Source organism: Pleurodeles waltl, chromosome 11 (assembly GCF_031143425.1).
Source record: "Pleurodeles waltl isolate 20211129_DDA chromosome 11, aPleWal1.hap1.20221129, whole genome shotgun sequence".
NCBI classification, from domain to species: domain Eukaryota; kingdom Metazoa; phylum Chordata; class Amphibia; order Caudata; family Salamandridae; genus Pleurodeles; species Pleurodeles waltl.
Genome location: NC_090450.1, coordinates 524,977,100 through 525,049,188, shown reverse-complemented (window position 1 = coordinate 525,049,188; position 72,089 = coordinate 524,977,100).

Sequence of the window (72,089 nt, the reverse complement as noted above, 5' to 3'; positions counted from 1 at the left end):
GGGGCCCCTCTGTGGCCTCCTCCACCGGCTTCCACCCGCCTATCCATGGCAATCCCCGTCATGGAAAGGCTGGCAGAAAGTACATTTGTAAGACTGCTGAGTTCAGTGCCGTCATGGCTGGTTACAACTTAGTTCCCGGCGGACACGGTGGTCCCCTGGCAGATCTGCCAGCCATGGTCGCAATGTGGCAGTCGGACTGCCACAGTTGTGGCAGTCCAACAGCCACAGTGAGGCTCGTAATCAGGCCCTTAGTCAGGATATGTTATTTTTAAATGTTGGAGGATTTGTATTTTATCATATATTCTGTGTGCTCTTGGTGTTTCCCTAGTAATCCTTTTTTGACATTAGAATTTTTAAATTTTATATAGGTGGAGTTGCCGAACCACTTCTTCAGGAACTTTGGTAATTATGTTTTTCAGTATAGTTCCTGTGGCCTCTTGTAAGCTTGTGCTTGCTTCTCTTAAGTACTGTTGGATGATTCTAACTTGAATTTAAATGATGTTCAGAGGATGATTGTGAACCCTAGCACTTTCAAACAGTATCTGCTGTGCTGGTGGCTCTGCCATAGCACGCACAGGAATAATATTTAGTGCAAATGTGTCCTTTAACTTGATGTGCACTCTTTCCTATAGGTGTATCAACTATAACGTAATGGTAGCTTCACCTTTTGTGATTTGAGGTATGCAGTTTCTGACATTGTTTCTGTGAAATACAACATTATTTAAATATGTTACTTTTATGTATCTTGTATGCAATTAAAATGTGTTCAAATTTTGAAACTTTTTTGCATTATATTCTTCATTGATTGGTTTTGTTTTATTTGAGTGGCTGTTCTTTTTCTTCTTCTTGTTAGTCTCCTTTATTAATTGTACTGATGGGAAAGGGAAATGTTTTAGTTATTGGTGTTCGATCGACTATTTTTCTGGTTCTACTTTTTCGCTACTTCTGTATTAAAAACAAGGTTTGTTATTAATTCATTTTTGGTGTCATAAGTCTCTTGGTTTTTTATACACTTATATTTAGTTTTGTCTTTGTTATAATTCACTTTTGCAATAGTTCTGAGGTTCAGCTTTGTTTTGGTGTTGTGTGGTGTTGTTTTATGGCAAACTTGGTGTCTGTGTTCTGGGGATATCATTTATAAATATATTTATTTATTTATTGGTGTGTGTATTGAAATATTTAAATTCTTTTTTTTAGTTAAGTTTTATCATTTGGTACTTACATGGTAAATGTAAGGGTGTCATTTCTGGAGAGTGTTGTATCCCTTCAGGTTGTAGTTCCAGTTGGGCTCAATGGCTCTTTCCAGCAGTGGCAGCTTCTTCTGCAGCAGTTAGCTGCACACTTTCATTTCCTTTTACTGCTATTTTATAATTGGTAAAGGGTGTCTGTTTGTTAACTGTTTTCAAGTTTAATTTCGCTGATTGTGGGCTTTGCGGTTTCCTTTGTTTTCTACCTGTTATGGTGAATGCTAATTGTGCTTTTTTAATTCGTTTATGTGTAAATGTTATATTTTTTCATAATATAAGTCCACACCATTACATTTATTTATAAAAAACTTTTGTGATGTTTTAATTCAATGTATGTATGTTTTCGTAGTTTTGATCATATTTCTTATGTTTGATTGTATTGGCGATATTAGTATTTATTTATGTTCTCAATATTTAGGTATTTTACATATTTTTACAGCAATATTTATGTAGTCGATATTTGTAATTTATGCATAAGATGGCAATATTTCTGTTCTTTATACTTTTTAATAATACATTTGTATTTCAAAATTATTTATCTTGATAGTATGTCATAGAATAGTCCCTATAAGCTTTGCTAAACTTTTTCAACAACCAGGTTCCTGTTTACATTTTCCAACTGCTGATTGAATTTCTTTTCATTAAAAGCCAGGGGAGGTGCTCAGACAGCAATCCATGCTGTTATATACTCCTTTTTGCTTTTGGCGAAGGGAAGCCCAGTCAGCCAGATTACAGTAGAAAAACATTAAAGAAGGGGAGGAGCCCAGACTCCAATTGTTGTAGGACACCGTGATTGGGAGAGGCACAGGGAGCACTGCATGAAGATAGAGTCGTTTCTATCACTTAAACATTCAGGTGACAGGCTGCTTATTCTCTTGAAGGGCTCCCTATTTGCACACATTGCAGACTTCGGGAGTGGGCCCGTAATGTTTAATATAGCCAGCAAAGGGAGCACTTTGATTAGCTGACCAGCTCCCAATGTTCAATTCTAAGTGCTAGTTTATTCTCCTTTACCTATTTATAGTGTTCCAATACGAGTTTCCTTTGAAAGTTGTTCAATGCTCCCCATGGATGTACCCATTGCTTTTCAATAAATAATTAATCAAACCTGAAGTAAATATGAGGAACTTACATATAGTCATGTTCTGAACCCATTTCCTCCACAGCTTATAAAGTTTTAAACTGCAATACAGGGCTGTAAAAATTATTTACCTCACATATGAATTGACTTCAATAATGCTTTCATTCCTCTATGAGGATGAAATGACATGACCGATCTTCCTCATTATTAACCATCTAAATATTTACAATAAGTTACTTGAGAACAATTGCACACTAATGACTTTTAGAATTGAATCCTCAAATAATGCTCATGTCATGATTTCTGGTTTCTCATTCAATTCCAAATCTGAAATACTTAGATATGATTTTCTCGTAAACTCGAATATCTGATTCTTTGTTTCAAACGTTGCATTTGAAACAAAAGATAAAACATTTTGTAAAACATTCAGGTCAGATATTTTTGTGAGACGAATTGAAAATATGTTTTGTCCTGGGGCATATGTCAGGGACTGTATAACTTGACTGTTTTTTTCTCTTCGTTTTTCTGTGCTCTCAATGTCCCATTGTATATATTGTCATACTTTTTGCTTCTCCGGGAAAGTCTCCTCTGTCTGCAGGTTGAATGAGACTAATATTTGAATGTTATGATGGCATTCCTGTTTTATTCTTTTTCAAGCCATCGTGACGCTTATATTTTAATTTGTCAGTTTTCTTTAGCTGTGTGAACACAAACAGAGAAGAACTGTAATTCAACTTATATAATCAGAAGGTTGCAGATATCGGGAATACAGCATATGAAAATGAACATATATTAACAAAAGTAACATCAAAATGTAAACAAACGATAAGTGACAAGATTTTAAACATCTGTCGAAGTACAGCCCCAAACTAAGCAACAGATACAGACATTGTAAAAGCAAGTTTAGGCATGCTTGAAAAGAGGGGCGAGTAAGGTCAGGAGCTAATAGGACAGACAAATCTAGGTTCAAGGAGAATAATGTTTCGTGGTGCAGGAGAGGTGACATCAATTAAAGAGAATGTGTTTTAATTAGAGGGGAAGCATGCAGGGATGGAATGTCCACGTTTAGGTGTGCACCCAATAATTGATTTAAGATTTTGTTTTGTTGAGGGAGGGGTATCCAGAGCGAGTGTTTCAGATCTCCAAACTGAGATCCCTCTACAATCTTCACTTCCATGGCCAGGTAGCGAGAAGACAAGTGAACAAGACAAAGAGGGCAAGGTATATTTGTGGAATTCCGATTAATATAAAGTTACTATTATAGGATCTGGAAAGGACCAAGGACTGTACCCCTATTTAAGGTCCTGTTCAGGTATAATGTATTTCCCCACAAATGAGCTTGAGTGTATGTAGTGCATTTTTGGACATGTTGTTAACATGTTTGTCAAGATTGCGATGATTGTCTAGAATACTTCTAAGTGCATTTGGCTTATTTATTATAGGTTATTTGGAGTTTAGGGTGTTTGTAGCATTGATCTAGCTTTGAACAGGGGTGAGCAATGAGATGAGAAGAAACTTAACTTTGCAAGTGTTTTTTCAAATGATGATGGCCATGTGTGGTTGTTGTCAGAGTCTTAACTAAGCATTAGATATTGTTCGAGGAGAAAAGCTTTAGGTATGGATGTCCGTAGAATGGAAATATACATTGATTAGCTCTAAAGAAAAGGAGGCTAAATTAACACTTTGTATAATTCCAAAACCCCTATGAACACAAAGCAGGCATTTGAAGGTTTCTCTGCCATTCGTTGTAAGGTTCCATTAACCGGCTGATGAGCAAAATATTTTTGATGAGTAGTCACTTATTTGATATGCATAGAGGCACTTATTTCAAATTACATCTGAGAGTACAGCATGGTAGTGTTAATGTCACCTTTACTTATTTCATTGGAAGATTTAGGTTGGTGCTAGTTAAAAATACTTTTTTCCAAGCTAAAAGAGATCAGGACCACCGTTAAAAGGAGGATTGTGGCCAAGTGCTCTGCGAGTTTACAGATGAGTGCCTTTTGCCTTTATATAGGCTCCAAAAATTAAAATGATCAGCAAAATGTCTACAGGGTAGAAAAACGATGAGAGGGGAGATAAGAGGGAGAGCAACAATGCTGAGAGAGACCAGTGGAAAGAGTGAAGGGAGAGAAAGCAAGGAATGCCTTGCGCTCCTATTGAGTGCTAAAATCAAATGTTATGGAAACCTGCTAAAGCAAAAAATAGTTCCTGCCATTGGCAGTGGAAGACTACAACTCATACAGTCAAAAAGCATGGTAAAACCAAAATGCTGCAGAGACAGGACAAATACAAATATAGAGATGAAAGCCACGGAACAGTTTATTGAAATAGACAAGAAAGCATTTTAGTCGTGACCAAGGAGCAGACTCAAAGCTCAATTTTAGTTTTTTAGGGCTGCAGTAAAACACTAAATGTACAAATATATTTCAAACTTGCTACTAGTTTTTCACCAATATCATATATTTCTTGGATTTTTAGAGAAACCGTGGAATGACATAACATCCACATGAGTGATATCTTAATGCGAATAGTTTTTGAGGAACTTATCTCATTAGGGATAAAGAAGGAAAACTACCTTTGAGGAAGGGCCAATTCGAAATTCTGTCTAACTGAAATGGGTTTTTTGCATTTTCCTTCATGGCACAATAGACATATTGAGGCGCTTAAAGACTACCGAAGCCACTACAGCCAGCAGACTGCCAGTGGTGGCAGTCTGCTGACTGCCATATTTGGTGTCATTGGAGGACTTCCACCCATTTATGGGCGGAAATCTGACTCCGAAGATACGGTTACTTTTGCCGTAATACGGCTTGGCAGAGTCTTGCTGGCGTGGTGGTGCTGGTAGTGCAAAACCGTCAGCTGAAAAAGGTAAGGTGATCATCCTAAAGGGTACGGGGTGGGGAGTGTTGGGTGCATGTGTGTGGTGTGTGCGTGTATGTGCGCAAATGGGGGTGCATGAGTGCGTGTTTGTGAGCGAGTGAGTGCGGTTGTCTGTGTGCAAGTTTGCGGATGAGGGGAGTGCCTATGTGTGAGTGTGGGTGTGTGGATGGATGTGTACGGTTTGTGGGTTTGTGGGTGTGTGTATGTGGTGAGGGGGTATCTGTGTGTTCGTGTCTGCGTGTGTGAGTGTGTGAACGTGAGTATGCAGAGGGGCAGGGAATGTAGTATGAGTGCAAGTATGTAAAGGGGAGGGGGTGTAGTATGAGTGCGAATGTGCGGAGGGGAGGGGATGTAGTATGAGTGCGAGTATGTGGAGGGGGTTGTGAATGTGTGCATGTATGCGATTGAATGTGAATGTTGCATGTGTGCGCGTGAATGGGGGTGTTCATGTATACGTTTGCATGGGTGTGCTGGGTGCATGTCAGTGCATGAATGCGTGTTTCAGTGTGCATGTTTAAGTGTGTGTCTCCCAGTGAATGCTGGTGTATGTAGCAAGTGCGTGGGTGAATGGGGTGCATGTTTGTAAGTGTGTGGGCATGTGTATGCATGTGTGTGGACTTGTGGGGGTGCGTGTTCCAGCGACAGGAATAGGGATTCGTAGCAGGTGACAGCCACAGAAAGCATGGCGGTCTGCAGTGTTGTAATCTGCCCGGTAGGCTGAGGCCTGCCGCCAGGTTGGAGTTGCTCACCACCGGCTACATGGCGCGACCGGTGGGCCAGGCTGCATTGTAGAGGTTTGGCTTCTGCCAAATCCCACAACTTGTAATGTGGGGGGTCTTTAACGCCGGGCCTGGGTCGGTAACACTGCGACGGCGAGGCTCGTAATGAGGGCCTGATTGTGCAAGTATGTATATATAAGACATCATAGAACTTTTTTGGGGGTTGTATTTTAACCAACAATATTTTTAAATTTCCTTCTATCTTTCAGTTTTTCCTAGTGTGCTTCTTTTTTTCATTTTTCCATTTTTACTCTATATTATTTGTATCGGTCTCATTCTATATTATTCTGTGGACTTTTATGTTACAGACTGATGATTAAAGAGTGGGGCCCTGATTCACAAAGGTAAACTAACGCTTTTGTGTAGGTTTATGATTGTTTGCTATTCACAATTATTTTTTCCAGTAGTATCTTTGTGGCTGCAAAGTCTCTGTACATAAAAAAGATGGAACATTCTTTTCTTTTTCTGGGGGAGACTCTTCAGTCGTAAATATACTACTATACTAATATTTAAGTTTACCTTTGTGAATCAGGACCCATTATTCATAACATGTATTAAAAAATATTTCTGCTTTGTGGTAGGTATTTCATATCCAGTTTTATTGTTGGTGAGGTGTAAAGTTTGGTTATATTATTGTTTTAGCTACCATTTCAGAGGAATTTTAATGTGCTTTGTGGTAGGTGTTTCGTGTTCAGTTTTATTGTTGGTGAGGTGTAAAGTTTGGTTATAGTATTGCTTAAGCTATCATTTCAAAGTAGTGTCAATTTGGCTTCAAAGCTGCTTTATTCTTAGGTATTGGTAGCTTTGTCCTTTTTGCAGGATTTATAGTAATTTGTATTGGGTATGGTGGCTGAGGCCTAATGTGCCTTGGAAGGCATTCTGCCATCCTTCCACTAATCTATTGGTTTTGGATTGTTGAGCTATGGTACTGTGTATACATTACAACTTGGTATTTGAAACTTGGGTTGTCATCCCTGGCCAGAACGATGCAGTCTGCCAAATTAAGTTTCTTCAAAGTAGTCCATGAGGGAACTTAGTCTTTGTTCATTTCTTTGGTTGCATGGGGATTTTATAAGTATGATGTAGACTTTAGCTACTTCTCTGACTGGTACGTAGGGTAGGACTATTCAGTTTGTAATTTTAAAGGCAAACACTCTGTTTATCGGATGTTTCACACTAAGTGCATATTTTTCTAGGTGTCTCCAAGTGCTTTGATTAAAATGATGATAACCTTGTAGGAGTGTGTGTGAATATATTTTGAGAATTATTTGTATAAATGCCTGCTCAAAATCTATAATTTTCTAGCAATTGTAGTTGTTTGTTTGAATTGTATTTTGTTTTGTAATTCTTAATATGTTGCACTGTGCTTGTTAGGCAGCAGTACGTAAATTAGAGGTATTTTACTATTGGGATATTCTCCATGTATGGTGTATATTTGCATTCATTGTGGAGGGCACAATCTGAAGGTATGATCCATCATCCACTTTGCACATTGAGTTAATTGCTTACATGATCATTCTCCTGTTGTTATTTCTATTGTTAAGGAGAAATGGTTCTTATTATGTGTATTATTTAGGTGTCATGGAATGTTTACAGGCCTGATTACAAGGCTGGCAGTCTTGAGAGCGCCAGCCTCGTGGTGGCGATCAGGACCGGTGCTGCTGTGGCCATATTATGACCGCCAGGGTACCATTGTGTCCGCCGTAAACAGTGATCCTGACGGGCTGATGGTGGCGGAGGTCGGAATCAGCCAGGGTGGAGCTGCATGCAGTGCCACCCTTCTGATTACAACCTGGCTCTCCACCAGCTTTTTCATGGCGGTATCACCGCCATGAATAGGCTGGCAGAGAACAGGTGCAGGGGGCAACAGAGGGGCCTATTTGCATTTGGTATGGACAGTCCATAGGTCCCCCTGCCCAGCACCCTTGCAATGCTCACTTTCTTCTCTGCACTTTCCCGCTGGGCTGACGGGGGGGGGCACCTTGTTTTCAGCCCGTCAGCCCTGCGGGAAAATCGTAATGGGCCCGGCTGGGGGGTAGTAAGCATGGTGGCAACCTCCCTGTCAGAAGTTCGGTGGATGGGTAATACCGTCCGCCGAACTCGTAATGAGGCACTTTACCTTGCTATCTTCTAGGAGTAGCAGGATTTGGATTGTGGAATTTTATGTGTGTTTTATTAATCTTTTTGTATTGTGGATTGATGGTAGTTGGCCTGTAATGTGCTAATGAACTTTAGGCATTATGGCCCTCATTACAACCCTGGTGGTCGGTGTTAAAGCAGCGGTAATACCGCCAACAGGCCGGTGGGAAAAAAAAATGGAATCACCACAATGGCGGAAACTGCCAACATAGACAGACACGTTAACACTCCGACCGCCACGGCGGTAGAAACAAACACTGCGGCAGTAACCGCCAACAGACAGGCGGAACACAAGGTTCCGCCCACTGTATTACAACACACCTATCCGCCACCTTTTCCGGGGCGGTGCCAACGCCGTCAAAAGCACGACAGAAGCAGGACTTGGAATGGAAAACACTCACCTTTTGACACTTTACAAACAACCAGGACGCCATGGAGCCCGAGTTACAGGTCCTGCCCATGCTGGTCTACCTCCTCTTGTATCAGGAGCAGCAAAGACGCCGGCGACGACCCCGTGAGTAATGCACCTGGCACACAGGGGAGGGGGGAGGGAAAAGAGAGTGACACACACACGCAACATGCAACACCCCCACCCCTACTCCCCAGCCGCCACCCACAACACCATACACACAAATACATGCAGCAACATTACATATACACCCTATCACCCCTGGAAGAAAGCAAGGACAAAAGGAAATGATTGTAATGAGTGTAATCAATTAAATATCAGATAGGCCAAATTCAAATATCAGTATATACAAATATGTACACCAACTACACAAGTCCAGATATTAATGAAATGATTTTTCGTGGATCAGTGTCCCAAAATGCATGTGCGAAGCCCACACAAGATACCTGACTCGAAACGTAGACAACACTGCAGGGGCATCAGATGGAAAATAAACAGGCACCTCAGCGGGAGGGGGAGGGGGGCACCTCAGCCAGATGAACGGACGACGCCACTGCTCCACGAGGGGGCTCCATGCCCACTGCTTTATCCTGGGGAGTGCAAAGCCACAGTCTCACAAGTCTCTCAAGTGGGTGGTTTGCCCACTGCCTTATCCTGGGGAGTGCAAAGCCACAGTCTCACAAGTCTCTCAATTGGGTGGTTTGCCCACTGCTTTATCCTGGGGAATGCAAACCCACAGTCTCTCAAGTCTCTCAAGTAGGTGGTTTGTCCACTGCATTATCATGGGGAGTGCAAAGCCACAATCTCACAAGTCTCTCAAGGGGGTGGTTTGGCCACTGCTTTATCCTGGGGAGTGCTAAGCCACAGTCTCACAAGTGGATAACAGTCTCCACTGATTCTGAGGGGGGCTTTGTGCCCAGAGTGCTTCATCCTACCAAGGACAGAGGTATTGGATGTGAATCTCCACTGGTTCTAGAGGGGGCTTTGTGCCCAGAGTGCTTGATCCTGCCGAGGACTGAGGTAGTGGATGTGAATCTCCACTGGTTCTGGAGGAGGCTTATGCCCAGAGTGCTTCATCCTGCCAAGGACTGGGGTAGTGGATGCTGTTCTCCACTGGTTCTGGTGGGGGCTTCGTGCCCAGAGTGCTTCACATGCAGTGTGGCAGGTCCCATTCCCTCACCTGGGTGTGTGTGCCACGAGATTGTCTGGGAACAGGTAGCATGATACTCCATGGAGGCAGAGACACACTCCACCCTGCTGCGACTTCGCCTGCCACCTGCTGGTACAAACAGTGCTGGGAGTCATGCCTCATGTACGCTGGGCAGGGTCCAGGATGTCTCCTGCAGCCTCGGGCGGCTGGCCACTGGGGATGATTGTCATGTCAGCTGTGGTGACACTGTCTGAGCATGTCGCTGGGCTGGTGGCGGTGGTTGCGGCGGTGTCTGTGGCGGAGGTGCTGGCAGTGGTGCATGTGTCTGCACCTGTTGAGGGACACAGCAGGACGTCTCCTGCAGCCTCGGATGGCTGCCCACTGGGGATGATGCTGGGGACTGTTGCTGAGGCAGCAGACGTGCAGGTGGCGGTGTCCACTGCCGTACTGGTTGATGTTGTGGTTGACAGAAGGGGTGACTCTGGTTGATGTCAAATTTTGCGAGGAAGAGTTCCTTAGACACACTGGGACGGGAAGATGGAGTGGGTTTGGGAGTGGAGGAAAAGGTAGTGGTTGTAGGAGGTGCACGTCTGCTGAATTTGGGTGAAGGTGCATGGGCCGGAGGCTGTTGTGAGGTGGATGGCTGTTGTGTGGGTGTGTGCCTGCGTTTGTGTACTTTGGGAGGAGGGCTCACAGACACACTGGGAGAGGACACAGGGGATGTGTGAATGGTAGTTGGGGTGGTGAGTGCACGTGAGCGGTGATGGGCGTGCTGGTGATCGAGGTAGTGGATGAAGATGTAGTGCATGATGGTGTGAGTGGAGATGAGACAGGGAGAGAGGAGGAGGACATGGAGGAGGGGGACACAGTGGAGGCAGTGGATGTTGGTGTGTCTGCATGGGGATGGTGCTTGTGTGAGTGCCTGTGGGATGTGTGGTGCTTATGTTTGCCATGTCCACTCTTGTGTGTTGATGAGTGTGCATGCTGGTCTGATGGCGTGCTTTGGATAGGTTGAGGTTGAGGGGATTGGGTCTGGGTAGAGGAAGTTGGAGGGGGAAGGCTGGTCACAGGGACAATGGCTGCCATTAGTGCTGAGGGCAAAGCCTGAAATGCTCTCTGTTGGGCCGCCACGTCAGAATGAATGCCCTCCAGGTATGCATTTGTTTGCTGCAAATGCCTCTCAACACCCTGAATGGCATTCACAATGGTTGATTGCCCAACAGTGAGGGATCTCAGGAGGTCAATAGCCTCCTCACTGAGGGCTGACTGGGGCAGGGGCTGAGGGGCCTGGGGCAAAGGAGATGCCCACCCTCCTGGGTGAGCGGACACGGGAAACTCGATGAGGGGCTGCTGGGAGGGCGGTGCTGGTAGGGGGGGTGGCGGCTGTACCTGTTGATGCGGTGGGCACAGAGGTGCCCGCCAGCACAAGGGAGCTCCCATCAGAAGAGGAGTCGCTGACGCTGGTGTCTGCTCCTGTCCCCGCCGTGGAGCTCCCCTTGCCCTCCGTCCCACTGGTGACTTCGGACTCCGTTGCTTCATCCTCCAGGGCCATGTGGGATGCAGCTCCCTGCTCCTCCAGTGCCACTGCCCCTCTGCCAGATGATGCTAATGCATGCAAGGAGAGGGTGACAAAACAAAAAGGGGGGGAAACAGAAGAGACACATGGTCAATGCCTGCAACACCACTACCGTTGGCGGACACAACACACAGGGAGCAGGCCTATGCACAAAGCCATGCACTGACAGGGCAGGGGAAAAGCACATGCCCATAGGGAACTCTGTCGAGAACCATATTATGCACAGCTGGAAGCCATAGGAGCCTGCCTAGGTGTAGAGACATATACCACCTTTGGGGTTGGACAGGGAATGAGGCTACAAATCAATAGATCTACCTTTGTGCGTCTGCCCTGGTCTCGGGGAACCCACAGCCCACCTCCCCCACCCAGACACCTCGTAATGCGTGCAGAGTCAGCTGAATAAGAGTGTACTCACCCCCTTGGGGCTGCTGTGATGCCCTCAAACGCCCATCCAACTCCGGATATGCCACCGCCAGGATCCGGTGCATCAGTGGGTCATGGTGCGATGGGCACCCCTTCCGCGTTGGGAGGCCATCCCCAGGTGGGCCTTTGCCGTCTTCTTGGTCCAGCGGTGCAGTACCTCCCATCTTTTCCGGCAGTGGGTGCTCCGTCTATGGTAGACCCCCAGGGTCCGCACTTCCTTGGCGATGGCACGCCAAATCCCCTTCTTCTGGTGGGCGCTGGCCTAGAGGAAAAGTGAAGTTAAAATGGATGTTACTCTCCCGTACAGTTCTTCTCACACATTGGCCACAAACATCCCACCCTGGCCCAGAAATACATACACACACCATCCTCACATGCTGGCCTGTCTCCCCCCGTCTCTTCCATCCACGACACTCCATACTATCATGTGCCATTCACCATGCACACAGTTTACTCACCTGTTTGTCTAGAGGACCATACAGTTGCGTGTACTGGGGGAGGACCCCATCCACCAGTTTCTCCAACTCCTCCGCAGTGAAGGCAGGAGCTCTTTCCCCAGACACTGTAGCCATTGTTGCTTCCAGACAGAGGTCACAGCAGCACTTGCAGTGTAGGTCCTCTCCTGTTGAAGGTCAGGTATCAAGTGAGGGAACTGATAGAAAATGGCGGTCACATCCGCGGGGGTGCGTACCGTCACCGCCGGCGTACATCGTCATTGGCTCCTGGAACCCATAGGACCCAATGATAACCAATGCTGAATTGCGCAGCGGTCTTCGACCGCCTACCGCGACGGTGTACAATGCCAGCGCAGTTACCTCATTTCCCACTGTCCCACCTTACAGGTCAGGAGCGGACATTTCAGGGGGCCACATGGCAGGCCAAATAACTGCGTTACACCTATTTAGGCCAGGAATACAGACAGACAAAGGCACATAGAGAAAATGTAACGTTTGTGCTAAACAGCCTTGTGAAACCTATGTGTTATATGACCCTCTGCTCACCGTTCTCCTCCATAGGGTACGTACGCTGGGGCAGGTGATGAGATGGTGGCATCTTCCGGTCTATAGACCCCTGGTGGACATGTCGACAATGGAAGACAGACACATAATTATCACTTACAGACTTGATCATGCAACAATTCAGGAACTGTGTGCCCAGTTGGATCCTGATCTGATGTCAGCTAACCGCCATCCCACAGGAATACCCCTTCTAGTGCTGGTCCTGTCAGTACTCCATTTCCTCGCCAGTGGGTCTTTTCAAACAACAGTAGCCATGGTATCAGGGATGTCCCAGCCAATGTTCTCTAATGTGTTGTCCAGGGTGTTATCTGCCCTGCTGAAACACATGCGCAGCTACATCGGTTTCCCTTAGGTGGAGGATTTGCCCACAGTGAAAAGTGACTTTTATGCCCTGGGACATATACCCAACATCATTGGTGCCATTGATGGTACACATGTGGCATTTGTTCCCCCCCCGCAGGAATGAACAGGTGTACAGAAACCTCAAAAGCTACCATTCTATGAATGTGCAGATGGTGTGTTTGGCAGACCAGTACATCTCCCATGTGAATGCCAAGTATCCTGGCTCAGTGAATGACGGTTACATTTTGAGGAATAGCAGCATCCCTTATGTGATGGGCCAGCTCCAGAGGCACAGTGTGTGGCTAATATGTGAGCCTAAAGTCCCCACACAGTTTCATATGGTGTCTGGGTATGGGAGATTCCTTAATGTTTGGAGTATGTTTAACAGTTGTCCCTCGATATTTGCAGGTGACTCTGGATACCCCAACCTGTCATATCTACTGACCCCGTTTTTTTCCTCTCACTTCTAATCACAGTGGGCATGATTATGAGTTTTGGCAGTCCGTGGACGGCCATGGTGGCGGCAGTGGTCCAACCACCATCGGCTTGGCGGTAGGACCACCACATTACGATGCATGCAATTCCATAGAGGGAAGACCGCCATGGTCCTGGCGGAACCGACAGGCAGCACAGACTGCCACAGAGGTGAGACAGGCCAATCAGGCGGAATGAAGCCAGTGTTTCCGCCAGACGCATTATGATGTTGCCTTCCACCAATGTGACCGTGGTGGTCCAACCATCATGCTCCAGTAGGCAGAAACAGAAAATATAAAGGAAGGAACTCACCTCGAGGCAGCGTCACACATCGTGTGCTGCCATAGAGCCCATTACACATGCTGGAGATCAAAGTCCATGCTGCCATGGATGGAACCATTGGTAGGAACACACACCAACCTGTGTCATTAAGCTCAGCAACAGATCATCACACCGTCATCCACATGATATGGGGGTCACACTACGTGGACCAAGTACACTTGTCATTGTGTCCCAGGTTGGAGTCATTCACATCGAATGCCACATTCACAACCAATAAATGCCTACTTTGGGTAGGTCACTGCCACTTCACCAGCACACTTCACATAAACACATATCTGCTCATCTTAGGCACAGGGACAGTGAAGTGTACAGAACATTGTGACACACACAGCAACACCACATCTACCAATTCAGCTAACACCTTCACGTTGCTCACATGCCATGGGCTGTCATCAGATTGAAGACACAAATGTATGGATGTGTCATGGAACATAAATACCCCTTCCATGAAACATCCCTATAATGGACCCACACATAACACCCACATTGCAACACAATGGAAGGTCAATGGGATGCACAATATTTTGAGAGACAAATATCCACAGCTCACAATGCAAACAATACCTGCACAGAAGCGATGGAGGCATCCGGAGCACTCCTGGAAGGAGGCTGCCCAGGGACACATTTCACTTTGCACATTCCCTAAACCACCATTTGCACAGGAACTAGCGCTGCATGTATCTCAGGGACAAACAATAGTAGAGAAAGGTGATATGGCAATCTGCTAAATGTGTAATCACAAATCAAGGCAGCAAATACACTAGCAACAGCATGGGACATACATGTAGATGAAGTTGCTGCAAAGTACACACATCAAAATCGACACATGGCCAGTCAAATGTAAAGGAAGGTAGTACATTTGAATACCCTCCATGTGTGGACAAACAAAACTCTACCTCCGACACATGAGACAAATGTCCAATCCATATCAGGGGGACAAGACTAACACCATACAGGATGACATCGGTCTACCGAGCATATCTCAGTTACCTGTTGTCATACAATAGGAGGCCAATGCTAAGTTCATTCCCGCAGATCCCGCACAAGATCATGCATACATCTATTTATCACAAACACAATACCACAACAATAAGAAATGATGGTCAAAAATCCAGGCATGTTGCTGACAGAAGTACAGTAGCCTGAAGAAGATGGCATGGAAATTCCCATATCACACTGAAAACAAATCAACAATGCTCACTTTACTATGCGTCCTTATAGAGTCACGGAGGTTGTACTAATGTTGCTTAGTTATACTACACATCTGTCATGGAAATGTACATTGTAGACAAAATGTGCAAATTGGCAGGAAGATATGTCTCCAGAATCCACAAACAATGACCCGACTTGTCCCAGGGAAATCACATCCACTGTATGCACCCCTTACAATGACATGCTCTGATTTCATCAGTAGAAGTCAATAGTTCTTTGAATGTTGACGAGGCCCAGGGATTCTCAAGTAGTTGTAGAAGGCCCTTGTCATTTTGCCCAGTGGGAAGCTCCGTCACTGTCTCCATTTTGGTTCTGCAAACCAAGAAGTCCTTGAATGAGTGGTTGTACCCACCACATATGACTCCCATATAACTGCAGGTCACTCCATGATGCATGCCAACAGTCAGGTAATGAACCCGTTTAACATGTGCAGAGCACTTTGGTACGTGATGCCACATCAATGTCATGGAAATGCACATTGTGGGTAAAAACTGTAGTCCTACCTATCATGTCCTTCATTGCTACTGCAGTTGGGCATGCCAAATGACATGCAGTGACCAATCAATGGTAACACACTCCTGTCTTTGGCACCACATGAAATGTAGCCATGTGACATATGTACAAGTCCAAACACATGTTGGCATGCACACATATATGAGGGAATACAGAAATCATTCCATGAACACAGGTAGACCATGCATGAAACAGCAGTGAAAATAATTTGTCAAAAGTGAAAGGAACACATGCTAACATGTAGGCACAAGGAATGCTGGCAGCAGTGATGTCACACAAATCATGTCAAAGGACATTCCTCACTTGCCAAGGGAAAGTATTGATCTGTAGCTACACCCAAAGAACAATGTATGCTGTGTCACATGTATGATGGCCACCTTCACATGACAGACAGTAGTGAAGTACCAGCACTCGTGACACACTGAAAACAAGTAGCCTCTGGGGGACAGATGCCAATCTACTCACTTGAGCAGACACATGGCAGAGGATAGTGATCCATCACTTCATTTTGTTTGGGTTGTAATACTGAGGAGTAGTGGACTATTTCATACAATTTACAACAAGAACAACAAGAAACAATACTTGATTGATCACTGTACATAGCCATGTGTTGGCCCTGGAGAGCAAATTGTTTGTGAACTGTACTCAGTTGTGTCCTAGGTCCCTGGGCTAATAGGCAAGGCACATCAGTATGCATCTAATTCCATACCTACACAAACAGTTTCTCATCTTGTATGTCACACATGCCTCATCTCCAATCATGAGAGGGAGATGTCAGAACCTAGCACATCAACTTGGCTGTGTGATAGGTAGGAATATGCCCTGTACTCACCCCTTGTAGCTGCTGTGTGCCCCTCAAACTCCCATCAAACTCCGGGTATACCACTGCAAGAATGTGGGCTGTTAGGGGGGTGAGGCTCTATGTGCCCCACCCACATTGAGAGGACAGCTCCAGCTGGACCTCAGTGATCTTCCGGGCCCAGCATCTCAGGTCCTCCCACCCATTCCGGCAGTGGGTGCTCTGCCGGTTATGGACCTACAGGGTCCGCACCTTCTGGGCAATGGCTCTCCAAATCCTCTTCTTCTGATGGGGGCTGGCCTTTACGGATGCAAGAGACAATTCAAAAGATTACAAACACAAGTTTTGGCACAAATGGTTGTGTCACTCACATGTCAGAAACACTAAGCACAAAATGTGCAATTTGTCAGCACACCACAACTGTAAAGCACACATGCTGATAAATACAGGGACATGACTACACACTTTTGAAGTCATCTGCAGACTAACCCACTATCCTGATCATGGCCTACAATAATTAAGCAAGCCTACCGACATCAGGTATCCCATGTTCCATCAACATGTACTGTGATGAAAGCCACAATTAAACCCTAAAGAACCAATGTGGCTTCTGAAGGGTAAACTCCTTAGGCCTGACTGGACAAACACATTTACACTCTGGAACATTGACTCAAGACATCCCTACAGGCAACTACCATAATACAGATTTTACCCTAAGATTTGAGTGACAATGAAAGGGCTGGCATGGTGGGTACAGAAAGTCTCTACCCTGTACATGTGTGGACATGTGGACTACCAAATACAGACTCATGCCACTTCAGGGTGGGTTTCTGCAGTATGTGCCTGTACCACAGAACACACATTTGAACATATGTGGCAAACCTAAAGAGATGACATCCAACATAAAAAAGGTATGTTTGGTTCAATTTCTGCTATGTAACCAAGTTACTGAGTCACATGTCATGGCCTCCCTGGAATCTATGCACTATCTGCACTGTGAGTTTGTCAATCGTGCAATACACCTATACTGGACAACTCTGACTTATGCTTCGGTGACAACAGAGCTATGGGAGTAAGGTACCTGTCACGAGCCAAAGACACACATTGACAATAATGCAAAATGTGCATATGGAATATTTCATGGATTTACCTTAGTACCCATTCCAAATCTAGTCAATGGACTGAGGCATTCAGGGCAGGTTTTGCCACCACAGCCTCATATTGGCCACATGACAGGATCTGCAGGTCTACAGGGAGTGGGCAGAGTGCCACAGTGACTCTCGCACAGCCTGGGGTATGTCCCATACTGGAAGATACACTTGACAGGCCCTGGTCTCTGCAGACTGAGCATACAGAACCTACATAACACACATTTCCCTCACTTCCATGCATGACAGTACATCATGTGGCCATCAGCAATGTGTCTTGTGTGGCAACCTGAAGGGCACAGCGAGTCATAATATGCCTCTCAGATAAGTGTCAAGGCCAGTATTGGGGTGAAAGAACTGTGGTACAATACTCATTGGTTACAAGATCCTCAAATGACTCAGACAAGGTGCATACACAGCTCATGCTGTCATACATACACTTGCTGTCTAACATTTACAACCATCATAAGCAAAGAAATGTCATTGTATGGCAGTAAATTCTCCTTGCCTAGTTATGTGCATCCAAGACAAGGAGGATCTAGGGCCTCAAAAAACATCACACAACACATCGTGAATGTTCACAACATATATTACTGATCTCCAATACCTGCACCATGGGTATCCCATTGATGCCATACAAACGCAACAACAGGAACACAAGAAGTCTAACTGCCACACAGAGGCACATTATAGCCTGTGAGGAGGGAAAGGATGGTGTTGAACAGAGTCAACTGGGCCTATGAGGTACTTACTTGCTCCTCTGGTGAGCCATAGAGCTGACCATACAGGAGAAGGACCTTGTTCACAAGCCTCTCTAGCTCCTCTAAAAGAAGACAGGGGCTCTTTCACCTGCTGACCATGGCATGGTTGCTCCAGAAGTGGCACACAGCAGCTGAAGTGGTGAAGGTGTTTCTGGCAGCAGTGTCAGGAGTCAAGTGACTAATTTTGCAAAACATGGTGTAAACACACGCCACGTACAGAGTCATCACCACAGCCATTGGCTAGCAACCGTCACAGGCAACAACGTTAGCCTATGGCTGTGTCTGTTACGGTTGGTACCACCCATAGGGCCGACGACTTCCTACGCTGGCGGCAGGTGGTTCTTGATGTCCAGTGGAGTAGGTCAGGCATTCGCCATTTTACCAGTTTGAAATAATGTATGTGGCCCTGTTAAATGCGTCACAACAACAATATATGTGTAGGATCATCAAAAACATCCTAAATCTGTTGTGTTGTGTAGGTCCTACTACACAACCACCAGTGTAGTGTGTTGCAGGGCACAGTTGGTATACCTTGGCGGTGCACTGTGCACCACCACTAAAGGTATTTTTGGTGGTCAGAAATGACCGTCACATTTCAAGGGGGCAATTGAGTAGCAGATAGTTGGGTGTTGCGAGAATCTATGTTGTGGACATGTGTTCATAAACATGGGGGTCACGTTTGACCCTTGTGTAGTTGACATCTGTGATGAGTACTGAGTGTAATGTATTTCCAGTCAAAAATGCTTCATCACATGATTTTGTTGGTATGTATCATGTATGTTGGTGTGGACACAGTGACTAATGTTCCAAATCATGTTGTTTCACACATAGGTACCCTTGGTGAATGTGACAACCTCCTGTTTACCATCCATTGCCAGACCTTTAGACCTTTAGACCATGGAGGAATGCCATAGTATCCTGCTCTACCCTCTGATTAGGCAAACAATAGTGGATTTATGCCGTCGGTTGGAGCCAGATCTGATGCCAGCAAACAGTAATCCATACTACATAACACCCATTGTTCAAGTCATGGCAGTATTGCACTTCCTGGTCACAGGGTCCTTCCAACATAGAGTGGTCCTATTTGGTGGTATGTCCTAACCTGTGTTCAGTCTGGTGTTCAGAGATTTCCTCTCAAATGTGAAAGACACTGTGGTGAGCAGTAGCAGAAGAGAGCTCATTCATAATGACCAAAAACCCACTCTCTGAATTGATGACATGGGATTAGGCAGACAGCTAAAGCTACCTCTAGGCATACCTAAAATGGCACTCAACTTGATCCCATTCTTAAAAAGTTGATTATGTCCATGTCAAGCACTCTGCAAAGCGAAATATTGAAGAACACACCACAGTGGGATATTCTCAAGTGTTCCGTGTTCTGCTAAGTTCTACAACTTAAAATGCAGCGAGTTACACACCTAATGAGTGTCAATTGAGGCCAGGCAGTGCTCTCAATTGCTATTTCTAGGTTGCAACCCATGTGAATTAATCCATCTGGCTACTGAATTAAAATGAACATGCTTTAGCTTCTACTATAAATAAAGCGTTTTTGAACATGATTCATCCTTTAATTTTCAATAACAATTGTTGCAAAAAACCATAAAGCGCCCCATCACCTTGGTCCAAGTTTGCTATATGTCACTTCTTACAATGTCAACTGGGATTCAAACTCATATGTGATGCCACTTCCACTACCCCTATGATTTTGCTGAAATGATTTTAGTGCCTTTGTTGAGAACCTACCTTGTAATCATGAACCTCTGAATCCAGCCTGAAACAACAACAGAATAAAGTGAAACACCTTTTTTACCTAACATGTGGCGCTGTCAGTTCTATGTAACAGCTGCCCTTTCCAATCTGTCAATGCATGAACTAATGTGCTATGAAAATGCATAACTTAGGCAAAACTAAAGCCTTAAGTTTTGATGACGTAAGGGTCTATATTTCAAGAATGTATATATAAAAGTAGTGGAAATATAAATACTTGGGCCTTGATTTTGACAAATGTTTGCCGTGGGGCTATCCCTTTACACATTACTCCTTTATGAAGTAAGTAAACGTGTGTCTCAAGGGTTTAAGCAGCTTCAACAGGCAATTCGAGGGGCTTACTGTTTGCCGATTTGAATCATGAAGAGCTCTCGATGACATGGAGACAGATGATACATTTAAATTTGACTAGCTTGAAGGAGATCAATGGAAGGAAGCCTTAGGCATAAGGACACCTATACTGATGAAGGCCTTCGAGCCCAAGTTGGAAAACAGGGTTGTAAATGCAAGAGCAGTGCAAGGCACCTTGCTAAGATGGTACAGTTTAGAGACCACTGACCCAAGCACGCTGCATATTTAAAGTTGTTATTCACTTATTAAGAGTATGTGCATTATTTTCACAGGTTTCAAGAGTGACACATATAAAATACAAATCATTGACGGTAAATAAATGACTATACTCACAGACAATATTTGTCAACACTGCTGGCGAGGTTTTGGCTTATGCATGGATAGAATGGGTCCTCACAAAACGTTACTTCATGTTGGTTTTGCAAAGTGTGACAGAGAATATTAACATGTTTTGATTTTCAGTATCTAATTTCTTGTGCAACATAAATGATATTCCAATCTTTAATTATTAAAAACTATCAGGATTACATGGATAAGAAATTGTATAGTTTAATTAAGTTAGAACACCCTAAACAAAGAGCACAGATTATTTTGAAAATTAAGTCCTTTTAGAAAAAATAAGCCTCAAGGCATGATTGGAAAAATATTTATTTATGTGTTTCTAAAGGGCTTGCATGAATGTTGTTTTAGTAGCTACATCAGTATTGTAACTTAGGACCAGATTTAGAGTTTGGCGGATGAGGTTACTTCATCACAAACATAAGGATAGCCCATCTGCCGGATTATGACTCCATTTTATCCTATGGGTATCGTAATAAGGCAGAGGGGATATTCGGGATATATGTGACGGAGTAACCCATCTGCCAAACTCTAAATCAGGCCCTTAATGTCTAATTTTCTATAATGAATCAATCTGAGTGTATTATTATAAAATGTATTTTATAGAACGTTGACCTCATTTAGAGTTTGGTGGAGAGGGTACTCTGTCACAACAAACTTTTAGTCCACTTGCCCGATTTGTGGCTCAGCAGATCAACAGTGGTAGATCTGACAGCCTTAGGGTGGTCACCCCTAACTTTTTGCCTTCTTCCTCCTCTTTTTCTGACCTCAATTGTGCTGGTTTTAGGACTCTGCACACTTTACCACTGCTAACCAGTGATAAAGTGCATATGCTCTCTCCCTTAAATCCTGGTAACATTGATTTGTACCCAATTGGCATATTTGATCTACTGGTAAGTCCCTAGTAAAGTGCATTACATGTTTCCAGGGCCTGGAGATTGAATGCTACTGGTGGGCCTGCAGCACTGGTTGTGCCACCCATATAAGTAGCCCCTTAACCATTTCTCAGGCCTGCCATTGCAAGCCCTGTGTGTGCAGTTTCACTGCCACGTCGACTTGGCATTTAAAAGTACTTGCCAAGCCTTAAACTCCCCTTTTACTACATATAAGTCACCCCTAAGGTAGGCACTAGGTAACCCAGAGGGCAGGGTGCTGTGTGGGTAAAAGGGAGGACATATATCTGTGTGTTTTATATGTCCTGGTAGTGGAAAACTCCTAAATTCATTTTCCACATTAAGGCTACCCTCATAAACTGTTGGAGTGGTAGGTTCTGATTAGAAAGGGGTAAACAGGTCATATTTAGTATGGCCAGAATAGTAATATAAAATCCTGCTGACTGGTGAAGTTAAACGTTATATTACTGTTTTAGATATGCCACTTTTAGAAAGTGAGCATTTCTCTGCACTTAAATCCTTCTGTGCCTTACAATCTACATATGGGCTGGGCTGATTGACAGCTCCCTTGTGCATTTCACCCAGACAACCACAAACACAGGATGCTCAGTCACACCTGCACACATCTGCATGCTGAATAGGTCTTCAGGGGCTGTAAGGGTGGAGGGCCTGACATTTACATTTCTATGGACAGTGGCCTGCCTCCACACAATGGACTGCCAACCCCCCTACTGGGACCCTGGCAGACAGGATTGTACTGAAAGGGGACCTTGTGCACTTCTAAGCCACTCTTTGAAGTCTCCCCCACTTCAAAGGCACATTTGGGTACATAAAGTGGGTCTCTAACCCTACCAACGCAGACACTTCCTGGGAAAGAAACTCTGAACCAGAACCTGCAACCTGCCAAGAGAAGCTGCCTGGCTGCCCAAAGGACTCACCTGGACTGCTTTGCTGTAAAGGACTGCTGCCTTGCTGTTGCCCTGCTGCCTTGCTGGCCTCTGGCTCTGTGGAGAAGTGCTCTCCAAGGGCTTGGATTGAGCTTGCCTCCTGTTTCTGAAGTCTGAGGGCCAAAAATACTTCATCTCTGCAAATAACTCCTTGTGCGGTGAAAATTTAACGCACAGCCTGCAGGAAACGACACACAACCTGCTTAGTGGGGAAAGAATTCCCGCATCGCTGCACCGGAACGATGCAGCCCGGCTCCCCGAGTGGAGATCGACACAGCACCAGTGTTACGACCGGAACTTCAACAGACAGCCCACCGCATCGACACAGATCTGAACTGGAATGGCGCAGCCCGACTTCCTCCGTGAGGAATTGATGCTGCGCCTGCCATGTGACAGAAACTCCGATGCATCGCTCACCGGATCGATGCAGCCCCTGTGAGTTTGTCCTGCGCACCCAGGATCTCTGTGCATCATCCCTGGGCGTCAAAAGACCCCACATCGCAAAGAGGATTCAAGCCTGCGCACCGGAATTTGAAGCAAAGCCCTTGCCGTGTGGAAAAGAATCGATGCATCGCCTGTGTGCACCTGGAAATCTGATGCACACCTACCTTTTTCAGTCCTCCTCTTCGTGCGTGTAATTTTGACGCAAACCAGGTACTTTGTGCTTGCAAGAGACAATTGTTGCTTTCAACTTGTATTTATCAAATCTTGATCGTTTTGACCTTAATCTACTGAGATAAATATTCTATATTTTTCTAAACCTGTGTGGTGTATTTCTGTGGTGTTTATACTGTGTCATTGCATGATTTATTGCACACATACTTTACACCTTGCCTTCTAAGTTAAGCCTGACTGCTCAGTGCTAAGCTACCAGAGGGTGGGCACAGGATAATTTGGATTATGTGTTACTTACCCTGACTAGAGTGAGGGTCCTTGCTTGGATGGGTGTAACCTGACTGCCAACCAAAGACCCCATTTCTAACAAACAGTATGTTGACAACGGAGCCTATGCCAGTTCCATCGCTGTCATACTCCTCCAACGGCCTGACTGAGTGTGGGCCTTTGAAGGTAAGCCATCTGATCATCTGCCCAATTTAGATAGAGAGGTTGGATGGCTTTATTTTGCTGTTGGTTACTGCTAGATAAAACCTGCAGTGAAAGAAATTATCAGCACACATAGGAGAAAACGCCCATGGTGGGATGGTGAGTGGGGCATCAGATTTACATTTTAATAAAGTAAACTCCCGCTTTGGGAGTCTGTTTTAAAAAAATGTAAACTTTCAAAAGTTTGGTCTAAGCGTCTATCACCACTGACAGACATTCACCAAACTTTATGATGGCTTTATATTCTGCTGTGATGACAGAGTTCACCACAGACCCATGGGTAGAGTAAAAGCAGGGTGGTAGACGCAAAGGCCTCCTCTAACCTGATTGCTTTACTCCACCCACCAAATTCTAAATAAGGCCCTTTATCAGCTTTTATGGCTGTATGTTACTCAACTCAGACGTAAATAATGAATTCGTTCATTCAACGTCATAATGTGGCCCTCAAGTTATTACAGGGTAAACATGCTGACCAAGGGAGCGCAATGGCACCTATTGATCACGCAGGGTCTGTGTAGTATACCATTACATATACAACGCTGCAGAACAAGAAATCCCCTGCATTCAAGGGGCCGAGCTCTAAAATACTGTCGAACGCTGAAGAAGATTAACTGGCTAAGTCTGAGGAAGTTCTGTCAACAGCAAGGCCGCTGTGACCTTCAAGGCCTCGCGATTAGGAAAAACTGAAAGAGGATTCGAGGAAGCATGACTAAGTATTTAATGCCAGCAGACGTTCAACGCAGGACAAAACTGTTGCTCATTCTTTTTTTCCATTCACGTCAGTATAGGATAAAACCTTTTTTGTTCTATTTAATTAACTGACAAAGTAAGATTAAAAATCTTAGGCTTATTTTCGAAAACTAGATGCTCACTACAGAATTACAGTGCCTTGTCGACAGAAGGCTCGTGTTTCCTCTAAAACGTTCTTAGAGATGTAGGAAAGGAGATATTGATTTATTCATATAAAGCTCCTTAACCGGCGTCTTCCGGAGTCACTTGTGAGGTTTATTTTAGTTTAGGAACATTGGCGACACAAGTTCCCTTGCTATGGTAGCACGTGCTTTATTTTCATGCGACACCTTCTATAGCTCGGTTGGTAGTATAAGTTTTGCAGCAAGTTACCTGCAAACCTGCACATCTCTTGTTCAAATGGTGCAGCGCTGTAATGAAATGTAGTCACAGTAGGTGCCCTTTGGAACAAGGAAGAGTAGGTACTGGGGTTAAATAGACAGTGTGTTGTCTAAGCTCTGGCTTGCATGATTAATTTGGCCTTTAATTCTTCCTGTTGTTCCATTCCACTTAGCTGACCACCAGGTGTCAGGGCCGACTTTAGGCTGGTGGCACCTGGTGCAGCAATCTTTTTTGTGCCCTCATCTTGACGACTTTCTCAGATTCCCTCACTACCACCTGGCAAAAGGGCTGGCTATGTTTCCATAACCTCTCTCTCACATACCTTTCATTTGTTTTAAAGCACTGGTGAAGGATGGCTTTACTAATCCATTCAGATAACCACAAAAAAATACAGATCTGTTCTTTGCAGCAGGCATATTAACCCTCTGCACTACTTTATGGCGAGTCAAAACTGTCAATAGACAAAACTTTTATCTCTATCTCTAGTAGGAACAATAATCACAAGAGTTATCTTGAAATGCTTATTGCTGTATGAAAGCTGGACTCACAAGGAACTCTGCATCAGGTGTTTTTAAATCATAAGTTATTGCTCAACACAGTGTCCCCTTTACCTGTTCTTCAGTACCCCCCTTCAGGTCATTGCCCAATGCAGCTGTACAAGCTGCACTGCACTAAAGCCGGCCCTGTCAGGAGTTATTACAGCACTTAGAAGATCAGTGGTTTTTAGCCTCACCATGTATCTATTAAGGAACAACGATTACCCGAGGCGGATGGGGGCAAAGGAGGTAAAATTGTGCACTTCAATAGTTATCATTAAACAATAATAATAACATTTGTATTGTGATCACTTGTTATTCTGTGCAAACAATATGATAATTGTCAAATTAAAGATAGAATGAACTGTTAAAGAAATGGCAGCCTGACAGAAGGAGATGGGAAGGAGTGTGACAAATAGAGGTGGGTTAAATAGGGATGGGTCCAATAAACACAAGTGAAATGTAAAGGAGGCAAGCATATCACATATCCAACTGAAAACAGCTATTGGCCAGAGACAGAGGAAACGATTACACATATGCCACTCCATAGCCATTGTACAACTATTGTGAGAGAAAAACCATACACCAAAATTTGGACACCCCAAGAATTACCAAAATGAGTTCCCCACAGTCTAATGGATCAGAGATGTCATTAAACCTCAATTTCATGAGACAATGTATCCCCGCGTTAAGACACCTCCCCAAACATCAATTAGAAGAATAAAATAGTTCACTAAACTCAGTCATTGAGTTCTAGAGCAATGAAAATATTAAAGGGTTTTATTACAAAAATTCAAAACAAGTGGTGCAGAGCCAGTGCTATGAAGGCTCTCATGTTCAAAATTATACAGAGCATGTAAAAATCAGAAAAATACTAACCGTCTAAATGGGCATCAAAATCACAAGAAATTGGGCAGCATCCTTAGTAGATTAGGAAAGTCTTCTGGCTCAAGCCCAAAATCAAGGGGTTCTTACACACAATTCTTGCATAGCAAATTTGAGATATTGCAGAATCATCAGGGTATGAGCAAACGTATCATTTCTTTAGCAAATCAGAACACAAGAACAATACACATCATTAATTAACACATAAGCACCATACTATTTCTAAAAAATCTCATTCAACCCCCTCTATGCTAATGTACTCCGTATAAGTTCAAACAACTATGGAACATGTAGACACTATAACTTTCTCCCAATTACTAGATAAGTGATCACAGCAGAAGGCTGTGGAAGTGACCTTGACAAATGTTACAAGTGATAGAGAGCAGGGAAAAGTTCATTGAAAGCAATGTAATCACAACAGTGGAAATAAACTGCTACACGTCAGCCTGAATGTAGTCTGTGGAGCCCCTGGGGAGAAGATGTGGGCAGGGGGGAAGCAGGAGAAAGTGACCCATATGTCTTCCATCGTGTTTAAAATCGAGATCCATACAGACATGTGGCTTAACTAAAACACACTAATAACTTCACTTCTACAGTATACATTATATAAAGTTTGCTTCAATTGCAATTACGTTAATCCTGTCCATTTATGCTGCAACATATGTAAAATGACATTGTACACATTATTAATAGTGCACAAAATATAAACTTAAAATAATACCACACTATATATACACAAAAGGACCTAAAAGTTCACTCTCTAGGGCAAACTAAAGCTGGAGGAGGAAGGAGGCTTTGAAAAGTTGAAGTGTTATATGGAAGTTTACAACTTTTGGTGTGCCCTATGTAACAATAAAGGGTGCACTACTTAAAAGCAGATGTCTGTTAGCAATACAGTATTAAATGTAAATGTGTAATCTACCGCTGGGAGTACTTAGATATAATACTTGTAAATGTCTGACAGCATTACGATGTAAACTGAGAAACATTGAGAATGGCAATAAAATATTTCATTAAAAAGTGGGAATGGAGAAGAACCTGCATGAGTGAGATAAAGAGGCAGGAATTTCCTGCTGGTGGAAAAAAAGCGAAATGAGGTGAAATCAAGTCTAGGTGACCTTGATATTCGGCAGCACTGGTGGCAGACTTCTGAAATAAACGTAAGCCCCCTGCACTCATTATTAGCCGTAGTAGTAGTTGTAATAACACGGTGTGCGGCATGTGCACTCGCGGCTTGAGCCCATCCTACACATTTGGAGCGGAAGCCCTGATAAAGCTCACAGTTTAAAATGGCTTAAGAAGTACACAGATGCTCGTGAGCGGTTCTTGGAACATGTTAGCAGGCACAGGAAGCGGAAGTAATGGCACTGATTAGTCAAATTGTCCACAAGAAGACAAGGATAGCAATAAACCAGCTACACTAGACACATATCCAAAGGTTAAGATGAGGGGAAACATTGACGTGACTCAATAATTTATACAAAAGTGTCACGGTTTAGCTGTCAAATAAATCACGAGGACATTCTTCAAAATAGCATACCGATTATTTTAGGTATTCTGTACCAAAATATCAGTTGGAAATGCGTGTTTTTATCCTGCAGAGAATGGATTTATGACCACACAATGATCTCCGAGTATTAAATCGGGCAGTCTTTCGGTAAACTGCACTACGGTACATCACGCTACAAAAGCATGGTGTGAGGTAGAAACTGAAATACAGGCTGGCAGACAAGAATGAGCCAGTGCGATGTGTCTGTGTGATGTGATGAACCGTAAAAGTTTGACAAATTGCCGGTTTTAGTTTAAGAAGAAAGAACTGAGCGGCAGATTTAAGGAAAGTTTTAAGGAAAGCGGCTCCGCACCCAGTGCAGCGCTACTTTCCTTGCGCCCCTTAGTGCCCCCTTACCGCCATCATGTGTGCAGCGTATTTAAAATGGGGCGCACCATGGCGCAGGGTAGGGGGCAACAGCATCATTTTTTTATGCTAATGATGTACCCTGCAGTACTAGCACTAACATTTTGGTGCTGCTCGTGCAGAGTACATAGGGGCCCCTTCTACATAATGGTGTGCCCCCGTTTAACGCCTGTTCTGAGCAGGTGTTAGAAGTGCCAAAAACAATGGCGCAAGGAAATCTTTTAGATTTCCTTGCGCCATTTTTTCGGCCACCCTAACGGGGAATGCCCCCCCCCCTTCATACATTGTGCCTGGTGCAGGCATAATGTGGCGCAAGGGTTTACAAAGTGGCGCAATGCATCCAGTGCGCCACTTTGTAAACATGGCGCCAGGAAAATGTCACTTTAGCGCCGCCGAAACATGAAAAAAGTGATGCTATGGCAGCGCTAAGGTGGAACTAGGGTCTCTTAAATTTGCTCCGGAGTAAACACTGCTCGCGCTTTTACTCCGAACTTCCAGACCAGGAATATGGAGCGTGCCCTCCTCGTTGACTGAGAAGCTTCTCACATTCACTGTTCACTGGCATGTCCCCCCCAGACCGTTTATTCTCTCACTAAAACAATTTAGCATTATGGACTTTTGGTTATTTTGGCGGTTCTTGTGTACCGCAACAATTTATATGCCACCTGGAACTCTAAGATAGCAGGGTGTTTTTTTTGTTCTGAGGAGCAGCCAAGTGTTGTGTTGGAGCCACTGGCAATGTAGGATGACCCGATGGCAAAGTGGAATCTGTGGTTGGAGTCTTTTTTGCCAGGGCAGACCTATTGGGGTGTCAATTCTTCCAACATAGAGTAGCGCTCACCAAGTTCTCACTCTCTTGGTACACCTGAGTGACTTCAACTGCACACTGTTTGATGGTTGTGGATTTTGAAAGTGATTAATTTGTAAAGTAACAAGTGCACGCAGTGGTGCTGGAACACTTTTTAGAATGGGGGCGCTGCCATCAGTATTACATCACTAAAGTCGTTCACAAAGAATAAGTATAGCAAAGGAGGCACTCCCATTCAGCAGGAGTGGTAAAGGTCTGGAATGTAGCCAGTGGCGCATTTTAGAGCACTCTGTTACAAATATTTACAAATATTTACTAAAACATAGGGCCTCATTTCCAAAAATCTGACGCATTGGCATCAATGCGTCAGATTTCTTGCGCTTCCCTAAGATCCCCTAACGATGCCATGGATGCACTATATTAACAATACAGACCTCCATTGAGCACGCTTTTCGCAGATGTGTCAGAAATTCTGACGTATTTGTTTGTACTAAGCTCATGCATTGCTGGAGTAGCGTTGTAAAAATGATGCTACCCCAGCAATGTGAGGAGGCTCCCACTGGAAAAAGTACTGCGATAATTTTATGCCTGCTCTGAGGCGGTAAAATTCAAACACAGTGAATTTGCAGAATGACACAGTGAAATGTTGTCACTGCATCAGTTCTGCTTGGCTTTGTGCCTGGGAACGCCTATCCTACATACATTATACCTGGTGCAGATATAATCTGACGCAGGGCTCTGCAAACTGACCCTACTGAGAGCTACGTGAAAATAATGATGCAACGGTGGCTCAAACGGCTTGTAAATGAGTCCCATTGTATGTTAGCATAACTGACAGCACATCTTCCATTGAAGTTGCCACAAAAGTGTCTGTATAACACACAAACGATACATCAGGTTTCTGCAAATAATCCAAATCACCAAGTAATGCGTTGATTTGTTTTGATCCTTGTAAAATAATTGTTTCCCTTCAGAGTTGCAAAAAAGTGCTTCTTTTGTGCTTTGTAACTACTGATATATTTTAAAAAATTGTACAGTTCATTTGAAGGTATTTGAACAAAAAAAGGTAAACATCAATCCCTAATTTAAAAGAATAAGCAGCAATTTGTCAGAAGACATATTCTGACATTTGATATTTGAATGCACAGCAAAAGTGACTAAGATAAAAATGAAATTTGAAGGGATCTTCATTGCTCATTCACTTTTTAAACTGTGGCATGGTTATGGAGGGGGTGGTGCAGCACCTCCTGCACCCCTACTTCCACCTCCAATGAGTGTCGGGCACCAACGTTTTTCTTAGAGCGCTCCCGAACAGCAGGTTAACTGGAAGTCAAGGCTGCCTAATCTTGATTCCATCTCTTGCTTCTTTCCAGCACCAGCCTCCTCTTCCTGTCTCTTTAGTTGATTCTTGTATTCTCCTTTGTCACTGTTTTGTGTTTTTTCTTTTCCTCCTTCTTTTCTCTTTTGCCTCACTCTCTTTCTCTCCCGTCCTCTGGATCGGACTATGATGATTGTAAAGAAGTCCTAGGCCACACCAATAAGTGTCAAAATCTGCTATTTCGAACCACTGACTCAAATTAAGCATTGGGCATTGTGAGGGCGGTGACTCGATCACAGTACTTTCAACCAACAGACATTTCAAAATGGGGACTTTGTTTGGCAGTCAGTTTGCACACTGTCCAAGCAGAGACCCTATTCCTAAAATAACCCCTACTCTCCCCCTTGGTAGCTTGGCACCAGCAGTCAGGCTTATCTCAAAGGCAATGTATAAAGTATTTGTACCAACACACACAGTAATACAGTGAAAACACCACAAAAGGGACCCCGCACCAGTTTAGACAAATAGCCAATATTTATCTAAATCAAACAAGACCAAAACGACAAAACCCAACATACACAAGCAAATTTCTGAATTCTTAAAGTTAAAAAGAGTCTTAATCCATAGAAATTGTTTTTACACAAAGTACCTGGTTTGCGTCAAAAATAGAGCCGCACAGGCGAGCATGTGTCAGAATAGTCAGTGATGCGTCGATTCCTTACTCGCAAGTGAGGCCATGTGACATTTCTTCTTCGATTGGGTAGGGAATGCGCTGTTTTTCTCTCCAAACAGATGAGCGATGCATCGATTTCCGGATGGGCAACCTCAGATCTGTGCAGGTTCATGGTGATTTTGACACCTAGCAATCATGCGTGCAAAATTCCACCACACAGTGGTGGTGAGCCGCGCTGCATTGGTGATGCGTCGATTTTGGCAGGCGCCAGCGGGTGTTGCATCGATTTTCTAGCCGCAATGCAGGTGGTGCGTAGAGTTGTCAGCAGCGAAGCAGGTGCTGCGTCAATTTTCTCCTGAACGGCTCATGTGCTTTGGATTTTACTCTTGGTTTCACCAGCATCTCCTTTCAAGGGCCCCAGGTCTGGATTGGACACCACTTGGCAGGGTAGGAGTCTAGCAAGAGACTCCAGGTGCTGGCAGAGGAGCTGTTTGATGGCCCTGATACTTCAGAACAGGTGGAAAGCTCAATCTAAGCCCTTGGAGATGCTTCACAAGCAGGAAAACACAGCTAAGTCCAGTCTTTGTCCTGTCTCAGGCAGAAGCAGCAACTGCAGGCCAACCTAGCAAAGCACACTCACAAGCAAAGGGGCAGTACTCCTCCTCCAGCTCTTCAGCTCTTCTCTTTGGCAGAGGTTCCTCTTGATCCAGAAGTAATCAAAATGTCTGGGGTTTTGGGTCCACTACTTATACCCCTTTCTGCCTTTGAAGTAGGCAAACTTCAAAGAAAAGTCTCTGTTGTTATCAAGATCCTGCATTGCCCACACCTGGACCTAGACACACACCAGGGAGTTGGAGACTGCATTGTGTAGGACAGGTACAGCCCTTCCAGTTGTAAGTGTCAGCTCCTCCCTCCCCACTCTAGCCCAGGAGACTCATCAGGATATGCAGGCTACACACCAGCTCCCTTTGTGTCACTGTCTAGAGGGAATTCACAAACAGCCCAACTGTCAGTCTGACCCAGACGTGGGTTCAACAGGCAGACAGAGGCACAGAATGGTTAAGCAAGAAAATACCCACTTTCTAAAAGTGGCATTTTCAAACTAGACAATCTAAAACCAACTTCACCAGAGACCCCAAACTCCATATCTCTATTTGCTCTCAGTGGGAAACTGCACTTAAAATGTACTTAAAGGCAGTCCCCATGTTAACCTATGGGAAAGTTAGGCCTTCCAATAATGAAAACTGAATTTGACAGTATTTCAGTATCAGGACATTTAAAACACTCCAGTACATGTCCTACCTTTTAAACACATTGCACCCTGCCCATGGGGCTACATAGGGCCTACCTTAGGGGTGACATACATGTAGTAAAAGGGAAGGTTTGGGCCTGGCAAGTGGATACACTTGCCAGGTCGAATTGACAGTGCAAACATACACACACAGACACTGCAGTGGCAGGTCTGAGGCATGTTAACAGGGCTAATCATGTGGGAGGCACAATCAGTGCTGCAGGCCCACTGGAAGAATTTGATTCACAGGCCCTGGACAGCTCTAGTTCACATTACTAGGGACTTACTAGTAAATCAAATATGCCAACCAGGGATAAACCAATCACCAATACAATTTACACAGAGAGCATATGCACTTTAGCACTGGTTAGCAATGGTAAAGTGCCCATTGTCATAAATCCAACAAAAACAGGTCAGGACAATAGGAGAAAGGAGGCAGAAAGTTGGGGAATGACCCTGGAAAAAGGGCCAGTTCCAACATCAGTGTGTTCAGTCCCTGGACACGGGTCAGTTTCACCTTGTTACATTCAGCATGTCCGTGTAGAGTTTTCCCAGGGTGCATGTCTATGTCTCTCCATAATAGTATCTGTATCAGTCTCAGCACACTCACTCACCTCATTGTTTTTGTGTCTTTCGCTTGAACACTGGTGGTCTATTACCCTGTAATCATGAAACTACCATGTATAGTAAATCCGACTTTTCAACTTAGCATACAGATCTTTTTAGGTATAATGTACCAAAATATCAGTTGGAACGTGGTACATGTGTGAAGCAAACCTCTAGGTCAGATTTTTTAAGCCAGGCAAAGCCACTGCACAAGGGAGGCATTCCATGGGGTTGCGTGGGTGTTCCCAAGCAAGCCCCATGGTTATTGTAGCATTCCCAGGTTTACAAAACCTAGTAAACCTGGGAATGCGCCAAAAAGATACACCTCCCCAGAAGAGGCGTAGCGAGGAAAAATATCATTATTTCTCCTTGTTATTTCGTCTTTCAACATATGCTACATTCTGCAGCACACATATATAGAGGAATAAGGATTGTTTTTATGCAGGAAGGTGCTCCTTCCTTCACAAAAACAATCCTGCATGCAACGCAAGCACCCTTGCACCATTTTAGAAGGGTACCTCAGTTGGCACTAGGCACCCCATTATGCACCAGCACAGGGGGAAAGGAAATGGATGTGCTGTTTGCCTTAAATACAAACATTCCTACCCTTTCCCAGTGACGCAGTGCAGTGCACCGAGGTGACTTGCTGCACTGCCCCAGTTTGCCACAAATATGGCCCTGGGTTCTTTCTATGTTTAACCATGCTATTCCAAGAGAGTCATGGCCTGACTGCCCATGGCGTAGGACGAATCTCGCTGAGCCCCTTTCCCCCTACAGTGGCCCCGGGCCATTTACCCTGCATGTTGGGAGGCTCTGGACATCGGCTGTGGAAGGGCTGACGCCCGCAGCAGTGAGGAGTCGATTGAGTGAACCGGGTGTGGCATACAGCTGCAGAAAGTGACTAAACTCACTTGGGTCCTGTTGAGGAGCTGAACGGCCAAAATGGCGATTGCCCAGGGGTGCTGAGCGGCCGTAGCGAAGGAGACTTGAGGCGGTGGATCGGGGGTGACAAGAGCAAACTGGCCATCAGCCCTAGTGCAATAGCTGGGCAGGACTGGAGAGGAATGACAGTGGCGATTCCATCCACAATTGCTGGACTTGCCAGGTAGTCAAGAAGACGGCCGCCCGGCAGTGAATGACTGGAATTCCATGATCAGAAGTGCTGAATGTCAGAGGAGAGCTGGCCGACCACAGTGTGAGACCCTCCCTCCTTTTAAGACCCGCTTGGTCTATTTAATGCACAAGCAGCCCAGAGTTTCTGCCAGACTAAAGTGAAGCCGAGGGAGCCAGGAGAGACAGTGAGGCCTCTGGTACAGCCGAGAGGAGACAGTAGCAGGTTCCAGGTTCCATTTCCAGCAATAGGGGTGACCACTAGCAGCTGATGTGGAAGGAGACTGGACAAACACCATTGCTCTGGAGGTCAAGGTGTAGCCTACCAGCTGAGTGACCAAGGGAAGGTGAATTGGCTGTCTCAGGGCATGAAGGGCGCCTGAAGAATGTAGTGTCTAGGGAGCCACAGGAGCAATTGAGGATAGGTTCAGGACTGAAGGGAAAATATGACTGCCCTTTGAAGGTGATTAGCTCCTGCAACCGGGAGTGTTTTCAGTGGCTGAACAGTGAATGCAGAGACTGTGAACAATCTGAACCATTGGAGAGGCACTGGGGCGCATGTAGTGGGGACCGTGGGCAGGCTACTTCCGCTGTCCTTGGGAAGCTCGCTTCCACATGCACCCTCCATCCCACACCCCCACTTCTCGAGTGTGGGGACAACACCCTGTGCCAGGATCTTGGGCTTGCATCATCCACACCAACTGAAGCCATTGGTGGAATCGCTGAGATGGAGATGGGAAAACCTGCGCTGTCAAGGGGGTAGCAGCTGACTACACAGAACCGGAAGAGGATAGTGCCCCTTTGTCTGTGCACATTGCAATCATCTTGGAGGCCATAGGGGAAAGAAAGGTGTCATTGGAAATGCAGATTGCTGCAGTGGTGACCGAAGTGGTGGACCATGTTAAAGAAACAGAGCTCACAATGATATACTCCACTATGGAAAATGAGGTAAATGTGTTGGCGAACCAACTAGAAGATGCAAAGGGCAGACCCCGCCATCACAATGTTAGACTGGTTGGGGTCCTAGAGAAAGCGGAACTTTTCATGAAGGAGTGGCTGCAAAAAACTGTAATGCAGGGCCATCCATTATGGTTCTACTCAGTCAAATGAGTGCACAGAATCCAGGCACGTCCTCCACCACCCGAGGCACCGCTGTGCCCGATAATAGCCCATCTTATGAACTTCAAAGATAAGGATGTCATCCTACAGGCAGTGAGGAAGCATGAACCTTGGTTGATAGAAGGACAAGAAGTGAACCTGTATCTGGTCTACATGAACCTGATCCATAGGCAGAGGTGTTTGTGCCGGTCAAAAAGCTACTACGCCAGTTGGATCTCAAATATGCACTACTCTTTCCAGCTAAGTTGCAGATAGTCCATGGAGATAAGGCTCACTTCGTGACGTTGGTACAGGAAGCTTTGACCTGGCTGGAACATCAGGGTTTGTGGTCAGGCTCTCCATCCCGGGAACAGAACGCCATTGGTTGGAGGCCAGCTTCCTTAAGTCGCAGAACAACAAACGCACCACAACTTCACTGACAAAGAAACAATTGTAGGAAGCACCAGCAAAAACAGTGGTGGATGTCAAACAGTAAAGCGACATTCTCAGTAACAACAAATGGAGGGTGCAGGTCTCTGATGAAGAAGGAAGTGGCTCGGAAAGGACGAAGACTGAACTGGAAATGGAGGACGAAGATCCACCAGTGGTCACTCCCCTGACGGCTACACATTTGGCATGGGCGGTTGGTCCAACCCTACTACAGCTTGCTGATCCAACAGACTCCAGGTTGCGGTAGGAGAATACTATGCTCTGGGGTCCTGCTAGTTGCAAGTGGTGATGATGTTTAATCTGATTGTGGAGACTGAGAGGCCAGAGACAGGACTTGTGGTGTGCCGAGGCCTCAGGTTGCTTCCCACCGACAGAAGCAAAGAATGTTGTTTTAATGTTACTGTTTGGGGATCAGAAGTACCATGAATTGAGCGGTGGGTATTTCTAGGATCACAACATGGTAAAGTGGGTTGAGGAGTAGTTCTAGGGGTAGTTCGAAGCACACTACAGTGCCAAGGTACATAGGAAATCATGGGCTGCACACATGGATAAGTGACATAATACTGAGGCAAAAAATATTGTGTTGAACAAATATCCTGTCAAAAATATTGTTGATACAAACATCGTTTTCCGATATTTATAATGGTGAGTACAAAAATACCGAAAAAAAAATATTGTTCACTCTAATATCGTACAAAATAACACTAGAGTATAATTTTTCTAGAAATAGTATAAAATAGAAAATTAAAATATTTGAATACATAACATTAATATAATGTATATAAAATAATTTTTGGTAACATAATATTAAAAATAAATAAATACTTATATAAACATAAATACATATGTGTGTGTATGTGTATACATATATATATATATATATATATATATTGCCATTATTATTGAAAACATATATTTTACATTATTTTTTTTTGTTGCATTTTTTCAATCTAGTACTATAAAAACATGTATATATATATATATAGTATTAAAAAATTAACAAAATCAAATACAAAACTTTAAACAACTTACCAAAATAATAGAATAAAAAAAAAAAATATTTTTACTATAAATAATACACACACAAACATATATATGTCCTGGAGTTCAGCAGGCCCTGGTGGGGAATCTATAAACTGATTAACTGCCTGAACCGCCGCTTTTGAATTGAAGCATGAAGGATTTTTGAAACTACGGTTGTGGCAAAGGGGCTGTACCATCGCAGATGAAGTGACACGGCCCCAGGGGGGATGAGTGGCAGCCCATTCAGGGCATAATTTGAGGAGGACTGTATAAAATTGTATCACTTGTGTTTTGAAAGTATAACAATACCTGTCTGTCATGATATTCCCCAATAGTAGTATTTATGAGCGTTTTGTAAACAGTTCTACAGAAACAAAGCCATAAACAATTAATTTCTTTTTATTAGTACTCGGTTAACCAGCTCATTGGGCCCACTGGTAGATCCTGCCTAAGTTGCTAGAATGGGAAGTTCATGATGCCACTGAGTGACAGTGCAGGAAGTGTTTAGACTTTCCGCCTGTTGTCCGAGTGGTGACTCCAGATGGAGAACCATGAGGAACTGGGTCATCGACTTCACAGTTTGAAAAATGCTGATGATTTAAGAGGAGGTAGAGTTTTAAGCTTCCTAGACCTTTGCAGGAAGATAGAGGTGAGGATACATCACATACTGCATTTGAAGGAAGGAATTTGCTAGCTTAAAGCGGCAATCTGGTACCCTGCAAGACTCAGAGAGGTGCATGGTCTGAGGGTATATACATTTTTGTGAGCGGATGCTGCTCATTCATTTTTAGATGGTAAAAAATGAGTAAGAATAACTTAAGGTTTTTGTGAGGGGGTTCGTTTTATAATTTAAGTTCCCAGCAGATAGACCTATGTGCTGGACGACCAAGCAGGTGCTGTGTGTTGGAACCTGTAGTAGTCTGTTAAGATGTTTTAGGCAACTATTGATGCAATTTGTGGGTTTATACCAGCCTATCTGTGTCCTTCATATCAAGCCTCTCTGACTGGGGTAGAGGAAACCTGAGACATAATGTGGTAGTGTATAATCTTTCTTCACCATGAAGGGAGCGAAATATGTGTTCACTTTGCTGCTGGTATTATTAAGGTATGTTATCCTTGTTGAGAATCCACCCATCTGAGTGGGGCATGTATGTTGATTTCTTATACTAATTATTAGATGTTTAAAAGGGTGACCTGAACTGAGTCACACCAGGGCAGGGAAATGTTGCGATAGATACAATTACATTTTAAGGTGAAAGAATGTCACTGTGACTGGGAGCTGTAGGAAAAGGGAGACAAGGACCAGGTGGGTGGTAGACACATTAACTGAACAGAAACACTCAGCTAGGGACATGGAGTGGAATACTCAAACACAGGTATTGGGTATGACAGATACAAGCATAAACAGATGCCATAAAAGAATGTGAGTGACATCCAGGCGTAGGACCTAAATAGCCCCCACCACCATAACAGTTTTACCCTAGGTTTGGGGGTAGTTCAGGTGAGAGATTCTTTTTTCTGCCCATTTAGAGAGGTACCCTGTTAGTCACCTAGGAAACCAGAAATTTATTTTGGGGATGACATACTAAGCCCTATGCTACCCCCCACCCTCAAATAGGCTAATTTTCTCCAAAGTCAGTATGTATGTCCGACCTTTACCCTTTTGCAGGGGCTAGAAAAGGTACGTTTACCAATGTGCTCCTCCACTCTCAGGGAAGGGCAAAGACAACCAGTTGCACCAGATGTCAAAGTGTGTTTTCGGGCCTGATTCCAACCTCTTTTGCCCTCGTGAAAGATAGTCTGGGAGGGGGTCGCTTCTAAATTCCCCTAACAAATAAATTGCCCACTAGACACCAGGACATTTCTAATGGGGATTTGATTATGGACAAAGGTCCTCATGCATACAGCCGGACTACCCTTAACCTTCTACAAATGCGAAAACCTTCCTATTTCCCTTTACTCTAGGGGGTCAGTTGGGTGGTTTAAAACTAACTTACACTTCTGGAAAGATGAAAAGCTTTCTGGAAACCAAGGTGTGTTAGCGGGGGGTCCCAGAGCTTCAGGCTGATGCCACTCTGGTCCAAGAGCTTCAGGGTCATGCCACTGCAACAGATAACTTGCAGAGGCCCAACAACTCCATCATACTAGGCATAAACTGCCCTTCCGGGGAGGGGAAATCTGAAAGGGAGTTACCCCAAATGTATCCCTAGGGGGAGAAAAAGCCTCTAAAAAGCCTCTAGGCCCGCTCAATTTTCAATAATAATTTTGCAATAGACTCTATGCCCCTTTGTCTGTCACCTGTTAAAAAATAAATTCTACTCAACAAGGAACGCGGCATAGGGCCCAACTCCCCCAGCCCCTCAGACACAAGCAGCCTTTCCGCTACTCAAGATGGGAAGAAAGGAAGAGAAGGATCTGCCGTCCTTTGGAGACCTAAGGTACACCCTTGGATATTATTATTACTAGTATTATCATTATTATTATTTTTAGGATTTGTAGGGTGCAACAGCTGCGCTGTGAGTGTCCTGACGATGACAATAAGTCCATCCCCACTTAATACATGAATCTAGGAAGCAGCATAGAATCAGGTATTGAGGGAATGTTTAAAGGCCTCGGTGTCGTTGGTGGCACGTAGCTGTTGCAGGAGGGCATTCCACTCTTTTGAAGCCAGGTTGAATAAGAAACTACCACCCCACTTTTTCCTTCTGATTTGAGGAGTCGCCACCAGCAGGGAGTTGGAGGATCGAAGTGGTCTAGAAGGGAGATAGGGGATAAGTCTGTTGGACAAAAACTGATGGCCCATGCTGTAGAAAGCCCTGCATGTCAGAACCTGCCCTCTGAACTTTTACACAGTCATTGATAGGCAACCAGTGTAGTTCTTTCAGATGACATGATATACAGACTCTTCTGGAAAGTCACAACTGAAGCCTAGCAGTTGCATTCTGGCCCAGGTGTAGTCTCTTCAAGATATAGGCCGACAAGCCCCAGTATAGCGAGTTTGCATAGTCCAGTCATGAAGTGATCAGGGCCTGGATCACAGTTTTTTTGCTGCGGAAGGGGAGAAGGTAAATATTTTTGTTTAGAGGCTTCAAAAGTCCAAAGCAAGAGCCAACCATGGGATAATTATTTGACAAACAAAAAGCAGAAAAATATGTTGGATGTTCTGATAAAAAGAGTGCCTTTTTCTGGCCTCTACTTTGCATTTCAGTTCCCCTAAGGAAGCAGATTAAGCTCCCAAGGAGATCTTAATTGTTTCCTGGACACTAGTGATCATTTTTGATGAAATGCAAAAATAGTGAGGAACTAGTATCCTGGCATATAATGTGCTTCTGTTAGGCCCTTATCCTTCCCATGCATCAACACCAGTGGGTGCCGTATGGCGGAGGTTCTTGCAATCTACCACCCTCTCTAGTAACTAGAATGTGCTCTTCAAACCAGGAATGCTTTTGTAATGTTTCCCTCTGATCGATCTGCCTAGTGCACGTGAACGGACTGTGCCTGTAGTGCAAGTGCCACAAATGATTCCGGAAGAAACTGAAGAATCTGGTGAAAGTACCAGTGATACAGAAGGACCAGGAGTGCGGAGATCAAAGCGAAGGAGAATACCCTGCCAGAGGTGTGCAGCACCTGAATGGACATATTTTGCAGCAAATGACTTGGAGAGAGAATTTGAAAACTTTTGTTTTAACAATTTGTATCCATTTGAACATTCTTGAGTTTACTCTTGTGGCCAAACTGAACTTTGAACTTACATTGACACTTGATAGACTTAGACATTATGCCTAAGATGTGATTATTAGTAATTTCTAACTTCACATTCATTAGAGACATTTGAACATTTAGTAGAGACAGTTGATAAAACATTGTAGGGAATAAAGAAGATTATCTAGATCCGAGTTTGCAACATTCATCGTAGGCTTGTCATTTAGAAGAACACAGAGTAAGTTTAAGGAAGACTAACAAATATTATTGCACCTAACAATTGAACTTTGTTGAAAGGCAATTGCTTGCTCTTTGCTTTCCTCACAACAAAAAGACTGAAAGAGACAGTTGCTAATTTATACTTTTATATTTTATATTTTATTTTAAACTATGGGTCTAAAATTAGAGAACTCATGGAGTCCAATAGAATTGAGAGTGGAAAACATAGGTACATATGTGTAGGAATGTTAGTTGTGACAGTCATTCTGATGGATGCATTACTTACTGGGTTAAGCTTACCTACACCTTATAGAGTAGGAAACATTAGATCCGCAAGTACCCCAAGATGAAAAAGATAACATGTTGGTAGTTCCAGAGGAGATCATTCCTCAAACACTTATTATAAATTGCTTTCTGAGTATATTGGTACCATGGACACCAAGAACTGTTACGTTTGTACTCAATTGACTGCATCAGTTAGTGCGGGAATTACCTATTACAGTCTTCCCTTGACTTATGGTATTTCATGTAGTTTGTTGATGAGCCTTTTGCATGAACAAGAACACTTCCGGTATTATTACTCAATTTATGATCTTGTCTTTTCAGAAGTCCCCATCATAAGACATTTGAATGAGGTTTCCAAAGGAAAAAGTATAGAGACAGTAGGAGGATTCTTTGAACATACCTTGACATTTGGTGCGGTTCATGCCCATAGAAATTATTTGACCTGCATTGCTACCCCAGTAGAAAAGGAATTTTTAGGACAAGTTGAAGACAGAAGAGTAGAAATGAGAACCAAGAAAGAAAAGGAAGTGGTAGTACGGGGAAAAAAAAGAAGCCCATTGAGAAGCAGAAAACTAAGCTGCCTTGACACTAGATTGGCAAAGTGTACGGAAGTCATGTGTATATAGTCCTGTGTATATAGACCTAGATCGAAAACGGACATTAACTTTGTAGGGACAAGTGAATGCAGACATGTATTTACATTTCAGAGTAGCCGGACATTTATGCTGAATGGACAAGCCCCCTAAAACCAGGAGTTTATTTCATTTGTGAAAAGCATGCTTATTTTAGGTTACCGAAAGGATGATATAGTACATGTTACTTAGAAATAGTTGGTCCAAAGAATTATCATGTGGAGCGTTTTGATGATCCTGTATGAGACAGTAAGTCAAATGCCCGAATCAAGAGAGGTGCCAGTGCTTCAGAGATTGTTGGAGATAACTTTGGTGCTATGATTACATCTGCAGAGGTGATCCTAAATAATCTGATGATAAGAAAGTTGTCACCTATTGTAGATACGTTGTCTAAAGATACAGCAGGGGCCTTCTTGTTAGTGGATACTGAAAAGGTTGTCATAAGAGCAATGGTTTTGCAGAATTATCTTGTTTTAGACATCCTTCTTGTGAAAGAGGGCAGAGTTTGCAAGATGCTGAAAGTTCAACCATGTGGCACTTTTATCCCAGATAATAGTAATGAGCTAAGAAAGTACATTAAGAATATGACTGGCCTGAAAGAGGACTTGAAGGGGATAGAAGCACAGGTGCCTGGGAAGCAATAGGTAGTGGTTTATCAGCAGTTGGAAAGTGGTTTAGAAGCCTAGGGAATGGAAGTTTTTAAGCATTTTGAGAACATTTCTGATAGTTGCCCTATGTTTCCTGGTGATGTTTGGTTCTTTCAAGGTATACAAATGGGTACAGAAGAAAAGAGCAGATAAAGGGAAAAGGAAGGAGGAAATTGAGCTTGAGAATAGATGAAGCATCTATTACAGTGACATTAGGCAGTTAGACTCCAGAGGATCTTACCTGGAACCACCTCAGAGATTTTGATGAGAGGTTGTAGTCTAATTTGTGGTGGCTTGAGTCAGCATCAGAGGGGGACTGGTGCAACTGAGATTTGGCTGTTACCTTTAACATCACAATGTTGATCGATACTGACCATATTGACATTTTAATTTGTTAAACTCATAACAAGATAATAGGAAGGAGGTGCACTGAAAGTCGATATTAAGGTGGTTTCACTGTAGTGTAGAATCTAAATGTGGGCAGTATAACCATATTGACTGAAATGTAACCATTGACTTTGATTTTATATTAATCTGTCTTAATAGAGAGCATTTACACTTCAAACGGTAATGATTTACATAACGAATGCGGACTAAATGTCATAGGTTAAAATTGAAAAATGTAGTTCCCTACCATATTTACTGATATGTATTAATAAGTTATTTCATTTTGCATTTCATTGTACCACAACATTTGAACAAGTATTATTACTGACAATTTTATAATTAAAAAGTTTATGTGTTTCATTAATCGGAATAAAGTGTACCTTTTAATTCTGTTTTAGCTTAGTCATGGTAGGCCTGCTAGGCCCAGTCTCCTAAACTGTAGGAAAATTGTTTTCTTTTCTACTAGCATGTAATTTTTTCAGATTTATTTCACATTAAATGTTGGTTTGGAAATAGATGTGCTATTGTTTTATTCACAGAGAGCTTGGGAAATTAACCTTGAAGACGGTACATGGAGAAACAGAGAATGTGAATACTTTGAGAAGTATGGACCTCTTTGTCCTTGCCCCACACTTTCCAAAATGCTTGGTGAGAGAACTTAGTTTTTCTTTGACCCCTCCCGAGAAGACTCTTGACCGAGCTTCTGATATGCTGACAGCTTCCTTCTTTACTTACCTTTTGCAACTTTAGTTAGTCTCTTTTTGCCCCAGATGTCATTTTTACAGGTTCTTTTCGTCCTTTATTTCAATTTTCTTTTTGTCCCCATTTTTGTAGCCTAGCTCTTGCCAATTAGTGAAATGCTGATCTTGGAAGATTCCTCTGGTTTACATAAGCTATTTAGATGATTGTAATTTGCACTAATGCTTTGACGAGTTGGTCAATGCTTATTTTCTGAGCACCAATTGTTGTTATTGCTATTCTGTATAGCAGTAATTGAGCGTTTATTTAATGTTAGTTAGGTTTCATTCTTTCAGAGATACATCTACAGTTTGTTTTTGAGAATTGTTTACATTAACCTTAGTATTATTATCTAATAAAACCCTTTAACTTTATTTCTGATTTGTTCATTTTTTGTGTGGCTGAATTGACCATACATGTAAATTAGATGTTGGTTAATGTATATGTAAATGTCTCTTACCCGTTGCTTAGGGTGAAAGGATTTGTCGACCTTGGTTAGAGCTTTCCTGAAATGCTACAATAAGGCCTAAAAGACCCACCATACACCCGGCATAATCAAACAAAACAATTTGAAAACGGTCAGAACCAGGCCTTCTGGCACAAGGTTTACCTGACTGTGACCGATACGCACAATCTCCTCCTTATGTCCCCAGAGTATCAAATAAGGGGGACATCTGCCCTTTATGGGAGATAAGACCCACTTACCTCCAGGAAATAGTTTGTTTTACAGAACAGTGGACACTTGTTAGAACTGTCTACTGAGGCCTTGTGTCTGTCTCCCTATACCCTCATCCCCATTAACCTAACCTACTGTAGACTTCTAGGTCAAACTGGGATCACGTTTGCATGTTGCAATACTGCCGAGGACATGAACAACCAAAACGACATGCATATGTACAACATTGTGGATTCATGGTTTGTCAGTGAGATTTGAATGACTGGCATGACTGCAGTTTTTAGTTTGGGACCTATGTCGCAAACAGGAAAATCTACAAAACCCTCGCGTTTATAAAGATTAGAGACATGAAAAATTCTGAGGTGTTAGTTAACATAATCTGTTACAGCTGCTTTGCTGACGCGTGGTGCCCTGTAAATATGAAACAAATGGCAGAAACACTATTTTCTCACATTGACTTGGAGTCGCCAGAGACGCCGGAAAACCTAACACACACATTTTAAACAGTAAAAACATCTAAGCACCCAAGGCACAGTGAACTGCATGAATTGCAAATGATCTTCTCGTGCATAATGTCCTACAAATGTGAAATAAATTGGAAAAGTACGACTTTCTGACATTTACATAGCAGTAAATTAATGGCCAAAGGCAGATTTCCTGCTACCCTCCATCTCCTCATTTTCACTCAGAAAAGCGATCTCTCACATGTTTGGATGCAAATACCGCATGGCAGAGGAATGGGCTGAAAGCATAGGTACACCATTAACTTTTGGGGGCTCTTGTGTTTTCATCTGAAAGGTGACTATAAATGTCCGCTCACGGTTTGACCAGAAAAAGGGAAGCACACATTTTCAATAACTGGACACAAAGGAGTTTCTAGGGAGTTGTGACTTGCAATAGAACCATCCTATCATCCTGCTTCACACAACTCTCCCCAAAATAATCCTAATCAAAATGTTGTGTATAGGAATATTATGTGAAGGGGGGGAAGAAGCGAAACTGTAGACATGTGAACCCCTTTATTTAAGGTTATTGACTTGATATGGGAGTTGTTTTCGAACCCTTCCCATCCTTAATTCATGCGCACAAACATATGAGCAGTGATTGATAATGCCCTGGCAGGTTTGCATTATTTATGGCACATGATAAAATGATACCTGAGGTTCAGATTTTTTTGGGTGCATGGGTATTGATTCACCAAAATGTTCGGGGTAGTGGAAGTGACATCACGCACCCTCTGACATTAATGGCATCACAGGAAGTGATATCATATGATCTTTGAGCCTGATGTTTTCCAGAAAGGCATGCCACATGACCCTAACATCACAATTGGCATTGCCGAGGTTCCATAATAACAGGATTATTTCTATAACAGAATAACACAAGCAAATATCTGTTTTAGATGCCACTTGTATATTATGGTGCAGTCTTGAGCTCTGAAAGTTCTGGGCCCTAATATTTGCAGTGAATTGTAGTGAGTGTTAACTCAAAATGACTTAATTAAAAATTATTAATGAGTGTTTGAGTTGTAATAATGAATTCGTTAGAAAATGGCTAACGTAGAAAAATTACTGTGCACGTTGAAATTGTGACCTTGGAGAATGGCCACCAGGTTTCACGAAATGTACTAATAAGTGACTAGCATACATGAAATATAGAGAACGTATAAAAATTATGTAGTAATATGTCATATTGAGAGTTATAACCTATGCCTTGCAATAATTGTAGGCCTTAACTTAGCAAGAGTCTTGGCCTAGTCTTGCAAAGACTCATGCAGAAAGCAGAATTTCTTAGCATGTAATAGAAATATGCTTACGAATTGAACTGACCGTGAACTGCTCATTGTTTTAATAAAATGCTCAAACAGACCTTTTTGTGGGAATCGACAGACAGGAGATGATGTTCTAGTAATTGTAACGAAAAAAATGTATAACGTGCATGAGATGTACTTTCCCAGGACTCGAACAATGAAGGCACTGACTGGAGAAGAAGCTGCAACATTTTCGATATCTGACGAGACGGATGATGAGGACATCGTAAAGCGGACCAATCAATGACATGAGAACTGTGAAATATTAGAATACATAGATTTGGAATAATACAACTATTGGGTAGAGTCATAACTTGTGATCATTTGACCAATTGGAAATTGGGGATAGTCTGGACAACTTTGATATAACAACGTGGAAGAGGGAGAGGTGTTAGATGCAGATGCTAGATGTTGGGGAGCGAGACTGTGAGATTACTGAGGTGATTCAAGATTCTGTCATTGGGCTCGTACTCTTGATAGCCTGATGAGATGCTGATCGACTGATGACCTGAGGACGAAGACTGGCTCTGTTGCTGGTCCATACCGAGGATAGTAGATATTTAATATGAGTGAACTATAACTTTGTGCTTTTTCTTTCTAGGTACCAACTGCACTGTCTTAATAGTCTTCTTAGCTAGATGATTTTCCAAAATATTTTTGTTCTAAATTGTTTTTGCATGAAGTCCCACATACTGATGCTAATCTTGATTAGATTAGGTTTTTCTTATGTGACGACTGACAGATTTAGAGACAAATGGTTGACGGACTGTTTGCTGAACTCTATGAATAGAGAAGATTTATTACCTTTGTTCTTCCTGTTGACTTTTGCTTATGCACTAGAATATGCTTTGATGCAGGTTTTTGATCAGATAATGTTATTGGCACCTTCTAATAAATCAATACTGATTCTGATTCAATTGAGTTGTGTTGAATTAACCTCATGGCCTAGTATTGTAACTAATAGGGAAATAAAATCACTAAAACGTATAACGAGTTGTGGTTATTCATGACTGAAATGTCATGGTGTGTCGTGATCTTTGATTCATTACTGATGATGACTACTGCTTATTAAGTTTGTGTATTTGATCATTTGAAGTACCAACCATACCCTAGCTAGGATACTCCATGCGAATCAAAAGGTTCATCGACCTATGCGCGTCCCCTTCTAAGTTTACTTATTAAGGACCAGGTGCGTTAACATGAGCAAACAAAGCGAGTTCTCTAGACCTCTTTTTTGGGGCTCCTCTCCCCAAGAAATTGTTTAAAAGAATGTGGTGAAATTGTGCATTTAAAGCAGAATTTAACATGAATTTGCTAAAATGCATAAGTCCTGAAAGGTTACTCATTAAATATTCAAATCCGGGGGCGCGGTCAAGATGTCAAATGAGTGATATGCATTTTCAGGTCTCTCCGTCCCCACTGTCGACCTTTCCTGCATCCAAGGCTGCATATCGGGGTAATCGGCCTGATCAATGAACCCCGGCTGGGGAAAGATTCAAGGCATTGGAAACCCGAGTGTGTGAGCTTCTCATCCCTGAAAATGTGCCTTTGGCCAATTAGAGTGTGAGGCAAGGAGCGGCCTGTGGCAGGAAGACAGAGATGCAGCCTGTAATCTGCCGTGGTTCACACCAAGACTCTACCTCACAACCTTGCGACTGCACCGCGGCAGCCAAACTGGGGCTCCTTTGCCTGGATGGCCTCTGGTGGCCCGGCAAGCCCATACTGATCTGTGGCCTTCCCCATCTGAGACTACAGAGGTGGACTATGTATGCCTGTCCTGAGGGCCTTAAAGCAGTGGGAGGAGCGCCCTGCCACCACGTACCTCCTGAGCTTGCCTCTTGCTGCGGGAGGTCTGGGCCTTGCAGTGGCTGTTGTTGGTGGCCCCTGCCCATGGCCCCAGTGATTACCGGAGGCCGCGACCGACCTAGACTGAATAAGTGTCGGCCTCCCTGAGGTGGAAGGCTGACGGAGGTTCCCTTGGGCTGCAACCCAAGAGCTTCAGGCCGATGCACCTGCACCAGATTACCATCAACTGCCCGGGGGGCCCCATGCTGGAGCACCAGACCTAACGGAAGATCTAAGTGCCCCCCCTGTGAGCTGGCCTGCCCTGGGGCAGGCTTGACGCTTGGGACTCGTTTCCATTGCGACTCTGTTATGTTGCGCTCACCGGGACTGGGCCTCCTCCATAGACGCTCATCTGGACTCAGAGGCGAGGGCCTGAATTTGTTGCCAGAACTCTGCCACCTCATCAAACTCTCAAGAAAGAACTGATCCTGAAACCCGAAATCACATATTAAACTCACTGCACCGCGATTCCCCTACATTGGGCAAGGGGGCGAAGACTGGGTCCTATCCTCCGCGCCTCACTAAGACTCTACTGTCTACAGCCCTGATTGCGGACACCCTCTAACTGTGAATCTTGATTACCCCAACAGCCTTCATTCACAAACAGGGAGCGGCACGGGACACAACAGAGTCTGCTCTTGAATCTTGGCGCTTCCTCCACCGAGCAGATCCCACACGTCGCTCTAAGGCAACTTTGCAAAATGGTACAGTGACACACCTCAACTCCCTAGTGACCTGCGGGCCCCACAAACTGCTTTACCATGTAGCTAAGTGGCCACTGGATACCCCACTGGCACTAGAATGCCCCCTTGTCAAAACAAGCGCTCTGGGACTGAGAGTGCTGGTGGGGCCTCTCCTCCCCCTCAAAGGCATTTACCTCATTCACAATAGAAGCACTGGCCACCGGGCGGGGTAAGAAAGAGTGCACACTGAAGAAAATGCTAACTAAACCCAGGGGATCACAGACCACTGCCTACACCTCATTCAGGCCTGGACAATGCAACAGATAGCAATGAGGTGGACGCACTGGTCACCTAGCCCTTTCTGGAGGCCCTTTTCGCTTCATTCCCGGATGACCTCCAGACACTCAAGAAATACATCTCAAATGATCTTCAGGCTGTCTGCAAAGACTTAGACAGCTTGGGTGACAGAATCTCCTTGCTGCAAGACCATGAAACGAGCCACGATGAGGAGATTGAGCAACTGCAGCAGGAAATCAGCCAACTTACAGACCAACAGCTTGACCTGCAGCTCCATGCTGAAGATTTGGAAAAATATAGGTATCAAAGGTGCACCTTCTGGGACTGAGGGGACCGATATAACCTGGTTCATCACAGAGCACTTCCGTTCGATCCTGGAGGTATCATTGGAAGTGCACATTAAGCTTGACAGAGCACACAGAGTAGATCCTAAGAGACCGACACTGCTTCTCTTACGTACATACTTGTGTGTGTCCGCGATTTTCAGCTAAATGAAAGTATCCTCTGGGCGGGTCGAGACTGACACCCAATACAGTTCAATGGCTCCAAACCGATGCTATATCATGATCTGGCTGCCTCTACACTTCAGAAATGCAGGTAATTCCGCCCTGTCACTACCCACCTTAGAAATAAGGACATATCGTACTCCAGGGGACACCTCCTCTGGCTGATCTTCCGCCTGCATGGCAAACTCCACCAACTTCACTCCTTTGAAGAGGCCTCTCAGCTCCTGGGAAACAATGACACCCCACCTGAAACATCTCAGACCATTCCAGGGCCTTTCCACACCAATTCTTTAACGCCAACTCCTCAAAAACTGCAGAAGTAGCAATCTTGTGTCCAGTTCTGTCTGAGGCAAGATAGGCCCGAAACAGGCCGAAGTTAAAGGTAGGTTCCTGGGCCACTCAGTATCCCTGGGCAATTACACTTTTAAATTAGGACTATATGCACTCTCAATGAGGGACAGGAACTTTTTTTGTTCTGAGCAGTAGCTGAGGTCATAGCTACACAAGATCATCTGTTCCTACTGTGTGGTGACCTAAATCTGGTCTTTGACAATGACCTGGACAGACCTGCCCAGCGCCTAGGCCACACCAAGGCCCCCTCTCGAGAGGGTGTGCTATGGCTACAGGAAATGGATTGAGGGGACATCTGGCACACCCTACACCCACAAACCTGCGATTACACATTTTTCTCCCCTGCCTGTAAAACACCTATGAAACATATGCTCGCATAGATTAATTCTTAGGCACCGCAGACACTTGATCCATGCTCATGGCCTCTGAAATGGAGCCTCGCTTGCTGTTAAACCACACAGCGGTGTCCCTCACCTTGACTTTTCTGCCGTTGCATTCCTTTCCTTGACCCTGGCAAATACAAGAACCTCTTTTGCATCGACCTGCGGATCTTAAGCAACTTAATAAAACCCTAGTGGATTTCCTTGAATTAAATGATACCCCTGATGTTTCAACATCTACAGTATGGTTACACCTTGAAAGTAGTAGTCAGAGGTTGAACTAATCATGATTTTCACTGCTGAGAAGAAAGTTAATAGAGTCAAACGAGAACAATTGTCCCGTCAGGTCCTGAACTTGAACATATTCACAAACGAACCGGGGATCCCCGAATTTGGCGGTAACAAGAGGCTGCTCAGAAAAAATTGGCGGGATAGAGTGGCATACGCTGTGCTTCGACTCCTATGTTGGCAGTGGTAGATGTAGCAGTCTCTTGGCAAACAGACTACGAGTGCAGCAACAGGCTACGGGAATTCGGGGTATATAGTAGCCACAAGGATGGTTCAGAGCATACTAGTGATGTCCGTATTAGCTCTGCCTTTATAAATTTTTATAAGGAACTATGCGCCAAGCAGGACTTACCTAAAGGCAATTCAGGTCTCCATCCCAAGGATGCCCACACACTGAAAATGACACCAATACAGGCATCCGATTTGAATCAACCCATTCGGGTGGAGGATGTGATCTTGATTATTGCTAAGCAGAAGTTACTTAAATTGCTGGGCTCCAATGGATTCCCTGTCCTCTTTTACAAGACTTTCTGCATGACTTTGGCTCTCCTCCTCACTCTACTGTTTAACTCTATCAAAGATCCAGCCTCGATCCCACCCTCGATGTTGGAGGCCTCCATTGTCGTCATCCTGAAACCAGGCAAAGATAAGCGCCTCTGCACTTTGTACCAGATGATATCCCTTTTAAATGTCAACATCAGACTTTTTTAGTTTGGACGTCAAGATGGCGAGTGCTCCGGACCCCTCCGTCATCCGCCAGTAGAAGCCCCTGCCATCCAGCACCTGAATGCACCCCGACGATCCCTGGTCAGGGTGAATTGGCAGGTACGGTGTTGGCCGGGCAACGGCCATGAGGGAGCGACGTCGGAGCTGCCTGGAGACGAGATTGGCGCTGCGGCCTGGGTGATGGCGGCTGGAAACTGAGGCCACCCCGAATATCGCACTGTGACAGAGGCCCGCTGCCTGGGGCGGGCCCAACTCAGAGGCGATGCGGAGCTGTGGCAATGGCCCGGGATACAGGCCTAATCCTGGTGGTGATCTGTGGCGCACCGGAGGGGGCGCAGTCCGAGCAGCGCTTGAGGCGAGCGGAGCTCGTGGCTGGGCCGGACCCCGTGAGAGGTGAGGGGCCGGGTCCGCGGCCCAGCAGTGGTGGAGCAGAGATGACGGCTTGACTGCTGTCATCACCGGAATAAAGGGGCGGAGTGAAGATCCCCCGCGGTGGAGCCTCGAGAGGGCCAAAGTGGCGGAGAAGGGGCCGGTGACCTGGTCGGCGGCGCTGCAGCAGTGGCCAGCTAGTTCCGCTGAGCCGGGGGTGGCGGAGAGCGCCCCCGGAAGGAGTGGACCCGTGTGGTGGCGGCCCGTGAAGAAGAAGTGTCTGGTTCCTACCGGCCCCATGGGCGATACAGGGCTGGGCCGGAACACTGACCAGAAGCGTGTGAGGTGGCGGCCTGCCGGCTGTCCTCCAGGCCCGGAGGTACTGTTGGGGCCGTTAGGGATCACCGGGGACCCCGAGTGAGCAGCCGATGAGTGGAGGCCCTGTTGCTCAGAGAATTGAGCCTTGCGGCCGCCCCGACAAACAGGGGCCTGGGGCATTGAGTCTACAGACCGGGGGGCCACCGAAATAACCGCCGTAGCTGGGCGGTCCCTGCCTCTGAAGGTGCCCCCTTTGGAGGGGGAGCAAAAGGAACAATACATGGTAAAGGGCCCTCCCGGGAAAGATCAACACGCTGAAGCGCTCTCCCCCACCTGGCTTGACGGGACACCATGGGGAAGGACAGAGCTGGCAAACAACCTCCAGTGACCCAGCAACGGATTGATCAATTCACCACACCAACACCCCTCCAGGGCGCAGGTGACCTGGCATCTGGGGGGTCCACATCGGACGAAGTGACTACGATCCTCCAAGCAATCCAGTCTTCTCAGCTTGCAGTAGAAACCAAGATTGGGGAAGTACGCGAGGACATGGGCTTGCTGCGGCAGGACCTACGGAATGTAGGGGGTCGAATCACAGAAGTGGAGGCCTTGTGTCCCAAGCAGAAGATGATCTTGTTGACCTAAGAACCAAGGTGGCCCAGTTGCTGACCCGCACCGGCGATTTACACCGCCGCACCGAGGACGCAGAGAACCGCTCTAGGCGCAACAATCTGCGCTTCGTGGGCTTCCCAGAAGGAGTGGAGGCGAACCGGGTGCTTGAATTTCTTGAGACATGGATTCGATCCTGGATACCAGAGCAGCGTCTCTCCCCCTGGTTTGCTATCGAGCGTGCACATAGGGCACTTGTGCCCCGGCTCCCTCCTGGTGGCCCGAGGAGACCAATAATTGCCTGCTTTCTGAACTTTAAGGACCGTGATATTATCCTTAGAGAAGCCAGACTCTGCCCAGACCTCCGGTGGGATAATCACTAGATCCTGGTGTTCATGGACTACACTCGCGAGGTCCAGGCCTGACGCCGCTCATATGAAAATGTCAAGCAGAAACTCAGAGCGATGCAACTTACATATATGCTCCTCTTCCCTGCTCGCCTGAAAGTCCTTATGGGTGAGAAGTCCTTTTTCTTTGAGTCCCCGGAGGCGGCGTGGGATTGGCTGACTGAAGAGGGTGGCATGGCTCGGAGGGGCCCCCCGGACTGCCGGGGGTTCCCCGGGTCGTGTGCCCGCCGCCCCGACTAGTACACAAAGGGGATGCAGACGCACCAGGTCCCGCTGCAGGAAGCAAGGGGCTGCCGGCAGCCCCGTGGGCGAAGTACCGGGGCCAGGACTTGACCACCAGATTGGAGAAACTCTCACAGATACCCTGGAAGTTCGGGGTCCTGCACGAACAGAGGAGGAAGATCGTCTATTCCTGACTCCTGCGCTCGGCTGAGGGGCACCGGGGTGGCCTCCGACTGACGTATTGGTCTGAGGACATATCCTGCCGGGTCCTGCCTGGTGCGGACTGGGGGGGGCTTGACTATAAATTGCTTATAATCCAGCTGAAAGGAGGGGTCCACCACTCCACATCAATGATAGTTCATTTGTTTCTCAGGTTTTGGTAGGGTTGTTGGGTGACAGATGCTTCGGGGGTAGAAGTATGGGGTGGGGTGGTTGGGGGGAAGGGAGCTATTCAGGATACAGCATTGAGATGTTTCAAAAGTTTTTTTAAATTGTCATTCTACTTTCTCTTTCTTTCTGGGGTGGTCACTCCTGGGCTCCCTAGCGGACATGCGACACATGACCTCACCAATACACCCCACGCCGGCGGGCATGCGGTGTATGTGACTCATGACTTCACTAATATCCCCCACGTGCGGCTATCATTGACGCAGGTCCTTTCATGGAAGGTGAATGGGCTCCTGGACAAGATCAAGAGATCTGCGGTTTTCGGTGCTCTTCGCGGGTATTCTGCTTCCGTGGTTCTACTTCAGGAGACTCACCTGCTGGGCAATAAATGCCCCATGCTCTTGTGGGGGGCTACGACAAGGTCTACCATGCGGGGTTTTCCAGGGGCTCCAGGGGAGTGGCGATTTTGCTACACCGCTCCTTGCCTATAGTGATAATGGCTACCCATTCTGATCCACAATGGCGCTACGTAGTGGTGTCCGGTACACTCCAAGGGCAACCAATTAATATCTTATGCGCCTATGCCCCCCCTGGTGCCCTTGGCGGCTTCCTACGTGCTCTTCGCAAGGTGTTGTCAGGGCTCCCCCTGGGGTTGACCCTACTGGGCGGAGACTTCAACTCTGTTTTGGACCCCGAGCTGGACGTCTCTGGTCCTGCGTCCGCAGGTCTCTCTTATCAGGCGTCAGGGCTGAGTAGCTGGGCCGAAAGCCTCGGCCTGTGCGGGATATGGCAAATATGGCACCCCAGAACTCGACAATACACACATACCTCAGTGGCACGCCATACACACGCTAGGATTGATTTCATCTTCATGCCTGCCCTGGATGTCGCCACTGTTACTGGAGCAGAGATACTGCCACACAGGATCTCCGACCATGCACTGTTGCAAATCCAGTTAGGTGGTGTTGACCCCACACGGCACCCGGTGTGGCGCCTGAATGCTTGGCATCTCCAGGATAGAGCCTATACCCAAGCGGTGAAAGATCACCTTACTCAATATTTCAAACACAATCTAGGGTCGGTACAATCACCAGGCATAGTTTGGACAGTCTGTAAGGCCACCCTCAGGGGACAGGCTAAACATCCCCCACGCATACAGGAATGGGCACGAAACCTCAAAGTGTCGGAACTTGAGGCCAGAGCACTACGACTTGAGCGCCAGCTCGCTGTCTCTGCGTCAGCCTCCATATTGAGGCAGCTTACCCTGATCAAGGAGGAGCTTCGGCCCTCAGCCCTTGAGACAGCAAAACATATTTGGCGAGCATCAGCGGCCCTGGTGTACGGTTGGGGGGAACAAAAACGGGAAGCTTCTGCATTGGCTGACGGCTCGGCCACTGGCGGATATGGTCATCCCGGAAATAGTTGACGAGTCGGGAACTCTTTCCAAAACACCTGGTGAAATTGCGCAGAGCTTTGCTTCCTATTATGCGCACCTATATGCAGAGCACCCCCGGCCGCAGGCAGAACAGGAGGCCCCCCCCTACTGGGAGACATTGTTCTGTCAAAGATTTCGCAATTGGAAAGGTGCAATCTGGACGAGGCTATTAAGCCTCAAGGAAGTTGGGAATGCAATTGCGCAACTATCACCGGGTAAGACGCTGGGTCAGACGGCTTCCCTGCAGAACTATATAGTAAATGCGGTGAGATCCTCAGCCCGTACCTGCTCGCTATGTATGACAAGGCTGAAAAGACTGGCGGCTTTCCCTCAGGCATTGATCAGGCCACCATAGTGGTGATTCCCAAGACTCAACCTCCATCAATAGTGCTGCTCTGCCTACCGTCCTATTTCTCTTCTCAACACCGAGGTTAAGATTCTGTCCACGATCCTCGCAACCAGATTGAAGGGGGTACTTCCCTTGCTGGTTCAACCAGATCAATGCGGGTTCATGCCCACATGAAGCACAAGGCACTGCATTAGGCGCTTACATGTGGCACTGGCCCACCGTGGTGTCCTGACCTCTTCATTAGCGCTCCTCCTGCTGGATTTCGAGAAAGCCTTCGATACAGTGGACTGGACTTACCTGGATCGGGTATTGTTGAGCAATGGGCTTGGCCCCAGCTTTCGCGGCCTGGTGAGACTCCTCTATTCCAATCCGACAGCACTAGTACAGGTGAATGGGGTGATTTCAGACCCGTTCCACATTTGATGGGCCACCCGTCAAGGGTGTCCTTTGTCCCCATTACTCTTCGCACTGGCGATGGAACCCTTGGCAAAGCTACTGAGGGAGGACCCCCTAATAGATGGATGGTCTAGGCCGGCAGGGCATGAGGACCGTCTAGCACTATACGCAGACGACGTGCTTGTTTATTTGGCTAACCCTGCCTGCAGCGGTCCTCGGACTTTGCAAATCCTGGGTCTGTTCTCCGAGGCCTCCGGCTTGACTCTCAATCCTAGCAAATCCCTACTGGTACCCTTGCACGCTTCCAGGGACTGTATGGACTGGCAACAGGATATCCCTATCAGACGTAACAGATTTAGATATTTGGGCACACAGGTGGCCTTGCTGCCGGAGCTGGCCTGGATGCTTAACGTCTCCCTACTCACTCGGCGGATCAAGGAGGATCTTCAGTGCTGGCAGACCCTGCCCATTAACCTACTAGGCAGAATTGCACTCTATAAAATGATGATCCTCCCCAGGATTCTTTATCTGATGCAGAATTTCCCTTATCCAATACCCCGGAAGTGGTTCAGGGATATGGACGCTGTGGCGCGACAGTTTTTTGTGGAGCGGTAGCCGACCCAGGCTAACCCTAGGCATCTCCCAGAGAGACGTATATGAGGGTGAACTGGGAATGTCTAATATCTACAATTACTATCTCGCTATGCACCTGCTGGTGATAAGTGACTGGGTGACGGGAGGCTGGTCGGACCAGGCATACCAATTGGAACTCCAGACGATGGGCTACTCCAGGGTGCTTGAGGCACTCCACGGCAGTCCCATCCCCTGCGCACTCCTAGAAGTGACTAGGGTGGTTTTGATGGGCTGGCGTGCGGCCCAGAAGGTATTGGGTTGGTGGGGCCGACTCACCCACCAGACTCCATTATGGCATAGGGGGTGGTTGACTGAAGTTTCGGCTCTGGAGGGATTCCAAAAATAGGACCTCATAGGCATCTCCTTGCTTGGCGATGTTTGGGAGGGTTCGCACATTAGATCCTTTGAGGAACTTCAACGGCTTTTTTCTCTTAATAGGACCCAGTTCCACAGGTACTTGCAGCTTCGACATGCACTGCATTTGTACGTCCGGGCGGGGGAGAGTATTCCTGAATTCAGCCCCATGGAGGCGAAAGTGCTGATGGGGGGTCAGGGTGGGGGGGTGTCGCGGATTTACCGCTCCCTGATTACAATCACTGTTCAACCACTGGACCAGCTCCGTCAGAGGTGGGAGGAGTGGCTGGGCCCCATGGAAGAAGAGGACTGGCGGGAGGCGTTGATGGCTCCCAGGGCCCTGGCCATGGCCACCTCTTTCGGGTGTTACAGACGTACTGCCTACACATAGTATTACTCGCACCCAGAAGGTTGCATAGGGCGGGCCTCAGACCGCATGCTAACTGTCCTCGATGCTCTGGCCCTGACGCCGACTTCTACCATATGGTGTGGTCCTGTCTGATCATTGTTGCTCATTGGAGAGCAGTGCTGACCGAGATTTCCGGGGCCTTGCAAGAGGATGTGCCTGCAGCTCCATTGCCGCTATTGCTGGGGGTCATGGAGGGACTGGGACTTAGAAGAGCTGACCGGATCTTCCTGGGGGTGGCTAAAAGAGACACTGTGGCAGGCTGGAAGGCGAAAGAGGCACCTACTCTGGCCAAATGGCGACAGGGGGTGGACTGGTGTGCCCAGTGGGAGAAACTTGTTTATGAAGCAAGGGGATGCCCAAACAAGTGTAAGAAAGTCTTGGGGCAGTGGGAGTCTACTTGGGATGCGTAGTCTGTGCACAGACTGTGGGCGGCCATCTGTGGGTGACCGGATAGAGCCGGAATCTACTGTTATTCAGAAAGTGTTGGTTTGCTTTTTTCAACGTACAGTACTGTATGGTAACTTGCTCGGGGGAACGGGGGGTGACCTATTTTTGGCTTTCGGGATTTTCTATTCTGTTTTGCATTGCTATGTTTTATATTGTGTATCTACTTGTTCCTTTGGAAAAATGAATACAATTTCTTTTTATAAAAAAAAAAATTGTCAACATCAAACTATTCACTGGTATTCTGGGGGCTCGCTTAGGCCCCCTTCTGCCAAACCTCATCACCCTGGATCAGTCAGGCTTTGTCCCCCACCGTCAATGCAGTGACAATACAAGCAGATCCTACATTTAATTGACAAGGCCCAACGCTCCAACGGAGACCGAATGCTTTTGGCTGTGGATGCCAAAAATACATTAGATCGGGTCCACTGGCTGTAACTAGCAGCTACACTTGAACACTTTGGACTCTGCAAACACTTGTTCATGGGTTCTTAGCAACTATTGCCACCTGGACATGACTGTTAGAGTGAATGGACAGACGTCAGCCTCCTTCCCTATTAGCAGAGGCATGCATCAGGGGTGCCCCCTGTAATCCCTGTTTTTTGCTCTACACATGGAGCCCTTGGCCCAGAGAATTTGCAACAGCCTGGGAATTAAAGAGATCCCTTTTGGCAGAGAAGGGTACTCCAGTAGTATGTATGCTGACGTTGTCCTGATTGCTTTAGAAGAGTCTTTCACCTCGTTCTGGGACTTTTTGTATGAGGTCAAGACCTTCAGACAGGCCACGGGATTCTTCATAAATGTGCACTAATCTCAAGCTCTTAATCTTTACCTCATACCAGCTACGCAATTGGCTCTATCATGCGTTATCCGATACAATGGCATCTCCTTCTATTCCCTATCTGGGTCTGCAACTGGCCACTACAGCCAAGGCAACTGCGCTTCGCAGCTATAAGACTTTTCACCAACAGATTGAAACTTACCTAGCCAAGTGGAGACCATATTGCCTCTCTTGGCTTGGGCAAGCGGCTGCCCCGAAGATGTCAATCTTACCTAGGATCCTGTTCCTTTTTGAGGCTTTGCCAGTTGCACCCCACCTGCCCCCCTCCACCGGCACCATCCAGGCCCTACAGAGTGAACTGATCCGCTTTGTGTGGGCTGATGGCTGGTCCCCTATTAGGAGGGAGCTGAGTTACAGGCCTCTGAGCGAGGGGGGCCTGAGCATCCTAAACCTTTTGCACTATTATCAGGCAACAGAATCCCAGGTCCTACTCGAATTATCTTGGGAGGTATCTGAAACACACTGGCTATTTATGGTTAGGGCAGTGGAGGGACATCATCTTTGGAGAATCTCCTTTTTGAATAAGAATACCTGCCTGAGAAGCCTCTACCTTTCTCCCATCACCAAAGCCTCTCTAGAGGTCTGAGATAGAGTAAGCAAATAAGTGGCTTGACATCATTCCCACCCCTATTGACTCCGATGATCGGTAATGAGGAATTCACCCTGGGTTTACACCCTACAGCATTCCATCACTGGCAATGATCGGGCTGCCAGTCCATAGTCCACTTATTTGATGAGGAGGGACACCTCCCCTTTGAACAACTCCAATCCGACTATGCACTCTCTGAAACTGAGAGAGAGCACTACTACCTCCAAATTAGGCACTGGGTGATGCAGCCTACAGTCTGACCCGGGGCACAACGCTCCCTCACCACTTTTGAAAAATGGCTGATCACTAAGATGTCTGATAGATTCCTCATCACAGAACTCTATGGCCTCTTACGCCTACCCGCCTCATAGGTCAAATCGACCAGCCAGCAATGCTGGGAACTGGAGCGTGGCAGCTCATTGACTCAGAAGAATGGTGTGAAATATTCTCCTGTCCGTGACACACAGCCCGCAATGCAGCCAATATTGAAACGGCTACCAAGATCCCTACATATTGGTACCTCATGCCAGTCCGCCTGCATTGAGGTAAACCCTCATAAAAATCTGAGTGCTGGCGTGGCTGTGGTTCCCCGAGCACCTTGCAGCACCTACTATGGGAATGCCTGAAACTTCCCCTCTTCCTGGACTCAACTTTTAGATGATAAAGATAAGCATCTTGACACCCAGATTCCTCGGTTTCCTGCTTACACTATCATGGGATTACCCAACTCACTCACCTCTGCTCAAATCCTGTAGGGGATGAAAGATTGGGATGGCCTTGGGGCAGCCCTACAGAACATCCTGATATGGGTACAAGACAGATTCCTAACTATCAGGGTTGGCTTCATCACCTTTGGTACATATTATGGATGGAAAGGTTGACCCTTACCCTATCAGCACAAGGCACCTCATATTCTGACCTCTGGTGTCCCTTTATTGCCTTACTATCCTCTGAGTTTTGTGAACTCACGTTCCCCAGATATCTTTGCCTGCTCAGGTAAACAGAGTCTGCTGTCAATTCCAACCACAATAGCACCAATTAGAATGACACATCACGATATACCAGAAGATTTTATTCACTGCATTCTATAATACTGAGGGTCCCAGGAGGGAGGGGGAGTTTGGGGATTGTTCTGTCTTTTCATATATTCACAATGGGTGACGGGTGAAATGAACTCTTGGTGGTGCTCTTTTGTTTACCTATTATGAGACTCAATAAAGAGATTTGAACCATGAATATTCAAATCCTTTCATGATCTTCAAAGTGAATTAAACTTGATGTTTCCCAGGAGTTGACCTCAGTTTTTCAAAATGTGAGATGGGTGTCCTCCTATGTCAAAAATCACCTCCATTGTGCAGGGTCAGCATTTTGTCAATGGTGCCCCCTTATGTAAAAAAATACTATAGGTGATCCTTATGTCGAAAGCTACCTCAGTATGTCAGGCCATGCATTTTGTCATGGTTTCCCCCTGTCAGACAGCAGAATGCCCACCTGTATGCCAAGAATTACCTCTAATGTGCTAGTATCAACATTCTGCCACTAGTGTCCACATGCTAAGAATTTCCTCAAGCCTTCCAGTATTTTTCCATGGGTGTCCTATATGCTATGAAATACCTCTAGTAAGCAGGTATGAGTAGTTTACCATTGGTGCCAAGAATTACCCCCAGTGTGCTAGTACGTTGTCACAGGTGTCTGTCATGCTACAAACTGCTGCAAGTACACCAGTGTCAGTATTTTGCCCTGGGTATCTCTACAAGACAATAATTGCCTGCATTATACCAAGCCCAACAACAAACATGGAAGCATCACATCACATTCTCACTCACATTTACTCACTCAAACTCATCCTCTCACTCACACTCACTCTTGCTCATTCACTCTCACTCTCATACACACCCTTAAATTCATTCCTATTTACTCACAGTCACTCACTTGCATTCACTTTTAATCTCAATTATTCTCACTCACTCATTCCTACTGACTCTCAGGGCCAGGTTTACCAATGTTTTAAGCAGGGTTTGTCCCTTTTGTGATGTAAACCTGCCACAAAGTATTAGGGTGGGATTTGTTATCCAATGAAAACCAGGATTTTCACTGAATAGTATTCCAAAGTAACTAAATGTTGCACTATGCTCTGTTTTGTGCTTTTTTGTGTCAAGCAGGTGTTCCATGGGTGGTGCAGGTGAATTCCTATGCAATCAGCCTTGGGTCTTGATGCAAATATCTATCTACAAACGTTTTTAGACATGAATGTGCGCCAAAATCTTACATCTTCACGAAGCAGGCATAACAAGGAGAAATGTTTAACTTCTCCTTGTTTTTCCAACTTTGCATATGTGCTGCATTTTACAGCACACATAGAAAGTGGGGAAAACACACATACAAATTGCTAAAAGACTTAAACGCCTTCCAAAAAAAACCTATGTTTCAGAGAATGCACATACCCTTGCACTATTGCCCAATGATGTGTGCATTGACGAATTACTGACAAAAGTGCACCAGTAATAAAAAATGCACCATATCTTTTTAGATGTGGTGCATTTTTTCTCTCACCCTTTGAGATAAGGCAGTGCAGCAAGTTTGGTGCAGCTTTGCCTTGCATCAAAGAATAGCAAACATGGGGCTCATTATCAAGCAATCTCATTCACTACCTGTCACTGACTGTCACTCACTTTCACTCACATACACATGCATATACATACAGACACACTTGCTTGCATATCCACACACTCACAAAATACATTTTAAACCATGTTTACTTACCACAGCTGCCACTAAATCTCTCTTTCCGGCTAAGCATGCTTCATTTTTTATTGCAATAATAGTGAATCATGGCATAATATTCACTACTGTATAACGAATTGGTCTGGGCGGAGTTTGTGAAGTTCTGCTATGCGGAACTCTGCAAACTGCTGAAAAATGTCAGCTGCGCTATGCGGAGTTCCGTAAGTGGCGGACTTTGGGTAAGTCGCGATATTCGCGCTGATTTTCAGTACCACAAGTTGTGCTGCGCTGTAAAATCAGTGTGAACTGCATCACGTGGAGTGCCAGAGGGCACTAACTACTTTCTATCGATTGAGTAGATTTTCTACTCAAGCTGCAGCTTCCTCAACGCGAGCAGCAGCTTTCTCATCGCGAATGGTCATCCTCTACCATGACCGCTCGCGTTCAGAAATCTCGCTTGCGCTTGCCAATTTAGAGATTTCTCTCACTTGCCAACTTAACGTTGGTAAGTGCGAGTGAGAGAAACAACTCCGCTCCACGTCACTTTGCAGAGTTTTTCAGAACTACATGCTCTGCAGAGAGTGGAAAAAACTCTGCGAACTCCGCCGACAGAGCGGAATTCTGCGCTCACCAGTAATAATGAACAGCGGGCAAAAAATAAGGAATGTGGAGCCACCCATGTGTTCTTGGCACAGATTTTGCCACCACTGAGACCAGGAGTTCCAAAGGCAGGGTCAAAGCAGGAATCACAGCTGCGACCCCTACATCATGTCCATGATTGGCTGTAATTAATCGCACCCATTATGAGTTTTGATCTAAAGATATGGTTCTGCCGATTTTTGGAATTTCCATGCCAAATCTGCATTTCCTTAGTACATTTCGACATGTATGACTTTTCAAAATGTATCTAGGTTTAACTGCAGGAGTCTGAGGTTCACCATACCAGGTATTCACCAAGTGCAGTCATTTATAGGTACATTCCTCTTACAAACAGGGCTTTGTGCAGGGAACAGAATTATTCATGGCATTTGTTATCTGTTTCTTATTGGAACAAGCTTTGGTATGCATGAGAAAGGCCGGCTTTAGGGCAGTGCGAGCGGTGTGGTCTCACTGGGTGCTGACCTGAAGTGGGTGTTCTGACCTCCTGGGGGGCACTTCGTTTAACAATACTTTAGAAATAAAAACACCTGCTGCTGAGTTCCTTGTGCATCCAGCTTTCAGGCAGCACTACAAGTGTCAAAATAACTCTTGTGATTAATGCTGCTGCTAGAGAGAGATCGGAGGTTTGTCCAGTAGTAGTTTTGTGTGCCTGCTGCAAGAAACATCTGTATTTTATGTGGATAGGTTAATGGATCAGTAAAGCTAGCCTTGACCAGTGCTTTAAAACAAATGAAATGCATGTGAGAGAGGGGGCTATGGAGGGATGAGAGGCGCTTTTGCAGGGTGATAGTGAGGGAATCTGAGGAGGAGGTCATGGGGGGGGGGTGGGGAGGGCACCAAAAAAGATTGTCGCACTGTGCGCCACTAGTGGTAAAGTCGGCCCTGTACATGATGGTAGTACACTTGCCATTTACCATTAATTTGATGTTCTCTAACAGATAAATGTGAAGAAATGCTGTTTTAGTAGTTGTAGCTCAATACTTGCAGGTCATTCTGGATAATTAAAAGTGATGGAATTCATTCAACCCACACCTCCCTTGATTTCCCCACTATAGTAGTTTTCAGTGGTTGGAAGGATTCACGAATGCTGACCATCATTGCCCTAGCCCTTGCCTCTGGCGAACTGCAGTGATTTTAAAACCTGATAATGTCACATGAAGTGTTTTAGAAATTCAGCCCTTCTTGTCCCATATGATATGCCCTTCCAGACATTAGGGAGATTGGTTTTATAGAGTGGGAATGCATTTTGAGAAGGACTTTGAGAATGCATGATTATAAAGACTTTGCCAATGTTTAGGCCGTGTATTTTCAGGGAGATGACTGTGTGGGAATTATGTTTTCATGTTTAAGTTTTGAGTTTGCAAAGGGATTCTGTGTAATTAAAAGTGATGGGATCCACTCAAGCCACACTACCCTAGACTCTATTGAGGCTTCAGGCTTTTAACATCTGGAATCAGAAGGGGTTTGACCTGTCCTTGTCTAGTATAGTAAGCCCACATATCGATACTTGTGCAGCACTGCTTGTATAACAAAATGTGGAAATGCAAGACAGGAGGGCTTTTGCCACAAATTAAAGAATTTTACGACTTCTTAAAACTGTAATTTCATATTTGCAAGGCATTCTGTGTAACAAACAGTAGTAAGATCTACACTTGTCTCATCCTTCTTGCTTCCTCTGGGTCACTGATGTTCAGAAATGGCTGAGGTTGGTAGGGTTCTTTGGATGGCCGCTATACTGAGCCAGATCCCAAAACGGCCATATCCCTGGTTTCACCCCAGACTAAATACTACATCCACTTCCTATGAAAATTTCTGCAGTTTTTTCTCTTTAAAATGATGTCATATTGATATGATTGTGGATTTGGACCATTCATGTGTAAAGTTATATTTGCCAAACCACATACTTCGGGTACCATTTTTCTTGGTAGGTGATGAGAATTTTAGATGACCACAATGTGAGGGCGCGTTCAGCTTATAGATTTGAGGAAAGTTTGGCTGGAGCCATAGTTTGATGATTTCAGGGCAGACCAACAATAAATAAAATAGCAAGAATCCTGCATCCTGCAAGTAAGATCTCCATGGGTGTCTGATATTCACTCAATGCTTGGTTTATTAGCGTTCCCTGGGTGTTGCTGACCATAGGGCAAAAGGCAACACCCAGCCCAACGCTAATTGCTACATTTTGTCTCCTAAATATAACTTGCCATGGTTTTAGTTTTAACCCGTTCTTGAAGCACATGATACATTTGCCCATACACAAGGGTCACCTTTTTTATTGGGAGAAGTTAGGGAATTCAGGATTTAAGAGATTTTACCATTGGTTTCAGATTTTTGTGCATTCTGGCACACACAAAAGACCAGACTGTGTTTTCTTTACCTATAGTATGACATTTACAGGGTATTCTGAGTAACAAAATTGGGTGGTACCCACACAAGCAACATTTCTCAGTTCCACTGTGTCTCTAGTTTTCAAAATTGTCTATGGTTGGGAAAGGTCCCTGGGATGCCGCTGCCTCCAGGTGCAGGTATTGCTTTTTTTTTTTAAATGAGAAGCCCTCAATTGCCAACTCTGTCCCCATTATCTATCCCACGTTGATGCCCAGCAAAGTCTGCTATGGCACTTAAGTGGCACTTCTTAATACAACTGTTATTTACTGAAAATCTGTTCCTACAGAGCTCGGTCCTGGTTTCTACCCAAGTGTTGTCACCTGTATGTCAACTAATGACTGGGTCCCAGTGATTATTTTTTGTCTACTTTTTGAGGGATCTCCATACTAACACTTCAACCGTAGTCCGATAAACAGATGATTACCTCTGTACCCAGTTGATTAGTACTGGTAGGGGCGGTCTGCCACAGGTCCATTCTAGTCAGTGGCATAACAGAGGCCCCCGCAGTCCCCGCAGGGTAGTAGGGCCGGAGCTCCAGGTGGCCCCCCAGCACAGAACACTGTGCACGGCCGGCAGGCCACTGACTGGTCCAGGGGGAGGGGCCCACCTCCTGGTACTTTGCAGGGTGGCCCCCTGAAGTTTCCTTATGTCACTAATTCTAGTGTCGTTCATACACACTTTCACATACATAGACTAGAACGAGCACTAGTGACAAGAGCAGATGTCCCCTTAATAGGGACACGCCCTTTGCCAGTACTGAATTATGCAGACAATGCTGTTTTGATGTCCAGAACTGCGAGGGGTTTGCATAACCTCGGGAAGCATTTGTGGCTTTTATGCATGAGAATCATTTTATTAAATCCTTTGTAATGGTGGCAGGACCATGACTAACTAAGTCCAAAACTTTTCGGGTGGTTGCACATACCTTAGCGAAGGTTAGGGCGTTTTCTTATTTAGAGATTTTCTTTGACTCTGAATTGAACAGTAACCCCTGATACCAGCTGAACATAGTGATCTTATAGGGGCCAGCTACAGTTGATTGAAAATCTTTTTTAGCAACTTGTTAAGTGTTCCTTTACACTTGTATAGCGCACTACTCACCCGTTAGGGTCTCAAGGTGCTGTACGCATACTATGGAACCCCTCCTGGCTTTTCCCTGTGAGGTGCCCACTCCTGGGCACCCCCAGGGTGACGCTAGGCATCCAAGCGCTGTTGGGGCTGTTGTGGAGATTAAGCAAGCTATTGCCCAGAGTGGGACCCATTATTAGATTAGGCACCGAGGAGAATTATCTGGTCCAAGGGAATTGAGCCCAAGACCTGCCGAGGCGGTACACTGGTCCTGAGCCAGATCTCTGCTTCAGGGTCTGCAGTTCTAACCATTGTGCCACACTTCTTCCTCAAAGCTTTCAAACATTTATTGTTGACGAGGAACTTGGTGCGAGCTATCTCAAAAACACAGTGTCCATTTGTCTCCTTTTTTGTTGGGTAAATATATGGACAAGAGCTGAAACTGAATTAAACAAGGAAATCATGCGGGACTGTACCTCCCTTGATAATGCCAATAGAATAACATACTGTGGCTAAATACATCAGAGTCCCTTCAGAACATAGAAAGGGTAATCTATTTACTAACCCTGGAGTACTGATTAAGTCTGATCAGAAATGGGATAAACAATTCTTTGAATGCAAAGATTACTGGACAGGGCAAATTAGGAATTATAGAAATCTACAGCTGCTGAGGAGGGCCCAGTCGATGGCACCCCATCTTACATTTGTGACCAATATTTGTGACCTGGTTCAGGTTTTGCCTCTTCTATTTATTGCTAGTGGCCCCAAGAGGATGGAATGTTCCAACGTTGTTGGGTCCTTGTGGCTGCAAGAATGTTTCCCTGCAAGATATCTTACATTTTACAATGTTTTGTATAATAAACCAAGGAAAGTTTCTATCATTTCTCAGCTGAAGGATTGGAATTTTTTTCAAGTTCAACCTGCTTTATTGTTCTTTTAATTATTGCCTGATTAATTTATCACGTATAATATTGCTAGTTTTCTGAATGTTGCTGTTAAATTGAGGTGTGCAGGGTAGATTGAAAGTGTGTGTATCTTTCTAATGGTGTATTTAATTGTGTCGTTTCTGGTTAAAATGTTTTTACCTGAATAAAAACATTTTGATTGTGATACCTAACTGGGCCCCACATTATCAAGTCTTCTGTTACCAGGTCTGGACTTTTGAATGATACCTTAATCCATTCTGAGTGCTGTTTTGCATCCGTTAAACTAGACCAACACAAATGAAACAATGATTTGTGCGTGAAAAGATCAGGACTGGAGACAGAATCCGTAATAACCTGAATTATAGTAAACTGGGTAATTAAACATCCGCTGTATCCATTGGTTTTCTTGGAGTTCTCTGCTCCCCAACTAGGTTGTCTTGCACTTGCTGCTTCTAATTCCTGTGTGCTTACTAGCAGTGCTTGAAATGGAAAAAATAAAGTGCAGGTACTCTGTGCCAGAGTACCTGCTTGTTTCTGAGAAGTGCCGGTACTCTCCAATTAAAAGTATTACGTTTTTCTTGAGATGTGCCGGTACTCTCTCTCTCAAAATAAAAAAGTGCCGGTACTCAGTACCGGACAGTACCGGCCCATTTAAAGCACTGCTTACTAGCCTGAAGGTGAAGCTGTGTTCTTGTCTGTCACTAGCGCAGGATCATCTCCCCCTTACCCCTTGACTGTTTGGCCAAAAGCGCTTTACATAGTGAAACATGTAAACTTGCTTTTATATAACACTTAGTTGCAGACAGATGTTGTCTAAAAAGGGCAGACTGTGCTAGGGGCTCTCTGGTGACGTGGAATCATTTGCCAACCCTCCCATACCTTCACAGAATGTATTTCCGTTCCTTCAGTGCTGACAAAGGGAATTTTTACCTCCGTGACCCAGTTCGCCCCACAAAGGAGGAGTCTGCAGGTGGAATTTTACACCAAAAAGTGCTTCTACCACCATGGGAGCCATTTCTAAAGAAACTCAACCATTCTTGCTGGTCCGTGCCTTGTTAGCGTGAAGGACTGGCTAGCATTTTTCTTCATTCATTCTTCATCAAAGTCAAACTTCCAAAGTCAGAATTTGTTTTTACAAAGCGGAAAAGTAATTTCGCTAATGTGCTTGGAGCTTTTTGCCTTCCAGAGGAAGGAGGACATTTATGGTAGACGTAACATGGCCTATATCGGTCGTGCCTTTCTACACTATATCCACTGCAGAATGCTGGCAGTTACCCCGCTGCAAGGGTGTTTTTGACAATGAAGAAACGTGGACTCGACCATCCGGAACACAGCACATCCGACATCTCCATATAAGGCTGTGGAAGGGAGGGTTGGGCGAAAATGACTTAAGCTGAGTTATGGTGACTGTTTCATTACTGTACACTTTTAAGTGAGGAGCTCACAGGTTAATTATGGTGTATAAGTGTTAGTCAAGGTTGTGATTATTCACTTTTTTTGTCACTAAGCAAGATAACATTGCCCATCCATTTGCCCTAATATTGTTTTATTACAGCTGCACTCTTGGTGAGTCCGGGTGAAATCTAAAAAGTCAGGCCGACTACAACAGAGTGTGGGTGAGATACAGGGACCAGCCTTGTCCCATTGAAATCAGTACCTTGGTTTGGGTTCACGTAGAGTAGCGATGTGAGGAGCGATACCAGGAGCAGCGTTGTTGATGCATTGTCATTGATCCTGGCCTTGTAGGTGATGCGTCAATTCTGAGCCACGCAACCGGAGATGCATCGATGTAAAGCCTAGATGCATCGATGTGAAGCTTAGATGCAGGTGATGCATTATCAAGCTGTGCAGTAGGTGATGCGATGTCTCCTGTGGTGGTAAAGCATCAAAGGGGATGCATTGGTTCCGACCAGCATATCAATAATGATGCATGGAGTCTGGTAGAAAATAGCTAGCAAGCCCACTCCCAAGGGCCCATGGGTTGGCATTATCTGCAAGGGAAGGACTCACAGATAACAAGAGTCCAGAAGCTGTAGCAGGGTTGTTGGAAGTCTTTGATGTCCCTCAGTCTTTGGAACAGGAGGCAAGCCGGCAAGCCCTTTGAGTCAATTTGGTTCTCTGGATGTAGAGATGCAGGTCTCACTTCCAGGCAAGATGGACAGCAGGCAGCAGGGCAGGTACTGCAGAGCAGGAGTCCAGCAAAGGCCAGCAGAGTGACATTCCCTTTAGCAGCACAGCAGTCCTTCTTCCTGGCATAATGGCCGCAGGTTCAGAAAAGTACTTAATTGGTGGAGTCAGAAGTACAGGTCTTATACTCAGGGGTGCCCTTGAAGTGGGAGAGACTTTAAAGAGAGGCCTCTGAAGTGCACAAAGTCCCTGCCCTTCCGGCTCTGGTTCCAGACACAGTACAGGGGGTTATGCAGCCCTTTGTGTGGACTCAGGGCACAGCCCACCCAGGTGTTAGTGTCAACTCCTCCCTCCCATCCTACCCAGGAGGGCCCATCAACATGCAGATGGCCACTGAGTCACCCTAAGCTCCCTTTGTGTGTGATTGTCTGGAGGGAATGCACAAGAACTCAGATGTCACCCACCCAGGCGTGTATTCACAGACAGGCAGAAGGCACTAGATCATTTTGAGTAAGAACATGCCAACTTACTAATAGTGGCCTCTTCAGAATTACAATTTGAAAACTGACTTCATCTTAAGTTGTGCCTTTAAATTGTGATCGCAGAAACATTAAACTTGGTGGTCCCATATCTTCCCAATTTGCAAATACACTATATAAAATGTAGTAAGGTAACCCAAAGTGGTCCTGTGGTAGAAACAGGCCTCGCGTTAGTGAAAAACAACTTTAAGAGCTTTTCACTTACAAGTACATGTCCAAATATTGAAATGAACTTCACCCTGGCCTTGGGGCTGTCCAGCGCCTACCTTTGCGGTGATGTGTATGTATTAAAAAGGAAGGGTTGGGCCTGGAAAGGGTGCTAACTTGCCAGGTTCGCATTGCAGTTTAAAACTGCATGCAGAGGCTCTGCAGTGGCAGGGCTGAGTCATGTTTGAAGGGCTACTGCAGTGGGTGGCACAATCAGTGCTGCAAGCCCACTAATAGCATTTAATTGATGGGCCCTAGGCACTGGTATTGCACTTTACTAGGGACTTAGAAGTACATTAAATAAGCCAATTGTGAATAAACCAATGCTACATGCTTTTGGAAAAGAACACACTCACCTCAGCACTGGTAAAGTGCTCCAAATCGTAAAGCCAGCAAAAACGAAGACAGCAAAACAGGAGGTCAGAAAATGTCTGGGGAAACTACACCAATGATGCAAGCCTAACAATCGCTACAGATGATCACAGTGGTGCCACTTATAACTATTTGAGGAATAAAAAGAGCACCAAGGGCACAAAAAGCTGGTTTTGGGGACAGGCTTTACTTTGTTATCCTCATGTATCTGTCAGGTTGAGGCCCTGATTACAGTTTTGGTGCTAACTCCTTGAAAGTTACAAACTTCCATGTTTAGTGGTATTTCACCACAGCCTTATTATTTTCCCATGTTCAAACTGGTCCCTCCTTGCTATTTGCCCACAGGATTTCATCAAGTAAAACCTGCCAAGAATGTTGTTGGCAAATAGCATGAAATTCTGATTTGCGCATCCTGGACCACGCACAGGTATACTGATTTACGTGCACCGGAACATAAATGCCAACTCGACTTAGCAGCATTCGACATGTGCTGGAAACATGACACCTTCACAGGATCTGAAGTGTATCATCTTTTTATTCACTGCGGATTATGGAAGGAGTTCTAGAATGGCCTGTACCAGAGCCACTCAGGATGTTTCTCTTCCACCTTCTCCAACAAGCCCTCGGGTCCTCCTCCTCTTTGTACATTGTGTCTACGTTCATTTGTCACCATCTCCATTTTGCACCCATGTCACCACTGCTTTCTTTTATGCCATATCACTGACATTCAAGCCTATCTTTCTTGCAGTCAGTTGACTTGCAGTCTCCTTTGGTGGTATTTTGATTGTGAGCTGTGTGATACAGAATTGCCAGTAGATGAGTTCCCACGTGAGTTTCTTTGCGTGCTCAGTCTTAGCAATGTGTGATCTTTGTGAGCTTAGGGGCATATTTATACTCGGTTTGCGTTGAATTAGCATCAGAATAAATGGCGCTAATTCAGTGCAAATCTTAACTCCATACTTATACTTTGGCACTAGACCCGACTAGCGCCAAAGTTATGGAGTTAACGTCATTTTCTGGATGTGGCAACCTACCTTCCGTCAATGAGATGCAAGGTAGGCGTTCCAGTGTAGAAAACGATGATATGGCCCTAGCGCTATATTTATCCCCCATGCTAAAATCAAGCACGGGGTATGGGGGGCCCTAAATAATGGCACTAAGCTTGCTTAGCACCATTATTTAATGCCTGGATATGGGCAGGCATTAGTGGACCTGTGGGCATGTTTCCATGGTCAGAGACCATGGAAAGAGCCCACAGGTGCCCTTCCCTGACCCCAGGGACACCCCCACCCACACCAGAGGGTCACCACAGGATGGGGGACCCATCCCAGGTAAGTCCGGTAAGTATTATTATTTTTTTCCCTCCCTTTGGCCCTAACTTGGGGCCCCCTGCAGGGCACTGGCCCCAATGGCCATGCCCAGGGGACATGGTCATTGGAGTGGTAGGCACGACTCCTGTCTTCACTAAGACAGGAGCCATGTCCATGGGGGGTTGTGCACCAGGAAGTGGCGTTACACTGCTTAGAGGCATTTTTTAGCCTCTAAACAGTGTGGCGCCATAATTCGGCACACAACCTCTGGTTCCCCCTCCGCCTCCCCCTGCCAGTTAGCGTCATTTCCAATGAGGCTGACTGGGCATTACTGCCAGTTACTGCAATTCCACTAATATGGCGCCCGGCCATAGTCCAGGAATGGCGCTAGCTGGCAGGTCTACTTTTACACGCAAAACTGCGCTAATGTAGTTTTGTGTGTAAAAGTATAAATCAGGGCCTTAGTTATCTCGTTTGGTATTCCAGACTCTCACAAACCTCTACGTTGATTTTATAGAGGTTGTTAGGGGATGCAAGTGACTGCTTTGGATTTCCAGTCTCATTGCTTGTGCTGCTTTGGTATATTTCAGGTCAGTTCTTCCTTGTTACCGTGCGCTTCTTTAATTTCTGTGTGGCTCTAGGGAATTTGGATTTGATTAGCCATTTAGAGGCTGAGGGCCATATTTATACTTTTTGACGCACAACTGCGCCAACGCAGTTGTGCGTCAAAAAATCTAACGCCGGCTAACGCCATTCTGAAGCGCCATGCGGGCGCCGTATTTATTCAATGACGTTAGCTGGCGTTAGCCGGCGGAGCTGCCTGGTGTGCGTGAAAAAAAATGACGTACACCAGGCAGCGCCGGCATAGGGGAATATGGAGCTTGGGCGCCAAAAAATGGGGCAAGTCAGGCTGAGGCAAAATTTTCGCCTCAACCCGATTTGCGCCATTTTTTTAAACTCCCAACCCCCATTCAAATGACTCCTGTCTTAGCAAAGACAGGAGTCATGCCCCCTTGCCCAATGGCCATGACCAGGGGACTTCTGTCCCTGGGCATGGTCATTGGGCATAGTGGCATGTAGGGGGGCACAAATCAGGACCCCCTATGCCACAAAACAAAAAAAAAAAATACTTACCTGAACTTACCTTATGTTCCCTGGGATGGGTCCCTCCATCCTTAGGCGTCCTCCTGGGGTGGGAAGGGTGATAGGGCGGGTCCCTGGGGGCATGGGAGGGCACCTCTGGGCTCCTTCCGAGCCCACAGGTCCCTTAACGCCTGTCCTGACCAGGCGCT